The sequence below is a fragment of the Lycium ferocissimum genome, chromosome 2 (genome assembly GCF_029784015.1).
Source record: "Lycium ferocissimum isolate CSIRO_LF1 chromosome 2, AGI_CSIRO_Lferr_CH_V1, whole genome shotgun sequence".
In the NCBI taxonomy this organism is placed as follows: domain Eukaryota; kingdom Viridiplantae; phylum Streptophyta; class Magnoliopsida; order Solanales; family Solanaceae; genus Lycium; species Lycium ferocissimum.
The window spans coordinates 43,572,618-43,644,706 of record NC_081343.1 but is presented as its reverse complement, the minus strand read 5'-3'; the positions used below and the strand labels follow the sequence as shown (position 1 = coordinate 43,644,706).

The 72,089-nt window shown below is 33.7% G+C and overlaps 6 protein-coding genes across 7 annotated transcripts; 4 read left to right on the top strand and 2 right to left on the bottom strand.

The window, feature by feature from the left end:
* Positions 1-13,335: 13,335 nt before the first annotated feature.
* LOC132038817 (nucleolar complex-associated protein 2) lies at positions 13,336-30,151 on the bottom strand. Its single transcript, XM_059429386.1, has 12 exons — positions 30,144-30,151; positions 20,247-20,367; positions 18,437-18,511; positions 17,790-18,353; positions 16,820-17,125; positions 16,416-16,472; positions 15,272-15,601; positions 14,968-15,174; positions 14,667-14,753; positions 14,175-14,269; positions 13,963-14,091; positions 13,336-13,831 (listed from the first exon to the last, which is right to left on the bottom strand). Exons 2-12 carry the CDS (start codon positions 20,313-20,315, stop codon positions 13,567-13,569), a joined length of 2,184 nt encoding a protein of 727 aa, XP_059285369.1. The 5' UTR covers positions 20,316-20,367; positions 30,144-30,151; the 3' UTR covers positions 13,336-13,566.
* LOC132038801 (UDP-glycosyltransferase 43-like) lies at positions 22,263-23,922 on the top strand. The gene has a single exon (XM_059429385.1). The coding sequence runs from the start codon at positions 22,273-22,275 to the stop codon at positions 23,704-23,706; it is 1,434 nt and encodes a 477-aa protein (XP_059285368.1). The 5' UTR covers positions 22,263-22,272; the 3' UTR covers positions 23,707-23,922.
* A 2,662-nt stretch (positions 30,152-32,813) lies between the features above and the next one.
* LOC132038785 (UDP-glycosyltransferase 43-like) lies at positions 32,814-34,561 on the top strand. Its single transcript, XM_059429384.1, has one exon. The coding sequence runs from the start codon at positions 32,965-32,967 to the stop codon at positions 34,396-34,398; it is 1,434 nt and encodes a 477-aa protein (XP_059285367.1). The 5' UTR covers positions 32,814-32,964; the 3' UTR covers positions 34,399-34,561.
* A 2,287-nt stretch (positions 34,562-36,848) lies between these two features.
* LOC132038759 (proteasome subunit alpha type-4) lies at positions 36,849-41,870 on the top strand. Of its 2 annotated transcripts, none has more exons than XM_059429382.1 (2): positions 36,849-36,918; positions 40,963-41,870. In XM_059429382.1, the coding sequence occupies exon 2, from the start codon at positions 40,985-40,987 to the stop codon at positions 41,729-41,731; it is 747 nt and encodes a 248-aa protein (XP_059285365.1). In that variant the 5' UTR covers positions 36,849-36,918; positions 40,963-40,984; the 3' UTR covers positions 41,732-41,870. The 2 variants fall into 2 exon arrangements, with proteins under 2 accessions (XP_059285365.1, XP_059285366.1); XM_059429383.1 differs by lacking the exon at positions 36,849-36,918 and adding an exon at positions 39,511-39,534.
* A 2,643-nt stretch (positions 41,871-44,513) lies between these two features.
* On the top strand, positions 44,514-51,542 carry LOC132038743 (3beta-hydroxysteroid-dehydrogenase/decarboxylase-like). Its single transcript, XM_059429381.1, has 10 exons — positions 44,514-45,016; positions 45,965-46,054; positions 46,213-46,346; positions 46,445-46,615; positions 47,032-47,157; positions 48,440-48,519; positions 49,603-49,801; positions 50,332-50,445; positions 50,894-50,960; positions 51,153-51,542. Exons 1-10 carry the CDS (start codon positions 44,788-44,790, stop codon positions 51,206-51,208), a joined length of 1,266 nt encoding a protein of 421 aa, XP_059285364.1. The 5' UTR covers positions 44,514-44,787; the 3' UTR covers positions 51,209-51,542.
* A 593-nt stretch (positions 51,543-52,135) lies between these two features.
* On the bottom strand, positions 52,136-54,209 carry LOC132048087 (acyltransferase Pun1-like). The gene is given in 3 exon segments (XM_059439023.1): positions 52,136-52,543; positions 52,546-52,759; positions 53,283-54,209. Coding segments are annotated over 3 exon segments (1,332 nt in total). The 5' UTR covers positions 54,027-54,209; the 3' UTR covers positions 52,136-52,169.
* Positions 54,210-72,089: the final 17,880 nt, after the last annotated feature.

Sequence of the window (72,089 nt, the reverse complement as noted above, 5' to 3'; positions counted from 1 at the left end):
CGGTTGATATTATGTCCTTCCATGCTATACTCCAACCATTTAGAATGTGGACCTTTGTACCAATTTGAAACAAATTGATGACCTCTTTTTCCTATCTGAGTTGTAGGTAATTTTTTTCAGTAACGGTTGACAAGGCCCGGTTTGAATATAATGTCTCCTCACTTTATCCCGAATTCGAGGATTATATTCAGCAATGGGTATCCTTTATCCTGGATCGGCTTCAAGCGATCCTAAATTGAGCTCATCTATAAGTTGAGAACGATTGGCATCCGTACTAGAACTTGGTTGAGAACAATTAAATTTTGTGAGAAATTTATCCATCTTCAAAGAATCAGAGCACTTCCCTACAAAATGAAAGTTCAATTCAACTCACAATTGATTCAAATTCAATAGGGAAATTGCCCCTTCTTATCAACATATAATCTCAATTCTACTAATGAAAATGAGACCCGACTCAATTTCAGCACTTAATCCCAAATCTTAGAACTCCTAAGGACATGTAGTAACAAAAATCTAAGGACAAGAAACTACGACAATGATGCCAATCCCGCAGGGGAAGTGAGACAATGCTCAACAAATGTATAATAGCATCGCATTTGAAGTAAAGCGCCACAAATTTAGGCAGCCAACAAAAAACACACAAAGCAATATGCCAGCTTCTCTACAAAAATGTACACATCCACAAGTAAAATTGCAACTTTTATACATAACTCTACAAAAATCACAAGCAAGATTACAACTTTTCTATAAACCTGTACACACCCACAAGAATAATTACAACTTTTATACATAAAAGTACAAAACCCACAATCAAGATTACAACTTTTGTACATAAATGTACAAAACCCACAAGCAAAATGACAACTTTTATACATAAATGTACAAAATCCACAAGCAAGATTACAACTTTTATACAAAACTGTACACACCCACAAGCAAGATTACAACTTTTATACATAACTGAACAAAACCCACAAGCAAGATTACAACTTTAACACAAAAAAGCATTTTTGTAAGAAAAAACTCAAAAGAAATCAAGAAAGAAAGATCAAGAGTTCCATACAGTGGGTCAATGGAGGAAGCAGCAATCGTGCCTCGGAGAAGAAAATGTTTTGGGCAAATATCAATGGCAGTAGAATGGGGTTTTGGCTTTGGGGCAATGAAGAGGGTTTGTTTATTTGATGAGAAGAGAGAGTTTGTTTTCTTTTTATGAGAAGGGAGGGAAACTTATGTTTTCAACTTTAAGAAATAAAAAAAAGTCAAAGATTAATGAATTAAATTAATCAACAATAATTGTTAAATGTAACCAAGTCAACAACAATTATAGAAATAAGAAAAGAGAATATAAAGTTAATGGGAATTGTTTTGTACACACAATCACTGCGATTTGATCCCGCGACCCAACGGAGGAAAGGAGTGCCCTTCGCCACTGGCACCAAGGAGTCATTTTGTTCTCAGGGTGCCACTTTAATTATTTGTATATAGGTTCTGTATATACATATATATACACAGGGTTTCAGGCGAAGTTTGCGGGTGGCGTGGCACTCCCACGACCCTTAATAGATCCGCCCCTGATCTCATCATATGGTTCTAATTTAGCCAAAAATATTACTATTTCTTTTCAATTTATGTGGTTTTGTTTGATTTAGCACGAAATCTAAGAAATAAAGGAGACGTTTGAATCTATAGTCTAAACCTAACATGACATTCATGTGACTGTAAAAAATATCAGTAAGGAAAAATTGAGAAATTTAAAGTTAAATTAATTTCACATTTAAAAGGTACTATATTTTTTACATGTACAGGAGTATAATATGATTTATAAGTATCGTAGCTTGTTGAACGGAGGGCCTTAGTAAAGACAACCACCATTTCTTTTAGTAGATGTTTTCAAAAATTTATAATGTGCTTCTATTACTAGAGTTTAAGTTTTACGCATTGAAGAAAAAAATATTTATATAATTACGTCACTTGTTATATAATTACAGTTAATTTTGTAATAAGCAGTAAATTCGTAATATAATAAAAACAGTACGTAACTTACTCTCATAAATTAAAATTTATTTGGTAAATCCTTACACAGTTAGTGTACACTATAATTATAATACTCCCTACTAAAGAAATCTCACCATTATGACTGCTTTGATATTGTCTTCACTAAAGGGAAAATTCAAGAGTGTCACTGTCTTGAAGTCTTAATAGCAAATTCACCAAATCTTCTTTTCTTATTGATTCTTCTTCACTATCCTTTTTCTTGCTTATTTGCTGCAGCTTCTCCTTGTGCTCCTCTATTATTATGTCAAGTACCTTGTCAAGCTTTTTGTGAAGCTTCACTAATTTTGCTTTTGTCCCAGTGATTGCTTGCAGGAATTTGTGTTAGGTGTGCGAACAAAGTACCACATTGGTAGAAGGAGCTATTTATAAGGAGTTGGATACTCTTAATGATGTGAGGCCTTTTGGAGAAAACCGTGCGGGCTTGACCCAAAGCGGACAATATCACATCATATTAAGAGTATCTTTGGGCCATTAAGCCTAACAACTGGTATCAGAGCTAATGGTTTGGCGGGACGAGTATGAAGATGGCGGAGTGTGGCGTGGGGCCCGGCTTAGTGCCTTTGCCTATCAATGGGCCGGTTTACAGCCTTTACTCGTAGCTTTGAAAACGCATACACAGCCTTTGAGCTTCGGTGACCGTAAATACTATGACGATGTGGGTGGCACACAGACATGTTGAATCTTTAGCCAGTGAGTTATGGTAATGAGCCATGTGGAACTTAGTTCGAAGGGGAGATTGTTGGGTATGCGAATAAAGTACCAAATTGATAGCAAGAGCTACTTATAAGGAGTTGGATACTCTTAATGATGTGAGCCATTTTGGGGAAAACCGTGCTGGCTTGGCCCAAAGCGGACAATATCACATCATATTAAGAGTATCTTTGGGTCGTTAAGCCTAACAATTTGAGTGAAGGAAACACTTCACTTATGTCCAAACCTGTTAAATCAAAAAATGGATTGAAACAGCCTTTCAACCTCCTAAGGTAGGGGTAAGGTCTGCGTACATTCTACCCTCTCCACACCCTACTTGTGGGATTACAATGGGTATGTTGTTATTATTGTAGTACTACAATTTGTTGAAACATACTAATAATATTGGATATAAAATATGAAATTGCGTGTAACAAAAGGGTCCATTGGCGTGTTGGTGATGGTCAATGGAGGCATGGAGCGCCTCTAGCTTTTTTTCAGTAAGTAGCATTTTATCCTTTATAGCGAAATTTCTCGACAACTCAAATTAATCAGATATAAGTTGAAATATCGAATGCTTAAAGCAATACTAATAACTGACAAAATAACAATAATGACGAAAGTGTTATAAATATTATTTATTATTATTGATGTCTATCTTTAGGAGAAATATTAGGGTTAATGACTTTGGGATCAAGTCATTTTTTCCCTATAAATAAAGGAGTTCTCCTCCATTGTAAAACAATCCCTAACAAGAGAAATAAAGATATCTCCTCTATTCTCTCTTTTTTTCTACGATATCCTTCTTGTAACTTTATTATTTTATAACACGTTATCAGCACGAGGCTCTACCACTATTAGCTGGATTCCAATAAATTGATGAGTTAATTTTTTATTCGGGGTATGCTATTGATCCGTACTCTCTGTCTACGAAATCCCTTGTTGAGGAAGGTTTGAACTTTGAGTTCGTAGCCTTATTTGCTCAACTTCAAATGTAAGTAGGGTATCACGTAAATTTATAGATATATATATATATATATATATATATATATATATATATATATGTATATATATATATATATATATATCACGTACACACACACACACACATATATATATATATACACACACACACACACATATATATATATATATATATATATATATATATATATATATATATACCTTAAATAAGTTACTAGATTTTATTGATTATGTTATTATATATGTCAAGAATTACAATAAGTTGCACAAAGGTTTTTTGAATATAGCTACTATCCTGTATCTATTCTTGTTAATCGAGGAGATTTAACTACTGGACAACACGGAAGGTTAGTTTGCAACGACTCAGTTAGGCAATATTTAAATTATGTTAATCATGTCTTCATATGATAATTTTTAATTTATGTCTATGACCACCCGAAGTGGTAATATTTTAATAGTCTTATTGTGATTATATTGAGGATAAGTTAAAGGAAAAAATCATCTATATTGTATGCATATTTCGATTTGCTCCAGAAGTAGCAACATCTTTAAAGGGGTACTAAGCTATCATAAATATGATGTGGTTAAGGCACGTTCAAATGATTATATTACATTCTCGAAGAATGAGAACTTTTGACAAATGTTACAAATACAGATCCATTCCCAGAAGTGAATGTGATGATATTTAGTAAAGATTATAGATACAGACGTGCGATTAGTTGTAAAGTTATCATGACTCACCTCCAGAAGAGTTAAAATAATTGAGAAAAAAAAATAATCTAAATATTCTATGATTTACTCCCGAAGTAGTAAACTCAGAAATCTGCTCCCGAAGTAGCAAATTTTGATCTCTACTATTGTTTGTCTCATGACACCAACAGTATTTAACTAAAATTTCTTTTATGATACCAACAGTGTTTAAACAACATTGGTCGTACAAAATTAATCAAGGCTCCAGAAGAGCTAACTATATCTAGAAGATCATGGCACTAGTAGTGTCCAAACAATATGTGATTATGGAAAATAAATTAAAGGCTCCTGGAGAGCTTATATAGTATTGTTTCATTCGCTCTAGATTGTAATGTACGAAGTTGTTACGATTGAAACACAAGTTGTAGTAAACCCGAAGTTTACTAAAGTAAATGACTATCATATTGAATCTATAAATGATGGGAGGATTAAATATCTTCAAAATCATAGTGGGTATGAAATATGTATGTGAAAGATTAGCCTCTTTATTCTCCAAATTGTACCATACAAATATAAGCATGATGAAATCACATGTCACCGTAAACCAGAAGTTTACTAAAACAAATAGCACATGACATGGTAACTTGAAGTTTCTTTGTTATAAATAATTTTATCGATTGGCATGAGCAATTTGGCCATCCTGATTCAAATATGATGTGCAGATTGAGTATTCATATTGAAGAACTAGAAGATTCTTCAAGAATTTATTGTGTTGCTTGTTCTCATGATGGTTCCCTAAATTCTCTAAATATTGGGATTGAATTTCCTAAATTCTGAAAATATATAAAAGGTGAATAGGGGCCCGTTCACTTGTTATGTGATATCTTAAATAGATGCATCGATAAGACAATCACATGTGCGTTTATTGTCAACCCACACTTTGACATATGCAAATTTACTTGCTCAAAATGATTGAATAGAGAGCACAAGTTTCAGATTATGTGATCAAGACAATCCATCTTGGTAATCTTTGGTTTATATCTAAGCTGGTTTGGCGTTAAATGCCTCCACTAAATAGCTAAACCGTTGCTTATGAGAACAAAGCTTCATGTGTTGATCTGAAATATGATATATTGTATACAACATCACTTGTATGCTTCAGACTAATAAATTATGTTAAATTCTCCTCTCACAATTGGTTCAGGGTTAGCAACCAGATATTTCCATCTAACAGTTTTTTATGTGTGGTATATGATTAATTAATCTATCATGATGCACAAAGATGGATTCCTCAAAAGAATATGAGATATATTTTAGTTTTTCTAACATAAGGGGGAGAGAATAAGTAGCTTGGAAATATGTTTTGAATTATCATTAATATGATCCTCATTCAAAAAGTAATTCAAGTTAAATGCTAGAAGCATTTGCTGACCTAAAATTAGTTTCGTATTTCAGCTGCAAAATGCTCCTATTAATATTAATGTTTCTGAAGGACAAAGTATACAACATGCATGAAGCATGGTAGATTAATCGGTTCCAAAACAAATAATTCTTAAAAAAGGCGAGGAGCAAATGATCAAAATGGTCATAATAAGGAGGCAATGTGCTCTTGAAGAGCATACGACATAACACTTCTTGAAACCTTATGAGAGGTTTAGGTACCTAAAATAATGAAAGTGATGAGATCTCAATAAGTTATATCACATTGCGAACCGATACATATGATATATCGTCTACGATATCTTTGGTACAATATAGCGCAATATTGTAAAAGATTGTAAGGATCTGAATTTTATGTCTATGGGCATGCTAACATAGACATTATTACCAAGTGAAATGATGCATTTGGTAAGCTTCAACGTTATTGGACCTGCAGTCTAGACAACAGAAAATGTCACGCATTTAAATATTAATGGTATTGTCACTTGACAAAATTCATATGAAAATTCTTGAAGAATTTTAAATGCCTAAAGCATATACAGGTTCTAAAAATCTGTTCATAATTCTTATATGAATTAAATCAAGCAAGGTGAATGCGATTTAATCACCTTAATAAATATTTAATGACTAAGGGTCTATTTATCCCTACGTCTTTGTGGACATCAAAATCTGTCATATTGTTAGTGCAAGTTGATGACTTGAGAATTATTGAAAATCTTGAAGAGTTTTCAAAAGAAATAGATTATCTGCTGGAAGAAGTTGCAATGAGAAACTTGTAGAATTCTTTGGCCTTGAAGTGTCATATCTTTATGTTATAGTCATACGATGTTATTCTACATGACAATCAAATCATATAAAGACAATATCTATTTATAAAGCAAGTCAGGAATGCACTTGGAGTGATTTCAACAATACAACTCTATTCAAAGACTGAAGATGCAGCAACATACATAGCCCAACTAAAGAGTGGATTCATAAAAGGACAAAGCATATTTCACCAAAGTTGTTCTTCACACACGAGCTCCAGAAGAATGGTGATATCAACGTGCAAGAGATTTGTTCGAGTGATAATATGACTTATTTATTCACCAAAGTCTCTACAAACTACAACTTTCAAGAAGATGGTGCACAAGATTGGAATGCGAAGATTCAAGTTTTGGAGTGATGTACCCATCAGGGGGAGTTAATACGCGTTGTACTCTTTTTTCCTTAGCCAAGGTTTTGTCCCAATTGGGTTTTCCTGGTAAGGTTTTTAATGAGGCAACCAAAAGGCGTATTATTAGAGTTGTGTACTATTTTTCCTTCACAAGAATTTTTTTCCCAGTGGGTTTTTTCTAGTTAGGTTTTAACGAGGCACATTATCTATCAAATAGACATCCAAGGGGGAGTATTATAAATATTATTTATTATTATGGATGTCTATCTTTAGGAGAAATATTAGGGTTAGTGACTTTGAGATCAAGTCACTTTTTCCCTATAAATAAAGGAGTTCTCCTCCATTGTAAAACAATCCCTAATAAGAGAAATAAAGATATCTCCTCTATTCTCTCTTTTCTGTGCGATATTCTTCTTGTAACTTTATTATTTTATAACAGAAAGGTTATTAGTTTGAGTTTTGATTTGCGTTATTTTCGATATGAAATGCTGTATTTTGTTATAGCAAACTTTTTCGACTTCAAATCGGTCAGATAAAATAAACTTTGAATATTGAATAGGTAAAACAAATGGAAAAAAAAGTTGGATAAGAGCGTGTATGCACTGGTGTATCAATTGCTTGAATACCAAGCCATGAAGAACATTTTAAAAAAAAAAATAAAAAATTACGTAAACATACAATTCAACAAGTTAAATTTCATCCGCATAGTCAATTAAAAGAATTACAATTTTGTAGCCCAACAAAATATAACCCAGATGCACAAAACCTTATCTTTTCCAGTAAGTATGGAGATTTCATCCATTTTCATGCAAAAACTTTTTCTCTGCCCTATACATCTACCACTTAATTTGATTGTTTTTTTTCTTCTTCTTTTTGTTTTCCTTTTCATTTTTTTCGTTCCTAAATCAGATTACATTTTTTTGTTTCATTGTTTATTTTTCATGCTTATTTTTTGTCTGAAATTCGCAAAAAAGGGGGGAAAAGAGCACACTACTGTTATTGTTTGTACTTCAGCAACTCAGATACGTTCTTATACATAATTAGAAACTAAGATACACTGTGTATACATTCTTAGACACTGATACATTTACGATTATATAATATATACACACATGTATATAATGTTTAAATAATGTATCTACACTGTAGAAGTGTGTATAAACATTGATTATATACATTTGTACTAGAGAAAACCTTTCAACCACCACTACATCTCTATTTCAATACCAAAATTACCATACAACGCAATTAAAAAAAAAAAAGACGAAGAAGAAGAAGTTATAGACTATACACTAAGATACATTATGTATACATTCTCATACACTGATATATTTATTATTATAGAATATTATACACAATTATACAATATATACATACATGTATATAATGTTTAAATAATATATCTACACTATAAAAGTGTGTATAAACATTGATTCTATACATTTGTACTAGAGAACACTTTTCAGCCACTGCTACATCTTTATTTCAACACCATAAACACCAAAAAAAAAAAAAAAAAAAAAAGGAACCATAAACACCAAAAAAAAAAAAAAAAAAGAGAGAGAGAGAGAGAGAGAGAGAGAGAAGAAGAAATTTATAGCCTATACACAATCAAGCACATGAGACATTTTTTTTCTCATAATCAACATCTCAAATGAAAGAAAAATAATGAACTAGAAATAGAACTTCAGATCTTGCACAGACCCGAAGAAAGGCGAGAACACAACTAGCAGTCGCTGCTGGGAAGATAGATCCGACAGATGAAGTAGGAGTCGGTGCAAGTGCGTCGGTGGCTCTTTGTAGCTCTGATGATAGAACAAATTGTGACAATAAAGGTGAAAATTATTCTTCAAGACCACCATTTATGCTTAAGAGATGAGAAAGTGAAGAGAATTTTAGAGATTTTGACTTCTGATGAAATGATTTTTTTAGATCTGGGATGAATTTAGAGAGAGGAAGAGAGAAGTGGATGGAGAGAGAACTTAGTGTTGAGAGTGCGTGAAGAAAAATGAAAAGTGAAGGCCGTCGGGTGAAAGAAAAATTTCTCAGCACAATCGGGCCTTTTCGGGTAATAATAGAAATATGGGCTAAACCGGGTAAATATTTCTCCAAATAGACATAGAGTGTTATTTTCCCAAAAAAAAAAAAAATCTCTAATACTTACATAATTACAGCATATTGTACTTCTATAATAGTATACCCTAATATCCTGCTAAATATTTTATAGGGATATCAACATGGCTTGACAAACGTATACTAGGTAATTATATTTAGTAGCTATAGTTTACCTTAATTAATTCCCATAGCAAACATTGATATATTAATTTATTAACTATTAAGGTAAAATACATAACTCTCTGCTCCTCCTCCTCTCTCTAACATCTAAAACACCCTTCTCTATTCTTGCTCTCTCTCTCTCTCTCTCTCTCTCTCTCTCTCTCTAACGTCGCCGGAGTGCTTTTCCGGTCGTCGCCGTGGCTTTTCCGGTCAAATCTAGACGACGGTGGCTTCTCTGGTCAGATCTGGCCGCCACCATCGACAAAGACAACTCAACAACGGCTTTTCCGGTCAAATCTGGTCGTCGCCTTCTCTCTCTCGAATTTTCTAATCAGATCTGGCTGACGGTGAATTTTATCTATCTAATTTGGCCGACGGTGGCTCTTCCAGTCAGATTTCGGTACCGGATCTGGAAAATCGTGTTTCTTTATGAGTGTATTCATTCATTTTTTTAGCATATAATTCGGTGAATACGGTGGAAAAGTAGCTACAAATACGGTGGAGTTGAATACATTTGACTTGAATACAACTTAGTTAAATACATCTGACTTGAATACATCGAAATCTGACTTGAATACAGTAAAATCTGACTTATGTTTTTATGTATTTAATTTTTTAAAGTATTACTCCCTCTATTTACTAAAAATTTCTTATATACAATAAGTTTAATACAATATTTTTTGCATTTATGTTGTTTGAATACCATTGAATTTTAAATACAATAAAGTGAATACAATGTAGAAATAGCTACAAATGAATACAACAGAGTTGAATATATTTGACGTGAATACAGCTGAGTTGAATACATATGACTTGAATACAGCGAAAGAATTTTTGAATATATTGTTACTCGTTGTATTCATGAATAATGAATACGTTTTATGAATACGAGCCATTTTATGAATACAGTAGAAAAATAGTAGCTATGCCATGTAAATATTGAAATTCTAGCTATGGCAAATTTTAAACCCCAAAATATAGTCATTTATGTAAAATGCCCTATTTTATACTTCCTCTGCCTAACTAGTAGGATTCATGCTTAGAGACCTAGATAATCCCCTTCCTTAATCATTTCAGAGCATGAAAAGAGAAATCTACTATATTAATCAAAATAAAATCCAGTTCATATTTCCAGGAATAAATCTCCTGAAACAAAAAAGAATCATTTGCGTACAACTGTAAACGGGTCATTTGCACGATTGTCCTTCAAAAGAACAGGTCTTTAATTTTTGCCACTCAAATTGGTCTTTAATTTTTGTTCTTCGCTAAGAATCTCTTAGTTTCGGGTTCGAATCCCGCTCTGTCAAAAAATTTAAAAAGAAAAAAACGCAAGGTAGAGTTTGGATTCTCAAGGTAGAGTTTGCATTCGCAAGGCAGAGTTTCAAATTTTGCTTTTAGGAATTTTTTTTTTTAATTTTTTTTACTTCGTTGAAATTTTACAAACCTTTGCCTTAAAGTCTAACTTTTGCCCGAATAAGCCTCACTTTGCTACAAGCCTTTGCCTTGCGAATTTTTTTTTTTTTTTTTTGTTACTGAGCTAGGATTCGAAACCAAAACCTCGAGTTATTAGGCGAAGGACAAAAATTAAAAACCACCAATTTGAGGAGCAAAAATTAAAGACGAGTGCCTTTGAAGGACAATCCGCACAAAAAAAAAAATGACCTTAAACAAATAATGAAAACTCATCTTGTTTAATCCAATGATGCCTTGTTATCTTCTAGTCATGATTTTATATTTTTATGTATGACATCCCATCTTTTGTAATGCACCGAACGTGGTGAAAAAGTCTTCGTTAAATGTGTTATAAAATAAAAGACTATAAAGTAAATACACTAAGGACAAGTATATAAAGAGACTAATATATTATTTAACTTTGAATTGACGTACAAATGAATTGAATTAACTTCCTATTTCTGGGGGAAAAAAAAGCTACTGAGAGGCTTTAAAACATTTGCTTAAAGACTTTTCAAAAGTTCTTTGTAAGTTGGCTTAACGAGCCTACTTTAGGCTATTTGTTTGAGCTTCTTGTAAGCGCTTGTCGTAATTGCAAGCCAGGAAGGGCCGCAAAGGCTTTTTCGTAGGAAGGCGTTGGCAAACAGTTTGAGCTTTTGCACTGTTATCCTTGTCATTGATTGTAAGCTTATTCAAATGACTATGTATTTGAATGAACATCCACAATACATGGTATTTATAACAAAATGCAAATTTTACTGAATCATGTTAAAAAAAAAAGTCTTCTTTAAATGCAAATTTTACTGAATCACGTTAAAAAGGTCTTCTTTAAATGCAAATTTTACTTAATTTAAAAAATCAATCCATTCAACTACACTTTGACTGATGATTGCTCTATTAATTATATTTTAAACTGATGTTTACAGTACCCCTATCATATTAAGATCTCATTTATTTTCATTAAGATTAAGACGTCTGAATCTGAATGATTAAGATGTTTTCCCTAAATTTGAACACTGAATGATTAAGACTTTGTGTTTCAACATCTGAATGTGCATAATATATTTATTTAAACATAACAAATATACAATTAAAATCAAAAAGTAATTAAATATTAAAAAATAAATACACATTTAATAAAATAAAAATATTATTTGATTAAAAAATGAAACGTTTTTGTTTGACAGTAATGACGGAGATGTTTGTAGTGGTGGTGGGGGTTGGTGGGGTGGATGGTGGTGGTGCAGTGGGTCTGGTGGGTGTTGGTGAAGGGGTGGTTGGGGGTAAGGTAGGTGGGTAGTGCGGGTGAATGGGGTAGGGGTTGGGTGATGGTGTTAGGTGGGTGGCTTTGTGGGGTAGGGTAGTGGGTATGTGGGCGTAGGGGGTTGGTAGTGGTGGTGATGATTTGGGAGGTGGTTTAGGGTTGGGGGTGGATGGTGGTAGGGGTGTGTGGTGTGTTGGTGGAGGTGGGGGGTGGGGTGGTGGTGGTGTGTGGGGCTAGGTAAAAATTATCCATACAAAATGCATATTAAGACTTTGTTTAAAATCTTCATGATTGTTTGTTTGGATTGGCTTATTTATGTGCTATTAACCACTTTTGTAGTGTTTAGGTAAAATAAAAAAGTACTTAGAAGCACTTATTTTTAAGCTAAAATGACAAAATAAGTTAGATAAGTCAAAAGTTATAAGTTCATCAGTAAGATACTTATCCCATACGAGAAGTATGCAATTTAGATGGATGTATATGGGAGAATGGAGAAAACTAGAAGAGTACTTGTAAAAAAATTATCCATACTACATTTCGCAATTAAAAAAGAGATACATTTTTGTAAAAACAGGTTTTGAGGATTCATTTTCTGAATTTGCTGTTGATTGATTTTAGCTTGAACTGTAACTCAAGTTCTAAGCTAAACATAACTTGAGTTGTAACCGGAAGGATATATGTGCATTGTTAAGCACTTTGCAGTTAAAACCAAAACCAAACCGAAAATTTAACCAAACCGAATAAAAAAAGACATTTGGTTTGGTTTGGTTTTAAATTAAAATAATAATATTTGGTTTGGTTATGGTTATAGTAAAAAATAACCGAATAAATAACCGAACCAAATCGATAATTATATACATAAAATTTATAATTATTTATATGTATAATATTAATTTCATAAATAATTAAAGATATTTTATACCTTTTAATTATTAATTTAATTTTGGTCTACTTATTTCAAAGTCTTATAATATGTCAACAATCCAATCAACCTCAAAACAAAGGTAGTAAAAAGTCAAAACCCTACTATCTCTTTTCATTTTACATTGCCATCAAGATATGGGATTTAGAAGAATGTATATGGGAGAATGGAGAAAACTAAAAGAGTACTTGAAAAAAATTATCCATACTACATTTCGACAATTAAAAAAAGGATTATTTTTGTAAAAACAGGTTTGAGGTTCATGGTTTTCTGACATTTGCTGTTGATTGATTTTACATGATTTGAACTAAGCTAAACCATAACTTGAGTTGTAACACCCCTATATAAAAAGAACAGGTAAGGCAACCTCTATAAGCGCCAAAAAAAAAATAAAAAAAAAATGGATCGATCAATGAATTACATCTCAATTCCCAACTAGATGGGATTAGTTATATATGAATTGTTATACGTAGTCTGCCTATATGGAACGAAAATAAAAGGAAGGATAAAGAAAAACAAAATTGATAAGCTAACTTCTACAGCATAAGTATTTTTTGTTATAGCAAACATGCAGCAAAGTTACACTGGACAAATTGACTCATGGCTACACTGTTCTTGTTCCTTCTTCAAGAATCATCAAACAGCAGATGCTACTGGATTGGATTGCTTCCTTTTCTTGTTCTTCCTCCGATGAGTTTTTCCTTTCTTCTTTGAAGGCGCTTTAGATGGCTTTTCTTTTATGCTTACTTCTTCGTCAGAGGGGGCTTCACTCAAGGAACCCTCCTCATCATCAGAACTAAGGACAAAATCCTCTACTATGTCTTCGTCGAAAGCGGTCTCATCATCTTGCTCCTTCCTTCTCTTCTTTTTCTTCTGTTTCTCCTCTTTAGACTCCTCAGACCTGCAACGTATCATATTGGAAAAATACATTCATATACCAACAACAAAATGAAGAGAGCATTTTGATCCCGCGTTGATCTCAAGGGTTCTTTTGTGGGAATAGGTAAGTGGCGAAGAAGAATGTGAACATACTTGGGAGTGCCTGCAGGTAGCCAAGAAGAACTGAAGACAGCATCTCCTTTGTTATCTTCGCCATCATCATCTTCATCGCTTTCAGTTATCTTACTCCCGTAGGCGGATGAGTCTTGACCAACAAGTATACTGCAGATGACAAGTTGATTACTTTACGTTTTAAGAGAGAATTTTCAGATAAGAATCTAAACAAAAATAGAGTATTGTGATACCTGGATTCCTTTAATGAATCATTTCTCTGTTGTGCTCTCTGTCGGAGACTGGCAACATATTTTGATAGAGGACTCACCCCTGCATTCTTATCATCCTAAGGATGAATATGAAGGTAAGAATTGTTTCCCCCACGGAACCAAGTCATAAAAGATAATTCATCAAAACCTTCTGACATTGCAAGCTTAAGAGATATACTTCAGGCAATCTTGATCTAAACAAGATTTAAAGAGGCTATTCTTATAACTCCCCAGCTAGTCATGTTCATCAGAAGGATGCTTTGACAAGTCGTGGAAAACGCTTTTAATGTGTTCCTTACTAACAAAAGAAGATACCAAGTGTAGGTTGGTTGACAAATGGAAATTAATTTAATGGAATTTTACTTGTAAATTGGCAAAGTTGACATCAGGATAAAACTTCAACATTTTGCAAGAGAGTACGATGCTTCAAAGGCTACTTTCGCTAAAATGAAGAGAGAATTTTGATGTTCAAACCTCAAGAAAAGATGCTGCAGCTGGGTCATTAGGCAGAAATGAAACCGTCATGCGCTTCTTATTTGTGTACTCCGAATTGGCTTCAATCTGTAGCATTTACAAAGTCAACTTCAGTAACTTATAGAAAAAGGCTTCATTGCAGAAGAAACAATGTGGGCCGGATAACAAATAGCCTGTAGTAGAGACTAACGAAGATCTTTTGCACTCAGAGAACTATACACAGTTATTGATGCAGACATGTGACTTGAAAAATTATCCACAGTCATATCACCAAATAGAATCAAGTACCCAACAGACATACCTCGCGAATGATTTGCTTTATTTCACGACGGAATCTATCAACATTGGTGGACTTGCAAAAGTTGCGTAACCTAACTGCAGGGACAGAAGACAGCTCAAAGAAACCAACCGAGTAGCTCCACTGAGCAAGATGCTCAGCAAGCTCCTCAACCACAGAAAACACACATGCTTCCTGAAATGCTTTCGTTTTCAGCGAAAGTTTGCTAACCTGAGACATCAAATATAGATTCAGACCGCTAAGATAAGTTCTTAAAAATCAGTCCACTGTTCAACTAAAGCAAAATGGAGAGGCATTTTGAAGGTACCCTTAAAACAGTACGGAAATCTATGGCTTTTCCAACTCCCCCAGTTGGAGGCCTATGCAATTCTTTTATCTCCAGCATGTCTAAGAGGAGTGAGGACACAGGAACAAAAGAATTCGTGGAGGCAGCAATTCTGTTGAGCATTTTGATGCACCGCAATCTAAGGGGAAAATAGCGAGCAGTTGGAACCAAACGAGCTGCTCCAGAAATTATTTGTGTCAGCGGATAAGCCAGGGGCATAAACTCTGGTTCTGAACTGTATGCACAGATAGCTGCAGTCCACAGCTCAAGACAATGTATATACTTCCACTGGTAAACCTTCAGAAATGATTCCTGAGAAAAGGATGAAAAGCAAGAAACTGTGATTGGATCCACTAAAAGGCAAATATAACCATAAAAAAATACATGTCACTCAAAATACTGGAGCAACATGAGACAATTTGTCACTCTATGATCAACTTGACACTCTAAGCTACTTTGTCTCTTCAAAATTACAAATGGAGGCTAAAGTGCATTTTCTCAACTCTTAAAAGCAGAAATTCTACCAGAATTTAGTCAACTAAAAAAGAGAGAGGACAAAAGATGCTGCTTTCAAACAAAAAGATCAAATTCTTCCACTTCCAGACGAGCTTGGAAGCCATGGTTCAGCTAATGATTAACAAAATAAGAGAATTCCTGTACAGGATTACCTCGCAAATCAAACCAAAAAACAGAATGAGCATACAAAACCCATTTTGTAACACTAGTCCAAAGATGACCACTAATGAAAATACACACCAACACCAGTTTTTATGTGCTTTCCATATGTGATTTGTTAACTAAAATGATTCCTGAGAAAGAGTTCACAAGGGAAGAACCATAATTAGCAACCACTAAAAGGCAAAGATAGCCTTGAATAGAGCACAAACCAGTCATGGAAAAATACTGAAGCAATCTGATAATCTTTGAGCACATTATGTGATGTGAAAATGTAAACAAGGGTATGAAGCAACTTTGCAACTCTAGAACATTATATGATGCAATTTTATACCCAAAAGAGGCAGTACAAGGACTACCTCTGAAAGATCTAGAAATTACAGAATAAGCTCACATTTTTGGTAACCATAATCCAAAACAAAAAATGCGATAAATGTAAGAACCAAAGTACCTTGCCCTTAGTATTGTGTGCTTCCTTGGATGATTGATTAGCCTTTTGAGACGATTTCTGGGAAAGATTAGACAAAGGGAGAACAATGATTAGCAGCCACTAAAAGGCAAGGATAACTTTCAATAGGATAGGATACTACCAGTCATGTAAAATACTGAAGCAACTTGATACTCTTTGAGTACCTTTGCTAATGTGAAAATGTCAGCTAAGCTAACATGTATAATGAAACTCTTAAACCAGAGTATTCTTCAGCTAAAGTTATTCAAAAAAAAAAGGGGAAAAAAACTGCTACATAAGATACCCTTTTAACCCCAAAAGATTTATAAAGTAAGCATATATCAGTGGTTGGTAACAAAAATCTAGAAAGAAGACAAGTTATCAGTTACAAAATAACAAACCGATACCTTGGTCTTAGTACTACCATGAGCGTCCCTTAAAATCATTGCCAACTGCCGAATGAAAACAAAGGCATGCTGGTATGCATTGGGAAGATCCACCCTAAGTAGTTCAACGAAACAATTACCAAGAAATTGAATATGCTGCAGCTTTGACGCACTCATGAATTGGCAGTTCAACAAATAAGCTTTGTACATCCCTCTAATGCACTCGTCAATGCAATCAGAACCAAGCTGTATACACAGGTCTCTTAGAAACAAAAAAGAGACAACTGGTAGTGCACCTCCGCCTGTACCCCAGAAATGAAGAAGAACCTGAAAAGTCAAATTTTGCTTAAGCTCGTTTTTTCAGAGAGAAGAATACCTCAATGCAGAAAATAAAAAAACCCTTGTGCCTCATGTATTCTGAAAAACAGAGAAGTCTAAAACGAGAGTGCTTCGCAATTATTTTTTAACTTAATTCTTAAGCATCTTAAGTAACCACCAGCCAACAGACACATTCTCAAGGTTTCTTATTTACTTTTTTTTTTTTTTTTTTTTTTTTGTCGGGTAAGGATTATGAGCTATGTTACTAGAATACGATGCTTACAAAAGATACTTTCCTAAGACTTTCAGGATAGACTGATACGAATTAACTTTGTTCGTGATAATAGGATATAAGCAGTGTGCACAGTTTGAAGAGATCAAGGGCCAAATGCCATGTCATCGACTGTCAGATATCAGTTTCATAGCCCTGATATAGAAAACACTTGAAGGACCCCTATGAGAAAATGAAGATTAATTAGCTTTTGGTAATAGCTAAAGCCTTAAAACAGCAAATAGACGTACCCTCTCACCTCTGCTTAAAAAGAGAGGGAGAAATGATGAAACATGCAAATTTCTTGCAAATAAGAGTTATATTCTTGCAGATCTTAATCATTCCTTTGTAAAAGAAAAGAGTTTATGTGAATTGTAAGTGTTAGATCACTCAATCCCATACCTTTATATATTTCCTTAACAGAACTGGAAAAGCAGCCAAAAATACAGATGAAAATCTGAGTCTTCGTAATGTAAATGATATCATTTCTGTATCAGTCATCTGATTTAGAACATGTAGCGCATTCCCAAGATATGATTTCACCAAGTGGTTGTTGCTCTTCCACCGCTTAGTATTGGACATATCCTTTATCATCTCCTTCTTCCCACCAGAAGTTGGTAACTTCAACAGGCCACGAAGAATTCCATCCATTTCTTTTAGAACAAATAACATTATCTTGTTGAACACAGCGCTAGACATAGTACTCCACTTTGACTTAGCATCTTCACCAGTATCATCGCCATAATGACAAGCTGTGCGGAAAGCTCTCATGAGAGACCTGATAGCCCCCGAACTTCTATTTTCATGAATTGAACTGCACCAAGAGTCCACCATTGCACTAGTGATGACATTTGTGGCCGATTTGACCTCCTTTCCATCTGCATGAACGAGTTGTTCAGTGTCAAATTCATCAGCTTCATCATCTTCTTCCATTTCGTCACCATCCATTTCAGTCTCAGCATCATCCTTCACAAAATTTGGATAAGATTCTATAAACCACTTCACATACCATGAGAATAACGAGAAGGAAAGATATACTAAGGACTTACATCAATATCCTCATCATCATCAAACTCAAGGAGCTCCTTGTCATGCTCTTGCAAGAATTGATAGAACTCAGGATCCTACAGAAAACAGAAGTGCCATATGTTGGTTAAATAGATTATCAGCAGTCAATACACAAAAATTATGGAATGAATATATGCACCTACTCTTGCAACGACAATATCAAAATGTATAGCAGATTGACTACGTTACTCAGTGGTGCAAGCAGGCTAAATGTAGGATTGAGTTATAGATGAATGACCTTAAAATGGGAAAGAAGGTCACTGGACTCCAAAGTGCTCACTTGTGCCAAACGGAATTACTATTTGACGCACATATGCAGCTACTGGGATGAATTTCAGTTACATACCAAATTAAAGGTGGCATTTCCTAGATTTTGGCTAGATCATTGGATGTATATGGGGGTGCTTAAAAATGAATTTCCTGCTATATATAGTTTTGCCTTAAATAAAGACAGCAGTGCGTCTTAATGTTTCTCTAAAATTGGATGGAATTTACTTCTTAGAAGAAGATTAAATGACTGGGAAACAAGGAGTTCAGCTTTCTAATGGAGCTGTTACCATCTGTCTCTATAGACTCAGGCAGAAGGATTCACTTGTCTGGTTGGTAAGCAAGAAAGGAGAGTTCTTTGTTAGAAGTTGTTGTATTAAGTTACAAACACAATCAAGTTGTTGGGATTTGAGCTTGCCTTGGAAAATGATCTGGAAGACTTTCACCTCCTAAAGTTGCTAGCTTTGGTTGAATTGCAGCTAAGGATGCCTGTTTGACTCGTCATAGACTCAAAGAGAGGTTTGTCTATATGCTACATGCTCCTTCTGTGAGAACTCAATTATTAGTCATATGTTCATTGCAGCCACGTTCGGCAAAATATGGTCAATGTTTTTTTTTTTTTTTTTTTTTGAGAAGGTAACAGTAAAATATGGTCAATGTTTCTCAACCTATTTGGAGTTAGTGGGTCATGCCAATGGATGTTAACAGCATGCTGAACTGCTGGCAGAGACAAGAGTATTTGCAGGAGCTTGAAGACACTTTGGAAACTATCCCATAATGCATTTTATGGACCGGTTGGCTAGAAAGAAACAAAAGCTTTTTTGAGGTGAAGAAGGACCATATGTCCTATGTAAAACATATAGTTGTTTACAAAATGTGTACTTTTGGTGTAAACTGTAAGGATGAGAATATGACATTCTTCATGGATTTTCTAGATGGTATAAGGAAATGGTGTTGGGATTGTAATATTGTTTTGTACTCCTCAAAGTACCTTCTTGGTACTAATCCTAATAAAATTTTACTTTACCTGATCAAATAATAAATCAATAACAGTGGCAGAACGCTAGTTCTTACACAGAGAAACTGAAGAAAAACAAAAGCAATGACAGTATGCAATCTAGGTTTGCTACTTCTGAGACATATCAAAGAAAATTTGATCAAAAAAAAATATTGTTAATAACATGTCAAAATTTTTGGTAGAGTCAAAAAATTTGGTAGCTCGTTTTTGTATTCCTTGAGTTCTTTTCAGAACTATATGAAAACTAAAGTTACGCTAAGAAAAGAGTACTAAATACAGAAAACTGTTTGATGGGTGAAACTGAATATTCAAGCTTATAAAAGGCAGACCACTAAGCCTACCAGTAAATGAACTATATCAAAAAAATTGGTCACTCTTGCTTATGTATTCATTGAGCTGTTCAGAACTTATATGAAAAACTAAAATTACATCCAAAAAAAAAAAAAGTACTAAATACGGAATTGAAAGCAAAAATCAAGAAAGCTGAGAAATAATAAAAATCTCACCTTTTCTGAGAGTCTTTTCAATTGCTCCACATGTCCTCCAGCATTTTGCTTTGAAGATGATTTGGGCATTATTTCATCTGTATTTTCTTCAACCCCAGATGATTTTTTCTTCAATTTCTTCAATGCTGACAAACCCCACCAAAAAAAAAAAAAAAAATATGAACTAGAATGTAAAACAAAAAGGTTGTTATAAAGAAAGAGTAAAAATGGTACCTTTATTCTTAGTCCCCATTGATTGATATTTTTGTGAGCTTCTTTTCTTGCTAAAACCCTATGCTTTTGTTCAAGGGTTTAGTGTTCTGAAGGTTTAGTTCCAGGGATAAAGCTGGAAGAAGAAGAAGAAAAAAATTGGGATTGGGCTTATTGGACTATTACAATTTGGGTCAAAAATATAGAGCCCAATGGGTCAAATATTTCTTTTTAGGCTACTATTTACATTTTATCATGATTTTAGTAAACTTTGCAAATATAACCTTTCCTTTAGGGCAAACAAAATATTAAGTTGTCGTTTAACCTCTACAAAGTTATCGATTGTAGACTTGCATTTTCTTATATGATTTTCAGTTTGGTCAGAAGTTATTTTTAGATTATGGTCCAAAAGGTCCATAAGTTGTTAAAAAATAACAAAGAATATTTACTAAACAGTTATCCTAAAAAAGGATAAGTGATGGCAATTTATGCAAACTAATCCCATCACTTTTTTTTTCTTTTTCTTCGTCAATCAGTAAAAGATACTTATATTACTGTATTAAAATTTTGTACCCTGATGGTAGGTAATATTTCATACCATCAGATTAACATGACTACCTAACATAAGTAATTGTGTATTGATAGTTAGACTAATATTTATTGGCCGCCTGAACTCATATGTTATTATGTGTTTCCCTATTAATTTTTATCAAACGAATCAATTTAAAGATAGGAAGAACATAACTTTAAGATCACTTGTGAATAAGCAAATAACTAAAGGGAAGAATAATTTCCTCAAGTCAATAGCGCACTAGATTTTTGCTTAATTGTGCTTTCTAAAAGCCACTTAAGAGATCATTTTTTAGTCAGAACAACAGCATTTGGTTTAATTATTTTTTCGTAAACAACTGCATTAATTCATTGCACCTGAAAATTCAATCTTTTGCTAGAACTTGAAAATCAATTTGGACCAAAATTAAGCCTATGATTTAGAAAAGGAACAAATGTTTTTCAGAGTCATAGTACAAAATATCAAGAATAATAAATTACTATTATTTATAGACTATTCAGATAAAATTGACTCCATGTTACTATGTTACCATCCTTTCTCTTCTTTTTATTTATTTACTATTCCCTCCGTCTCATAATAAGTGTCATCTTAACTAAAAACACGCATATTAAGAAATCAATGATGAAGTGTAAAGTTTATTAAATTACCCTTATGTAAAATAAAATAAAAAATCCTCTTGATGATTAGAGCATGCACAAGTAGTTCATCTTTTGATATTGGGAATCCAACCATCATCATTTAGAGTACGACTACTTCTTTTGCCTCTTACTAATCCTATCTTCCATAGGTCAAAACTTCCATTTTCACGTGAAACTCAGAATTTAACATTGTGAATCTAACTTTTGGCCTTGAATAAAAAAACTTGTCATTTTTTGTCCAAAGGTAAATATGGAAAAAACTAATTAATATATGCATTGGTATCCTAAAGTGACACTTATTATGGGACGGAGGTGGTATTATTTTTCGACTGATGAGTCTTTGGCTCTTTGCTACATGCATGATAGCCTTTGGCCCTTTGCTTTTTTGACATATCTACTCCCACCTACTACCCAAAGAAAATAGAATACTATGAAAATGACCTACCTACTGAACTCACAAGTTTATTATTATAATCCTTTTATGGTGGACTAAGAATTTCAATTAAAAAAACCCTACTCCATTGACAAGAAAAGATACCCAAAAAACAAGGGGCTAGCTTGCTAGAAGACAGTACTTTATATAGCGACCACCTTATCTCCAATTACCAAGCCAAAACCAAAACCGATCATGAAAAGAGCAAAGGTAGTGTTCATTTCAACACCAGCACTAGGTAACCTTGTTCCAAATATTGAGTTTGCTAAACTCTTGACTCAAACAAACCAAAACCTATCAGCCACCATACTCTTAATTAATATCCCTCAAAGGCCACTTATCCAATCCTATATTGACTCTCTCACCACCACCATCGCCACCGGAAACATCCATTTCCTCCCCCTCCCCGAGGCGGATCAACCGTCCCCCGATCAATTTGAAAACCCTATAGGCTTCTTATCACTATTGATACAAAATCACACGTCACAAGTCAAAGATGCACTTATTGACCTTATTTCAGACTCAGACTCGGGGCAAGTTGTTGGATTCTTTATTGACATGTTTTGTACATCCTTTATTGATGTTGCTAAGGAACTAAACATCCCATGTTATCTTTATTTTGCTTCACCAGCTACTTTCTTGAGCTTCATGTTACACCTCCCAACTTTAGATGCTCAAGTTAGTACTAATATTGAGTTCAAAGATTCAGCCAATGATTTCAATATACTTGGTTTTTCCAATCCTGTCCCTGTAAAAAGCTTCCCTTCATTTATGCTAAATAGACATATAGATGGTTACTCTTGGTTCCTACATCATGCAAGAAGGTACAAAGAAACCAAGGGTATTGTTGTCAACACATTTCAAGAACTTGAACCTTATTGCTTAAATTCATTGGTACATGCTGCTAATGATGTTGTACCGCCAATTTATCCTATTGGCCCTGTAGTAGATCATATTGGACCAGCTCAATGGCATCAAGATTCTTGGGGTCATGAAAATGTAATGAAATGGCTTGACAATCAAGAACCATCATCAGTAGTATTTTTGAGTTTTGGGAGTATGGGAAGTCTCAAAGGTTCACAAGTGATAGAAATAGCAAAAGGTCTAGAAAAATCAGGGCACCCTTTTTTGTGGGCAATTAGGCAAGCACCAAAGGACAAAAGAGAACTTCCAAATGATTTTACTAACTTAGAGGAAATTTTACCTTGTGGATTTTTAGAATCAACCAAAGGGAAAGGGCTAGTGTGTGGGTTGGTCCCACAGGTTACAATCTTGGCTCACAAGGCTATTGGAGGATTTGTGTCACATTGTGGTTGGAATTCAATTCTTGAAAGTTTATACTATGGTGTGCCAATTGGGACATGGCCTATATATGCAGAGCAACACTTGAATGCATTTGAGTTGGTGAAAGAGTTGAATTTGGCTGTGGAAATCACAATGTATTATAGAGATGGCACCACATTGGTTTCATCAGAGGAAGTGGCAAATGGGGTTAAAAAATTAATGGATGGTGAGGTGAGACAAAGGTTTAAGAAAATGAGTGAAAAGTGCAAGGAAGTTTGGAAGGAAAATGGCTCATCTTCTAATTTTCTTGGAGGCTTGATTGATGAATTAATGGCTGGGATTTGAAAAAGGGGTTAGCAAGTCTAACTTGGTGGGCTTTGATTGACTACAATGAAGAATAATATTTCGAAAAAGTAGAATAAAAAGAGCTGTCTACTTCATTGTAATTTTTCTTTTTTGGTGTGTGACTATATCATTTTCCATGTTTTTGTTATATTTTACTTTTGTTTCTAGTCAATATATAGATGTCTATGTAATAAACTATTATAGAAGCTAGGTTACTAGGGGTATATTACTATTATATTGTACTTTTGCTATTTAACTTTATTTGTAGTTTAGTTATTGAAACTTTTCTGTTAATTTATTCCCCATTTAAATATGTCACTATAAGAAAGAATAGAAATCGCAACAAAATTTTTTTTATTTGGCAACAACTTAATTTTATTGTTGGCAAATGATTTTTTTGTTGCCAAAAAGTTTAATTTTGGTGCCATAATATTGATTATTGTTGCAAAAGTACTTTTGGCAACAAAAAAAAGTTGTTGTTGCACGTTGTTGCAATAACAGCCGTTGGGAAAAGTTCATGCAACAAAATATTAATTATTGTTGCAAAAACAAAAGTACTTTTTGCAACAATAATTAATCTATGGCAATAAAAAAAAATTTGTTGCCAAATATATTTTTTCTTGTAGTGTGTATAGGTATTTTGATGATTCCTACAAGCATGAAACCTCGAAACAGGAAAACATCGACTACTCCATCTCCTAACTGGCTGGTGGCAAGCCTGAGGAACTCAGTAAGCAATTGCAATTTTTTAATTATGCAAAAAAATTAAGATCTTTAGGTCTCCTTAATACTTATTTGATTGCTTTCATACAGTTTAGATCTTTTTATTTCATGTTTTTATCAAATTAGCAGATTAGTGATGTTAAGTCTTCCTTCAAGGGTTTTCTAAAAGAACCAAACCAAATTTGTTATTTTGGGGTTTCTCCAGTTATTACTAAGTGACTATTTCTGAAGTTAGGATTTGTGTTCCTATTGCAGATTGCAATTTATTCAATATTCTATAATATATGTAACTATTCTGTTCTATGCCCTTATACGTACGTTGCTCCTTGATTGGTTCAGTTTTCCTGATTTACTATCTTGGCGTTGGGTCTTTAAACTATGGTTAAAAGGATATTTGCTTTTGTTATGCCTTTCCAAATCTTAGACCGCTTTCTCCATGACTTTTGATTGAACTACAGAAGGATAACTATTAACAACATTTTCCCCTCTAACTTAAACATATAATAGTACAAAACTCTCACTACACAATGTTTGTGGTTAAGAATGATTCACTGAATAGTTCAATTTGGTAAGGCTGATCAGAAAACAAAGTTAGAGGACTGTAATTTACATGATCTAGACATAAATATCCTTCCGGTTATCCTAAACACTTTCGTATATGCCCTCGCCATCAGGTGATAAGACAACTTCAATGCCATTAACAAAGCTCATATAAGGGGAACAAATTACAGAGAATAAGACTTCTTAGACCGTCCTGTTATCCAGGAAATAAATTGGATAAATACAAAGAAGTGGATATGAACTTCTAATATTACCTAAAAGTTTTGGATGAATAATTTTGCAGGTTCTGCTGGAATAAAGAGAAAGAAAACTATCATACCTGCAATTTGACTAGCAATGGTCACAGTAACTGACTAATGATCCATCTTGTGTGGATCTAATTTCTGCTTATGCACAGTGGCGGAGCCAGAAATTTTGGTAAGGTTGTTCAAATATTGACGAGTATATAATTTTTTTCCGATGAATGAGTGCAACAAATTTTTTTTAACATCATCACTGCACACTCGCCTAAAAATTTATGGTCCATTTGATTTCGCAAGTTATTCTTGATAAATTTCATTGCTAGAAAACTCTTACGGGGATTACAGTTTCAAATGACAACAACAACATACCCAGTGTACATAATCCCACAAGTGGAGAACAACAAGGGGCAATCCGAGAATGTTACAAAACGAGAGATAACGACTAATTAATATTCTTTGGAAAAAAAGAAGAAGAACAAAGTTGGATAATTAAAATGTTCACAAAAGTAATTAAAAAAGAAAAGAGAACAAAATAAGTGGTTGCCAACTTGCTATTAGATCTCGTTGACTTCTTTTTAACAATACGTCTTCTTCTTTCTAAGAAATAGCTAGGAAAGAAGAAAGACTAAAGGAGCCTTCAATAAATGAGTCAACGTAACTCCAAACCAACATAGAAATAAACCAAATGCAAATCATAATTCAAATACAAATAAGTTTAGTCGGAACATGAAAGAAAATAAGTGCAAATACAAATCAACCAAGTAGCTTCAGACATTATTTATGTGTTTTCTTTTAAAGAAAGAAGATGATCAGCGTTTGACGCAAGCTTTAAGCCGTGATTTTAGGTAAAATTGAACACCCTTTACCTCTAAGCTATCTATCTCAATTATTTTAAGGGTGTTCAAAATTTAATTTATATCCAATTAACTATATTATCTAATCCATATACTAGTACCATTTTCCGGCCAAGGGTGTGCAGGTGACCACCCTTGGCCATGAGTGGCTCCGCCACTGCTTATGCATGTATGCAACTGCTATCACCACTACTGTGCATACATAGTTTGAACAAATCACAATGGGTTGAACCCATGGAATCGTTCCAAGATATGCCTCTATACAGAGTAGTATTTCTCATAATCGTCTTCTTCATGTAGTTTTATAGTTCGACTGCTTTTTCTCTTTTTTTGTATAACTTCTTTGGTTACATAATTAATATAGTGTTTGAATGCTCTCTTTCTCTCATGCTCTTTTGACAGCTTCAAGCCCATTATTTAGTAGCCTTTGACCTATTTGGTTTTGCATCCGGAATATAGCTCTATCATGTAGTTCCTTTTTACCAACTACTGTTTTTGAAGTCAATTTTTTTTATGCTTTGTATTGGCAATGTAAGATTTCATGCATCAAATTGTGAAGCCTTAATTGGAGAACCCAAAAGGTATTTATGCTTTCTTGTGTTATTTCCCTTCTCTATATTTTGACAATATAGCCAAAATTTTCTTTCCTTTAACGAGAGCTGAACAATATTCGGCTGAGTTATATTACACATTGTTGCAGCGAAATAATTCAGTTGTGATTATCTATATTTATCAAATTGAGTTATCAAAAGTAAACAAGAAAGAAGCCTATAGGGGGTCTTTTTTCTTTATCTTATTGCTGGGGAGTTCTTTTGGTTGCTTAAAAATTTGGCAAGAAAAGTTGGCCCCGATAAAGTTACCACTAAATTTGAGCGGAGGCCTCCATCGTATCCCCAGTTTGAATATGTTCTTTTGGTTAACTACATCCGTGTTTCGGGAAAGTTTTTTGTACAAGAGACGTATTGACTGTGAGCTTTAGTAATGAGATTCAGTCCCACAATGGTGATTATTGCTTGAGTTTCTACCAAAGTAATGCAACACATGTTTTGCCAAATGAAGGATAAAGCTTTATTTTATTTTGATAATGAGTTTTGAGATTTAAGATGCTCACAATTTAGTACCAAGACAGAAAACATATTTTAGGAAATTCCTAATCCAGATAAGCCAACATAGAGATGGGACATATTAGAGCCACATTGTAGGTGTTAGAGAGTGGAATTTTAACTATACTATCTATTTATGTTCCTTTTTTTTTCATGTTTTTATTCTATATTCACCCTTCTGTAGTATAATAACTATCAAGTGTAGTTTTTATGTTGAATCTGCTGATGAGATATCGAAAAAGATTTTGGGATAATGCATCACAGTTATTTGATGTCTGCCATCTATTTGTCTTCTTTTTCTTTGTGATCTACCTTTGTAACTTGATTTATTATTTTCTCTTTTTTCCTTTTTGAATTACTTTATTAGTAAATTAGCATGTTTTTACTGATTGTGATTTTGGTTCTGGATGCTCCCTTTCTCCTAGAATTTGAATTTAGAGAAAATGTATGAAAGCAAAATTCAAGAAATAGGAGTAAAATTGCTTGATTTACATAACTTCAATAGTTAAAAAGCACGATGAACCTGTTCATTATTTGGGGTTAGACTATGTAACTTCATTCATAGAATTTCAACTTCACCATCAAGTCAGCAAATGGATTCATGTTAGGGCACTTAATTCCTAACTCTCTCTTGGTCAATACTGGTGACCTTCTTGATGTAAATCCCTTTGTTTATTTAGTGTTCAAAATCTAAGTAAATGAATCAACATTTGTTTATGTATCTTTATATTCAGTGGAAGATTTTCGATGTGTTGATGCAAGACATTGTACCTTAGAGCTATGATGAACAAAATTAAGGATATCAATAGCTGCTACACTCATGGTATGTCACTTGAAACAATTTGTCTCCTATTGAATAAAGTGACAGCAACCATCCAATTTATAACTTTAGATTAATGAAGTATTAAGGACTACATGGATTTGCAATAACCAGCTTGACCAAACACTCCCGCTTGGAACGAGTTGGGATTCAGAGGAATTGAAGTTTGATTTTTCCCGTGGGGAGCAGTGCTTCACAGTGTTGCTGAGGACCGCTGGATAAAATTTCGTATTTGTCCTCATCTTTTTGTCCTTTCCCTTATTTTTTGATATATCTTATTGTGTGATTAAAAGTCTCAATTGTTATTACTCCAACATTTCCTTTTTGTGTATAGTGAAAAGTTCAAAAGTCTACGCCCAATCTTTTCATATTCCCCGTTTCGTTATTTGGTCTTTGCCAACTGCCGAATGAAAACAAAGGCATGTTGGTATGCGTTGGGAAGATCCACCCTAAGTAGTTCAACGAAACAATTACCAAGAAATTGAATATGCTGCAGCTTTGACGCACTCATGAATTGGCAGTTCAACAAATAAGCTTTGTACATCCCTCTAATGCACTCGTCAATGCAATCAGAACCAAGCTGTACACACAGGTCTCTTAGAAACAAAAAAGAGACAACAGGTAGTGCACCTCCGCCTGTACCCCAGAAATGAAGAAGAACCTGAAAAGTCAAATTTTGCTTAAGCTCGTTTTTTCAGAGAGAAGAATACCTCAATGCAGAAAATAAAAAACCCTTGTGCCTCATGTATTCTGAAAAACAAAGAAGTCTAAAACGAGAGTTCTTCGCAATTATTTTTTAACTTAATTCTTAAGCATCTTAAGTAACTACCAGCCAACAGACACATTCTCAAGGTTTCTTATTTACTTGCCAACAATCAAGTTGTTGGGATTTGAGCTTGCCTTGGAAAATGATCTGGAAGACTTTCACCTCCTAAAGTTGCTAGCTTTGGTTGAATTGCAGCTAAGGATGCCTGTTTGACTCGTCATAGACTCAAAGAGAGGTTTGTCTATATGCTACATGCTCCTTCTGTGAGAACTCAATTATTAGTCATATGTTCATTGCAGCCACGTTCGGCAAAATATGGTCAATGTTTTTTTTTTTTTTTTTTTGAGAAGGTAACAGTAAAATATGGTCAATGTTTCTCAACCTATTTGGAGTTAGTGGGTCATGCCAATGGATGTTAAGAGCATGCTGAATTGCTGGCAGAGACGAGTATTTGCAGGAGCTTGAATCCCATAATGCATTTTATGGACCGGTTGGCTAGAAAGAAACAAAAGATCTTTTGAGGTTAAGAAGGACCATATGTCCTATGTAAAACATATAGTTGTTTACAAAATGTGTACTTTTGGTGTAAACTGTGGAAAGGATGATTTCCTGCTATATAATATGACATTCTTCATGGATTTTCTAGATGGTATAAGGAAATGGTGTTGGGATTGTAATACTCTACTGCTTTGTACTCCTCAAAGTACCTTCTTGGTACTAATCCTAATAAAATTTTACTTTACCTGATCAAATAATAAATCAATAACAGTGGCAGAACGCTAGTTCTTACACAGAGAAACTGAAGAAAAACAAAAGCAATGACAGTATGCAATCTAGGTTTGCTACTTCTGGGAGACATATCAAAGAAAATTTGATCAAAAAAAATATTGTTAATAACATGTCAAAAATTTTGGTAGAGTCAAAAAAAAAATTTGTCAAAAATTTGTAGCTCGTTTTTGTATTCCTTGAGTTCTTTTCAGAACTATATGAAAACTAAAGTTACGCTAAGAAAAAAGTACTAAATACAGAAAACTGTTTGATGGGTGAAACTGAATATTCAAGCTTATAAAAGGCAGACCACTAAGCCTAGCAGTAAATGAACTATATCAAAAAAATTGGTCACTCTTGTTTATGTATTCATTGAGCTGTTCAGAACTTATATGAAAACTAAAATTATACCCAAAAAAAAGTACTAAATACAGATTGAAAGCAAAAATCAAGAAAGCTGAGAAATCATAAAAATCTCACCTTTTCTTGGAGTCTTTTCAATTCCTCCACATGTCCTCCAGCATTTTGCTTTGAAGATGATTTGGGCATTATTTCATCTGTATTTTCTTCAACCCCAGATGATTTTTCTTCAATTTCTTCGATGCTGACAACCCCCACCAAAAAAATTAAAAAAAAAATATGAACTAGAATGTAAAACAAAAAGGTTGTTATAAAGAAAGAGTAAAAATGGTACCTTTATTCTTAGTCCCCATTGATTGATATTTTTGTGAGCTTCTTTTCTTGCTAAAACCCTATGCTTTTGTTCAAGGGTTTAGTGTTATGAAGGTTTAGTTCCAGGGATAAAGCTGGAAGAAGAAGAAAAAAATTGGGATTGGGCTTATTGGACTATTACAATTGGGTCAAAAATATAGAGCCCAATGGGTCAAATATTCCCTTTTAGGCTACTATTTACATTTTTATCATGATTTTAGTGAACTTTACAAATATCCTTTAGGCCAAACAAAATATTAAGTTGTCGTTTAACCTCTGCAAAGTTATAGATCGTGGTAACATTTTCTCAAGATTTTTCGGTTGGTCAGAAGTTATTTTCATATTATGATCTAAAAGGTCCATAAAAAAAATTAAAAAAAAAATTATTAAACAGTTATCCTAAAAATGGATAAGTGATGAAAATTTATGTAAACTAATCCCATCACTTTATTTTGTTTTTCCTTTTTCTTGGTCAATCAGTAAAAGATACTTATATTACTGAATTAAAATTTTGTACCCTGATGATAGGTAATATTTTATACCATCAGATTAACATGACTGCCAAACATAAGTAATTGTGTGTTGATAGTTAGTAGGCGTTTGGACATGTGGTTTGAAACCATGAGATGAAACCAGTGTCTGGACATGCATTTTATCTCATGGTTTCAAACCTCAAATCATCCAAAAAGGCATGATTTGTGATTTCAAACTATGGTTTCAAAAAATTTAAATATAAAATTTGACCCATAAATTTATATTTTGCTAAAAGAGACCCATAAATTGGTAAATATTTTTAACAATTACTCCCACCAATTTAGCAACCTAATTCACTTCCACCGACCTTTATTGGCCGCTTGAAATCATATGTTATTGTGTGTTTCCCTTTTAATTTTATCAAACGAATCAATTTAAAGATAGGAATTACAAAACTTTAAGATACTTGTGAATAAGCAAATAACTAAAGGGAAGAATAATTTCCTCAAGTCAATAGCGCACTAGATTTTTGTTTAATTGTGCTTTCTAAAAACCACTTAAGAGATCATTTTTTAGTCAGAACAACAGCATTTGGTTTAATTATTTTTTCGTAAAACAACTGCATTAATTCATTGCACCTGAAAATTCAATCTTTTGCTAGAACTTGTAAATCAATTAGGACCAAAATTAAGCCTATGATTTAGAAAAGGAACAAATGTTTTTCATAGTCATAGTACAAAATACCAAGAATAATAAATTACTATTATTTATAGACTATTCAGATAAAATTAACTCCATGTTACCATCCTTTCTCTTCTTTTTATTTATTTACTATTATTTTTTGACTAGATCAGTCTTTGGCCTACATACATCATAGCCTTTGGTCCTTTGCTTTTATGATACGGAAACGGGCCAAATATACCCTTGTACCATCGGAAAAGGACTAAATATACCCCTCATAATATTTTGGGTCCAAATTTACCCCTGTTATTATCCTTTGAGTCTAAATATATCCCTATCACTATACTTTGGCACAAATATACCCTTCATATTAACGGAGGGACACGTGTCACCGTCCTATTAGCCTATTTTAAATTATCTCTTAATTAATTAAAATCCAACCTATAACCCATATTCAATTAAAAGACCCATAAAATTCAGGTTCAAAGCTTCTTCAATTGCTGCTTCTGCAATCCTTTATCCGACAGTAGTAGTATTCTCCAATGGCTGTGTTTACAAATGAGGAACAACGAATCAATTATGGGTGTTATAGATTTGTGTTGGTTTTGTAAACAAATAATTTTTTTTTTTTTTTTTTTTTTAAGAAATGGATGTTGTACGTTTTTATGTAGTCTTTGTGCGTAATGCAAATGTTTTAGGACAATTACAAGCGAGTGTTTTTGGAAAGTGTATGTGCTTACCCTTGGAAAATAAAAAGAAGAATAGAATTAGGCACGAAAGAATATTCATTTGCTCATTGGTTTGGTTTTCTCTTCTTTATACCAAGGGAAATTTTCATCCATAGTTATCGAATTGGAGGTCCATTGTGCAAACCAATGCTATTATTTTAATTTGCGTGCACGAAAATGCTTTGTATTGAAGAAGAAGAAGAAGAAGCCACCATTGAGAGAGAAGAAGCTGATAAATTTTTCAGTGAAAGAGAGAAAGCAGCCATTGAAGAAGCTTGACTCAAATTTTTCGGGTATGGGTATGGGTTTTTTAATTAAGAGATAATTTATGGGTTGGATTTAATTAATTAAGAGATAATTTAAAATAGGTCAATAGGATGATGACATGTGTCCTTCCATTAAAATGAGGGGCATATTTGTGTCAAAGTATAATGACGGGGGTATATTTGGACCTAAAGTTTAACGGCAGGGATATATTTAAACCCAAAGTATAACTAGGATATATTTAGCCGTTTTTCGATAGTACCGGAGTATATTTGGCCTTTTTCCGTTTATGATATATCTACTCCCACCTACTACCCAATGAAAATAGAGTATTATGTAAGGACCTACCTACTGAACTCACAAGTTTATTTATTATTATAATCTTTTTATGGTGGACTAAGAATTTCAATTTAAAAACCACTACTCCATTGACAAGAAAAGATACCCAAAAAAACAAGGGGCTAGCTTGCTAGAAGACAGTACTTTATATAGTGACCACCTTATCTCCAATTACCTCAAGCCAAATCCCAAACAAACCAAAAATCAAAAAACCAAAACCAATCATGAAAAGAGCTAAGGTAGTGTTCATTTCAACACCAGCACTAGGCAACCTTGTTCCAAGTATTGAGTTTGCTAAACTCTTGACTCAAACAAACAAAAACCTATCAGCCACCATACTCTTAATTAACATCCCTCAAAGGCCACTTATCCAATCCTATATTGACTCTCTCACCACCACCACCGCCACCGGAAACATCCATTTCCTCCCCCTCCCCGAGGCGGATCAACCGTCCCCCGATCAATTTGAAACCTCTATAGGCTTCTTATCACTATTGATACAAAATCACACGTCACAAGTCAAAGATGCTCTTATTAACCTTATTTCAGACTCAGGCTCAGGGCAAGTTGTTGGATTCTTTATTGACATGTTTTGTACATCCTTTATTGATGTTGCTAATGAACTAAACATCCCATGTTATCTTTACTTTGCTTCACCAGCTACTTTCTTGAGCTTCATGTTACACCTCCCAACTTTAGATGCTCAAGTTAGTACTAATACTGCGTTCAAAGATTCAGCCAATGATTTCAATATACTTGGTTTCTCCAATCCTTTCCCTGTAAAAAGCTTCCCTTCATTTATGCTAAATAGACATATAGATGGTTACTTTTGGTTCCGACATCATGCAAGAAGGTACAAAGAAACCAAGGGTATTGTTGTCAACACATTTCAAGAACTTGAACCTTATTGCTTAAATTCATTGGTACATGCTGCTAATGATGTTGTACCGCCAATTTATCCTATTGGCCCTGTAGTAGATCATATTGGACCAGCTCAATGGCATCAAGATTCTTGGGGTCATGAAAATGTAATGAAATGGCTTGACAATCAAGAACCATCATCAGTAGTATTTTTGAGTTTTGGGAGTATGGGAAGTCTCAAAGGTTCACAAGTGATAGAAATAGCAAAAGGTCTAGAAAAATCAGGGCACCCTTTTTTGTGGGCAATTAGGCAAGCACCAAAGGACAAAAGAGAACTTCCAAATGATTTTACTAACTTGGAGGAAATTTTACCTTGTGGGTTTTTAGAATCAACCAAAGGGAAAGGGCTAGTGTGTGGGTTGGTCCCTCAGGTTACAATCTTGGCTCACAAGGCTATTGGAGGATTTGTGTCACATTGTGGCTGGAATTCAATTCTTGAAAGTTTATATTATGGGGTACCAATTGGGACATGGCCTATATATGCAGAGCAACACTTGAATGCATTTGAGTTGGTGAAAGAGTTGAATTTGGCTGTGGAAATCACAATGTATTATAGAGATGGCACCACATTGGTTTCATCAGAGGAAGTGGCAAATGGGGTTAAAAAATTAATGGATGGTGAGGTGAGACAAAGGTTTAAGAAAATGAGTGAAAAGTGCAAGGAAGTTTGGAAGGAAAATGGCTCATCTTCTAATTTTCTTGGAGGCTTGATTGATGAATTAATGGCTGGGATTTGAAAAAGGGGTTAGCAAGTCTAACTTGGTGGGCTTTGATTGACTACAATGAAGTAGAGGTTTCTGGAATAATATTTCGAAAAAGTAGAATAAAAAGAGATGTCTACTTCATTGTAATTTTTCTTTGTTGGTGCGTGACTATATCATTTTCCATGTTTTTGTTATATTTTACTTTTGTTTCTAGTCAATATATAGATGTCTATATAATAAACTATTATAGAAGCTAGGTTACTAGGGGTATATTTTAAAAGAAATCATAACTTGAATGCCAAGAATATTCGTCATATACATGTACAAGTGTGAACTTGAAAGGCATTTTCCCTTTAATGGTCATATGCCACCCGAATCTAGATTAGTTGATTAGCTAATTTCAAATATGAGATGACTGAAAAAAATAAAAAATGAAGTGATTTCATATTTATAGAAATATATTCAAATGTCTAATTTCAACCTTTATTTTTCCTCGTTATCTAAACTAGTTGACTTTTATGAAATAAAAAGAAGAGTCCAGCAATCATATTGAACTTGTGTATCTTTCTTCTAATAGATTGAGTTGTGACTAGAATATGAAGGTATATAAATTTTCCTTCCCAAAGGTAAGAACTCAAAAGGGTACTAAGCATAATTTAATATCAATTCAAGGAGTGAAAAGTTTGCATAATAAACCACAAGCAATGCCTGCTTTTTCAAATCTAGCCAATAGAAGTAACAAATATGAGAATTAATGACTTGTGAAGGGCTATATTTTTATTTATTTGCAGCTCTATGACTTCTCAGGCACTGAGTTGGAGGACATGGATGATACATATCAATTTTCCTATGAAACAAATAAAAGTAAAATTCGAAGAAGTTTACGTGATCTTTACAGCTTATTCTTTCTTGTTCCCTTGGCTGCTCAGATAATGTAAATGGCAATGAAGTCTTTAAAGTTCAGATACTAGTGGATTGAACATTATTGATTCCCTCCTAGATGATCTAATGAGTTGTTGACATCAAAAGATGGTTAAAATATTTTTTCTAAAGTTTGATTTGACAGTCCCAAATTTCAGATATCTTCATACGAAAATAAACAATTTCAAAATTTTAAATATTTTTATCTAAAATTTGGTTTGACAATTCACGTGTTTGGAGTTTTGGATCATTAAATCTAACTAATTTTATCAATGCCTTGGGAAATCAAAAGCAACAAAACTCAAGGATCACCTTTGAAATGGAGTACCACCTTGAAAGACAATAATCTTAATCCTATTTTTTCTTGTAAAAAAAAAAAATCAAAGATATTATATGGACCCAAATTATTAAAAGAGTTGGCCTACATCTAACTTCTAATCATATTTATGTCTTCCTCCAATTAAAAAAATCTTCGCTCGAAGTTTAACAACAATAAATAGAACACAAATTTCAAAAAAAAATAAAAAATCATGGGAAGATAAATAATCTTCAAGAACTCAATATTGAATTGAAATTCTTAAATATGTTAGAAATAATAGAAATTAAATGAAGAAATTGGAAGGAGCTATTATGTACACTTAACAAAAAGTTTCTTCAACAAATTTTGTCATGTCAAAAGAAAAAAATCAATAAATATCAATCTTATTTTTGTTGAACTAATGTTATACATATGATCACAATTACGTAGATAAAGAAATTTTGTCTTCCAAAAACTGAAGAGAAAAGACTATTAGGCCTCATTTGTTTTCATTAGGATTAAGACGTCTCAATCTGAATGCAAATCTGAATAGTTAAGATGTTGTCTCTAGATCTGAACACTAAATGATTAAGACTATTTGTTTTTCAACGTCTGAATGTGCATAGAAATGTATTTATTTAAACATAACAAATTTACAATTCAAATAAAGAGTAATTAAATATTAGAAAATAAATACAAATTTAATAAAATAAAATTTTTATTTGATAAAAAAATAAAACATTTATGTTTGCTAGTGATGAAGGATATGTTTTGTAGTGACGGTGGGTTGTGGGGATAGGGGTGGGGGTGGTATGAGTGGGGGGTTAGGGGTGGGCATGGGGGTGGGTGGTTGGTATATAGGGTGGAGTAGTGGAGGGTTGAGGTAGGTGGTGGGAGTGGGGGGTGAAGTGGAGTTGATGTTCATCCATACAAAAATACCTCTTAATAATATTAAGACCTGATTAAAATTTAAGACATATTTAGACCACTTAGATCTTAGTTAATGGCCTAAGATCTAAACCATTCATATTCAAACCTCTGTTAAATGCAAACAAATAAAAAACTGGGGAAATACTTTTTATCTTTTTCATGTGTATTTTGTTTGAAAAAAATCCTACATTTTTTTTCTCCCTTTATATTCTACATTTGTTTTGGGAATAAAACTTAAATAGTAGGTGAAAGTGGCTATCAAGTGCAATTCCTACTTTCAGGCCTCATCAGACACCCGACCCGAACCGTTTAAAAGACTTGCGCAAAAAGACTAGTCTGTATAAACAGGAAAAAGCTCGACTCTCCTCTTTCATTGCGCACTTCTCTTAGATCTCACATCTCAGGTATCTCTCTTTCTCTTTCTTTTTCTCTCCTAATCCACTTAACCAAATTGCCAATTTTTGTTTTATCTTACCATGAATTGTATGTATGCTTTTATCTGGATTTTTTTTTTTTGGGAACATTCGTTAAGGTAGAAGTAGGGTTTACATGAGAAAAGAGTGTAGTGTTTGATAGTAAGTTTTAGTTTATCCATTGCATTCTCTTCTGTATTAGTAATAAATCCCTCTGTCCCAGTGTTACAGTTCGGATTTCGAGAGTCAGACTTTTTAATTTTGACCATGCATTCGGTCCTACAATCTTTCAAGTTTTTTGAAAAATAATTTATATATCTAGAAACTACATAAAAAGTACTCTGAGCCGAGGGTCTACTGGAAACAGCCAGACCCTACTGGGTATGTTTATGTTGTTGTTTAAACTACATAAAAAGTACTATAAGTCATAGTAATTAACAATTTAAAATATTTAAAGGGCATAGAAATAAATTGCAGTCAAAGAATTTCTTGTTTGATTCTCGAAATATGAACTGTATCACATAAATTGGGACAAAGGGAGTATTGATAATTAAGGACAAATATTTTACTAATAGTGTCACTTGTTGTAAAGAATTGTTTTAATTAGGAAAAAAAGAGTCAAAACTCATTAAGATGTACAATGGAAACAATTTGGACGTTGGGAATCACTAGTTAGGGTAGTTGCGTGGGTATCTGGTGTTTATGAAGTAGAAGTTGTAAAATATGACTAGCTATGTTGAAGAAACCTCAAAGGGCTGTAGTACTTGATTTAGGTTGTTATGCCATGGTCTTTTTAGCGTGTAGCCGAAAAGATAAATCATTTACCATCACACGAGCTATAGGAGGGCTTTGAATGACAGCACTAATTTAGAAAGATTTCGTCAATTGAAATGTCCATGAAGTCTTCTTTTGGATGGCTCTGAGTGTGGAGTTCATGTATAATGTATTGAATATTGTTTGTCGATCTCATATTGGAGCTTCAAGTGTTAAAAAGGAGAGAGATTTAGTTATTTTCTCTACAGTGTTTCTTCCCCTTGTAGTAAACAATATTACAATAGTTCCTGATCAGTTAAAGGCGTGTTTAATCAAAGTTGTAAGATTGCTGCAGCTTTTGCTGAGTTTGAATGGTATATCCACTTGGTTTAGCTAATTCTTAATTTTCTAGTTCCTTTCTGTATCTCTTCTTTTTAAATAATGCTCAAGTTGCTTTGGCGAGTAAGGGGGCTTTGTTGAAGAGTCCACTGCCGAAATATTAGATTTTTATTGGAATTGAAATCTAGGATATATTAAATCTTGGATCACATTAAGCTTCTATGATTTTTGAAAATTTCCCTGTGGGTTTGTTCTAAGTGTGAAATGTATTCTACATCCAATTACAGACAATTGATCAATTCTTAAACTCTTTTGGTTGCAAGTTGCAAGAATTGAACCTGACACTGGTCGTACTAGCCTCCAGTCTGGCATTGTAGTCATCTTACTCTAGTAGGCACCCTAGCCACATCTTAGCTGTCAGTAAGACCCACGGCTAAGTGATTTTTCTACTTTGCTTTGGCTACCATAAAAATGCTACCAGAACCTACAACATCATGAACCTGCCATCACTTGAAGTAGAGCTCTTCCTCACAGACAATTTTCTGTCCAAGTTTTTCACACTTCCTCTGGAACTTCATAGGCAATAACGCTCGTGCGCTTTTCTTCTCCTTTTTGAGTCCATATCCTAAGAAGTTGACCAGAAATTTTATCATGTCCTTAGTCTGTTATCTTTTGGCTCTTGTCCCTGACTTAGATAGTCTGTGTCATCTGCAGCTTGCATCGTGAGCTCGTTGCCCTCAATCCCTCCCTTGCTAATGATTCCTTTTCGACAAACTGGACAGTATATTCAGAATGTTCCTCGCCTTGTTGGACCTCAAAAGGTGCTGAACTTGATGAAGATAATTCTCCTAATCAACATTGTTTAATCTGACATTAGCTCCTTTAGCTCCCATTGTTATGGGATTAGAATTGGTAAACCAGCTGCTTTGGTTGGTACTGCTTAAAAAATGAGCAGATATTTGTTACCTATCAAAATAAAAAGGAAAGAGTGGACTCGTTATTTGCTAAATCTATAGGAGATGATATAGATTGGCCAACCTCAAGCTAGGAGAAAAATAGAAGAAAAGAAAACTCAGCTTGACTAATAATTTTTATACCTGTACCTCTCTTTTGGCCATCCTTGTTACTGCTCCTTATTTAGTTAACTGCATGCTCAAGCTTTTTTCAGTTAAAGTACCTTCTCTCTAAATGTAAGTATGTAATCCACATGCCAAATGAACCTTAAATTTGGAATGCTAACCTGTTCCTTTTAATTTGTGTTTGAGAAGCACAGGGAAGGGTTAGAATGACATTCTTTTTGTGTGTATTGGGATGTCACGGGATCAGAATGACATTTTTTTCTAGGTATAGATTTGCTTTAAGAAAGAAAATTGGGTTGCAATTGATTTTGTTGTCCAGGGCAATCTAGGATTCTCGGCGCTGTTTATACTTGAGGATTGCCCTGCTGTCAAGTCACTCACCAAGCTTTTCTTATGCCCTCTGTTTGATATTGAAATGAGGACATCCCTCAGCCAGGTAGAGTGGACAACACATTCCATAGATTGAGATGACTTGCAAAACGATATATAGTACTCGGGAGGGGGAGATAGTTGAGTAACTTGCTGAACTTTCCATAGTCAGATATTATTAGAGTTTGTACAAGAATACAAAGGGGGTATTAGCATGTACCTGTTTTAAGCATTCAAGCAAAATGGTTCTCTATTTTATAGCTATGACTTAGCTAACAACTAATTGGACCTTGGCTTTCTAGTGCAAAAAAATGGTGTAGAGAAAACTTTTCTTGTTTGGATATGATAATATTCAATACTGAAAGCGGCATAGCTATGACTTAGATTACTGCTAATAGGAATTTGCTCTAGAGAAAACAAAAGCGGGATAAAGAAAACATTATCGTAGTTGCATATGATAGTATTCATTAATCCCATAGTTAGATCTATCACCAGAAGAATTTGAGCATCCATGATGAGGATTAGCGAGTAATTCACGAGGTACAGTTTGGGGCAGAACAAATTTTGGGTTGATTTCTGATTTTCTGCTTGGAACTGTCATAAATAAGACTAATGGAGGCCAAAGGCTGATGGATGAAGTGAAAGAGAGATTTGGGTTAAAAATTAGTAGGATCTATGGCTGTTTTGGCTGCACAGGTGCTACAACTCTAACTAATGTCAGCAATTGTAGCAGCAAAAATAGTTAGGACAAGAAGATGAAGAACTGTGTGGTAATCTAGTGACACCTCCTGAAACAACCCCTTAAGGTGCATAAGCTACCAGTAGGAGGGATTGCTAAGGTTGCTTGACAACTAACTGAATCTTCCTTAAAGTATTGTAAATTGCTTAAGTAACTACACTTGTTTGAAAAAAAAGCATAGTCACGTGTTTAAGCTCTTAAAAAAAAAAGCATAGTTACGTGTTTAAGCTCTTTATCCTACTGGATCATGACATGATAGATTGACATAACATCTCTGCTCCTCCAATAATTCTAAGAAAGTCGGATGTCGAGTTAACTTTAACAAAATATCAAGTGTCGTTGATTCTAGAATATATATTTTTTTAATTGATTCTAGAATTCGTAAGGTCTAAGGGGACTTTCTGGTTCTTACAGGGGACTCAAGTCTTTTTTGCTATAAATATTAACTTATGGTGCAAAAAAAATAAAAAATAAAATCTGAACTCGATAGTATCAGAATACACACACTTCAAATGTCCAAAAGTTTTATCCATACAGGTGGAAAGTTCCTGAGGTTGTCAGTCATGGTAATTTTCAACCTCAATTCCTATGGCAACTTATATATTGTTTTCACTCAATTTTGCATCCTTCTTTCTTCTGTGTTTGATTACGTACTTATTCTTCAGACTTATCCACGGAAGGGTAAAATAAATGAACTAAGTTTCACTTGCTTTGAAATTTTTATCTAACAAGCTCGAGCTATTAAATTTTTATCAGGTATACTGCAGATAAGGAAAAAATGTCACGAAGGTATGATAGCCGTACAACAATTTTCTCCCCAGAAGGTCGTCTCTATCAGGTTGAGTACGCAATGGAGGCTATTGGAAATGCAGGTAGTGCTATAGGCATCTTGTCCAAGGATGGTGTGGTGCTGGTAGGTGAAAAGAAAGTAACATCCAAGCTGCTTCAGACCTCAACATCGAGTGAGAAGATGTACAAGATTGATGATCACGTGGCGTGCGCTGTAGCTGGAATTATGTCTGATGCCAACATACTGATCAACACGGCCAGGGTCCAGGCTCAGCGGTACACATTCGCTTATCAAGAACCCATGCCAGTTGAACAACTTGTTCAGTCACTATGTGACACCAAGCAAGGTTACACGCAGTTTGGTGGACTTCGCCCTTTTGGAGTTTCATTTCTCTTTGCAGGTTGGGATAAGAATTATGGCTTCCAACTTTACATGAGTGACCCAAGTGGAAATTATGGTGGTTGGAAAGCCGCAGCAATTGGAGCAAACAACCAGGCAGCTCAATCAATTCTTAAGCAGGATTACAAGGATGATATCACAAGGGAAGAGGCTATCAAACTTGCTCTTAAAGTGCTTAGTAAGACAATGGATAGCACTAGTCTCACTTCAGAGAAACTTGAACTATCTGAGGTATTTCTCTATAATGGGAAAGTCAAGTATCGAGCATGCTCTCCCGACACTCTGAACAAAATGTTGGTGGATGCTGGACTGACTCAACCTGCAGCGGAAGAGTAGTAAAAGAATGTCTTTTGATCGGGATTTGACATCATTGACTCTCTCTACACCATGTGTGGCATGTTGTACTAAAACTAAGTGTGGTGGATTTGTGTCTTATTACAACTGCATACTTATGTCAAATGCTTTCCGGTTTGAATTTCTGTTTCAGATTAGTTCATCATTTGTTTTTAGCATGGTACTTGCTGCATTAGACATATGTTTATGCCTTTCTTTGACTGAAAAAGAAAAGAAGAATTGACAAATACCCTCTATCTTCCTCCTTTTAGCTGATGCAAACTATCCGTTTCAGATTAGTTCATCATTTGTTTTTAGCATGGTACTTGCTGCATTAGACATATGGGAGGGTAGGAGAAGAAGATGAAATCTTTTCATCTAGTAGCTATACATTTTTAACATTATTTCCTACCTCCCACTAAGTTCTGCTGGTCAACTATTTAGTTCTTTAAGCCCTGTCTATTTGGTTATGTAGTGGTGATTCTACCACATTAGAAGGTATGGTGGTTGCTGAGAACGGAAGGAATAAGTGCAAGTAGAAGGTATGATGGTTAATTCAGCACAGAAGGAATACTATGTGAGTTTATGTCGTTCCTAAGTTGGCAAGTAGATGAAGTACTAAATGAGTTTGAATTATTTTTATTCTTTTGGGGAATGATTGACTTATGACTCTTGAGGTGGTTAATTGCTTGGTTGATGTGAGATACTTTTGGCAAATGAATGTTTGGAAGATACTTGCTTTTTTCAAATGAAGTCCTGCTTATTGCTTAAGATTTGTAAGCTGCACTGACATTCTTTCCCAATTAGTCCTATTAGTCCTATGGGGAAAGCAGTAGTTTTATTGGACTTCAGCATGAAGGTGCTAAAGTATGTCAAACAATGGACAATTCTGATTTGAGCATCAATAGGCGTTGCTGGTAGCAATGTAGTTCAAATCTCACCAAAGTTGCTCATACCTACTGGTTAAAGATACTACTAGCAGGTAACTGATAGAATTCTGTCGTTTTAATAGGTATGACTTAGTGGTCGATGAAGTGATCAAAACAATAGGAGACAATGAAGTAAATGAAAATAATAGGAGGGTAAATTCAAATCTCAGCAGAGTTGTTCATGCCCACGCTTGTGAAAAATAACAGGTACCAGATAGAATAGTTTTTCTAGGTGCAAGTGCAACTTGACTTAAACTAAACCAAAATACAATTGAAAAAAAAAAGAGGGACAATTGTTTATTTGAACACCTAAGTGCAATTTCTCTCTCTTTATCACAATCTCTCTCAGTTTTAGATGTTCACTTCCTAATTAATATTCTCAAACAATTCATTCGAGACATTTATCAAACATATTGCACACATCTTCTTTAACATGGGCAATTTGCCACTGCATGAATTACAAGAGCATACGTGTTTGGTCAATAAGCAGCAAAAATGGTGTAAGAACGAAGGAGATACTCTTATGGCGCTGTCACTCTGTTACTTATTCCCCAGAAAAAATAAAAAGTTGCTTATCAACTGATTTCCCTTTTCTCCCTGCAATCTTTTGTTGTTATTGTACTTTGTAAATAATTTAATGTGGTAATGGTCAAAAACACCCTTCAACTATCATCCTTTCGGGATTTTCATGCCCCAACTATTAGTTGTTCTCTTTTCCTACCTGAATTATCACCTGTATTAAAACGCACCTAGTTGAGTAGATGGTGATAGTTCAGGTAGAAAATATCGAGGTGTGTTTTAATACATACCTAAGCTCGAAGCGTGTTTTATTAATACCAATATGGTTTGATAATTGGTACGAAAAAAAAAATAACTGATAGTTGGAGTGTGAAACTTGTAAAAATGTAATAGTTCAAACTTAATATTCTGATTTTTATTGATTCTTCCATTGTTTTCCTGTCAAACAATTGAATAATCGTTGTAAGAGAATCTTTCTGCGCTCATAGGAAATTTCCAGCCATATTTGCACGTGATGGTTATTCAATATAAATTACTTCTGCACGTGAGGGTTACAGTGGGTAAAATTGAATAACCATAAAATTATAAAAGGGAAAAAAATTAGTCCCTTAACTTTGGGCTGAGACTTAAAGTCATCCTCGATCATTCACACGTAGATTATTAGTCCTTCATGTTTGCAATATTGGTACACTTTCGGTCCTCTTCCAAACTTCAGCCTATTTTTAACATTTGTTTTGTCCACAATTTAGTGCACGGAATGTTCAGGCGTCTTCCACTTTGTTTAGTAGAAATAATAATTCTATGTGAGAGAAGGTGAGAAAGAGAGTACTCGTTGTTCTGCTCAGTCTAAACATGTAAACCTAGATTAACCTTTGCTTTCAAACTATAATTTGCATGTCTCAATACATAAAGAATGAATAAATTAAAGGTGATGTTACAAGACAAGATCAAGCCTAACACTTCGGACCGGAACACCGATATACACGTAAATTAAGCATATTGAACGAGTTCCTAGTAGCCCCTAATCTTAACCAATTCTATAGTTGGTATTGGTGCTCGTCTGATCACGAGTCACTTCGCATTCAACTTATTCATATGAACAAATAATACTTCTTTTTGTGTTTGAATGAGTAAGAATTTTATTTAGTAGAAGTCATCCCCTTGGAGGAAAATTAAAAATTAAAATAAAATTACAATATTGTCAAACTTATTCAAATTAATTACATATATACCGAGGCATTTTTTGTCCATGTGACAAAAAGAAGTAATATGATATGTTTCCTACTTCTTGAAATAAGGTCATGAACCTCTAGACGTTAAAAAAGAGAAGGAAGTTTAAAGGAGTATCAGAAGTGAACCAATTTTATAAACATGAAGGACTATTAGTGCTTCCTGTGAAAGAATAAGGATGATTTTGGGTCTAAATCCAAAGATAAGGGACTATTTTTAAGTTTTTTCCTCAATCCACGATGCTCATCTTTCTTCTTGGAAAGAAAACACAGAAAAACAAAATAACGCCCCTCTATACAATCACAATTCACCATACAGAACTATAAACTATTTCTGTTTGGATTGCCCAGTTTCAAGAATCTCCTGGTACAATTGTAGGAAATGGGACAAGAGAAATGGTGTGTGGTGACAGGTGGAAGAGGCTTTGCTGCTCGGCATTTAGTGGAAATGCTGATCCACTATGAAATATATCATGTTCGTATTGCTGATTTGGGTCCTACCATTAAACTTGAGCCTTCTGAAGAAAAGGGTACTCTTGGAAAAGCCTTGCAATCTGGTCGTGCTGTATATGTATCCATGGATCTTCTTAACAAGTCTCAAGTCCTCAAAGGTCTTCTCTTTTGCTTTTTGTATTCTTGATTTGATTCTTGAATATGGGTGTTTTGTTTTGTATTGGTTACTTATTAATAGCATCTTGTATTCTCCTGTCCAAAATGTAGTGTTTTTAGCCATAATGTGGAATCAAATAGGTGGCTTTCTTTTTTCTTTTTGATAATTGTGGTGTCTGGGCCAGCTTGCACGAACTTCGACTAATTCCACTGATACGTGCTATCTCCCAACAGCATAAATACCGTTAAATCTGTCCAACAAGGGTGGTTGGACAGATGTGAAGAATGAAGAAATCACTGAGTGTGTTTTTTTTTTTTGGTCTCAGCTGGGATTTGAACCTGAGACCTGATGGTTCTCAATGTAATTAAATTAGGTGGCTTTCTGTGTTCCAATTGATTCATATAAAGTAAGCCTTGTATCAGATAATTTTGATGATGATTCCTAGCTAATTTTTCAAGACTCATCTTGTTGACTGTAGTATTTGAGATGTTACATGGATATTCATTTGCTTCAATGTAATTGTGTTAAATGAGTGTGACATGGGTATCAGTATTTCAATGTACATTTTACAAGATGCAGTAAAAATTTGCTAAAAAATAGACTTACCGGTACGGGTTACTTACCATCATCTATGCCTGAGTCCATATTACAAAGGAATCATCCCAGCTAATTTTTCTGGACTAATCTTTTTAAGTTTAGTATTTGAGATTACTTATGTGACATGGAGTATTCATTCGGCCCCAAGTATCCGTGCTAAATAAATGTGACATGGGTATAAGTATGTCATGTATATCTTTCAAGATACGCTAGAAACTTGCTAAAAACTTGACATACCCCTACATACACCTACCAGATACTTATCGACCAGTATCTATGCCTGAGTCTATGTGACATACGAGGTATATCTTTAACTTGTGGTGTCTTAACTTTATTCATTTGATATTTGCAGCTTGTGACGGAGCTGAAGTTGTCTTCCACATGGCAGCTCCAGATTCATCAATCAATAGCTACAAACTCCACTATTCAGTTAATGTGGAAGGTATGGGAAAGCTTTAAAAATAGATTATTAAGAACAGAAATGATCTTTATGAAGTCAAGGCAGCAGTTCTATTGCCACAACTTCTTAATGGTCTTTATCGTCTGTCTTTACGTGAAAGTTTTAGTTCTCTCTTTTCATGTGCATAAATATACGCGAAGGAACCCAGAATGTAATTGATGCTTGCGTTGAGCTAAGAGTGAAAAGACTTATTTACACCAGCTCTCCCAGTGTGGTGTTTGATGGAATTAACGGAATTCTAAATGGGGATGAATCACTGCCATATCCTGCTAAGGTAGTGCCTCTGTGTACTTTGCACTTCATTTGAATGAGAAATAATCCTCATATTAGGTTAGATGATAACCATACTCTTGTTACTGATAAAATTTTCAGCATAATGATTCCTACTCTGCAACTAAAGCTGAAGGAGAGGCACTTGTTCTCAAGTCAAATGGTACTAAAGGGCTGCTGACATGCTGCATTAGACCTAGCAGTATTTTTGGCCCTGGTGATAGGTTGCTCGTCCCTTCACTAGTCGCAGCTGCAAGGGCTGGCAAATCTAAGGTGAATTTAGAGCCTCATTTTGTTTACACATGCATCTTTTAAATCCGTGTCACACTCGTGTTATATGCAAGCCTTTAGATATGAAACTAGATGTACACAATAGGTGAATTTACTGTTGTAGTACTCGAAGCTTGTAAGCCATGGTTAGAAGATCTATCTTGAGGAACTTACTAAGTAATTTCTACATTCTCTTCCATGGCACTTACTATTGGATCACTATTGGCATTTTCCATGGCCAAATTGAATTTAACCAATTTAAAAAGAGTTGAATACTGGCAACCATCTTTTTGAACAGATTTTTTTTTTTTTTTTGAACAGAAAGAAACTGAATACTTGCAACTTGCAGATGCATTCTACCAGTCTTTTCACTGTTTGGTTGGCTTTTAGCTTTATTTCTCTATTTCTTAATTTTGCAGTTCATTATTGGTGATGGCAATAACATGTATGATTTCACTTACGTGGAGAATGTGGCACATGCTCATGTGTGTGCAGAACGAGCTCTAGCATCAGGAGGAGCAAGTGCAGAGAAAGCTGCTGGGAACGTAATGTTTCTTTGTTTTTCAATATTCTGTGATTTTTGGAAAATCATAAATACCAGAGACAATACATGATCTGACCTGGCCATATGCTTTAATATCACTTGTTATTTCTGTTCTTCAAATTGTTTAAATAGTGGCCTCAATACATGGAAGGATCCATGATTATGCAATCCAATGGAGATTTTTGAGTTCTCATTCAAGTCTTATCTGTTTTGATCCAGCCTACGTGGCTGTGATATGTTTGTGAAGAAAGTGATCAACCTGATCTCGTGCAGCAATAAATCTTGAGCTATCTAGATTAAGTTTTACTTGAATGATGCCGACTTTAGCTTCACCAGCATATCGAACCTTTAAAGGTTCGGTGAAACTCATCAATTTCATTTAGGTTCTCCTTAGTTTCAAAGTTTCACTTGTATGCTTGCATAAACAAGATATCTCTTAGCTATTGACGATTCCATGAAAAGCTGAATTCTCTAGGGGTCTTAACTCTTAACCATATAAGGTTACCAGCTGTTGTGTGGCCATAAATCAGCTTTTCCTTCTGTGTAAGTAAGGTTTCCTTGTTTTCTCCCTCTCTCTTGAAATCATACCCTGAACACTAGTTAGTACAATGTTCATATTTAGTAGAATAGTAGGTTATATAGACTTATCCAAAAAACTTTGTCAGTTAATTCAACCAACCTACAAATTTTTGTATCTTAGCTCATAGATTTCAAAGAAGATATGCAAGGCTGACACTTTGTATCTTTGCTGTAGAGTTTGTCAGCACAATCATATTGCTGACTATTTGATGATAAAATTTACTTTATCAAAAAATAATAATATATTGTTGCATAAAACATATTATGCCAATAACTAGGAGGTGTAAAACTTGCGCATCCATTGCATTCGGGCCTATAATTGTGCAGCAGACAAGAAATAAGAGCCACCTCATTGGTCTTCCTTTTCTTTTGCTGGTCAAGGAACTCGACCGTTGTGCGAAGTCATAGTTTTGTTCCATCTTCTCTCTCCATTTGGATGTTACAGCAAGCATTCAAGAAAGGGGCACCTCCCTTGTATTGCTAATCAGAAAGCATACTCATCTCTCATTGTTTCTTCTAGTTTAAAACTGGGGTGGGGGTTTGGAATAAAGTTAGATGTCAAAATGATTATATTTTGACATGCACTAAGCTTATGAGTATCCTGGAGTCTCTATGAATTAAGAGAGAAGCATGTTATGAGGTTTATTAATTATTGAACATGACCTGTGTTTGATAAATCTTAGATCAACAAATGGTCTTTTCAGGCATATTTCATCACGAACATGGAGTCCATTAAGTTTTGGGAGTTTGTCTCGCTTGTTCTTGAAGGTCTTGGCTATGACAGGTATTCTCATTTGAAGTTTTGGATGCTGAAAAATGCTCGCTCACAGTTATTCCTTTTACAATCTTTTCTTCTGATTTCTTGATATGTTTACCTTGATTTTTTTATAGTGAAAAATATTCGAAATTTTGTTATTGGGTCATTCCTCCTTAGCTGATGCCTGGAACTATACTTGCGAAATCAGTTTATTTGTAATTCTCAAAAAGAAATTCGATTACCGGAAAGGTTCAGGTTCAGAGATGAAGAAAACAATACCCTTGGTTGCATGGAAGAACTAGTGAGGAAATTCATAAAACAAAATATCATTAAAGTTTTGAATTTGTCCATTATCCTCATGAAATTACAATTGGAGAAGGTGGACCTAGTTTTGGTTCGTTAGGAGCAGCATTCTTCCATATAATGCTTAATGTTTTCTGCTTTTCTCCTTCGTTCATGGGTGAGATGTTCCTACAGAACACAATTAATCAAATTAGGTTTGATGCTGACAATTAACTTGATAAATCTTCAGTTTGCTCGTCAGAAGAGCTACGTTTAATGGGTCTGAATGTTTGTGTGATACAGAGAAAGAGAGAGTTTGTAACTGTAGACCAACCCTTGTATAATTCCTAAACAATTGAGTCTGTATATTCTTTACCATCGGTATCTGGAAATACATCTGATATGTACAGCAGTACTTTCCCATTAGTACATATGTTTTACAAACCTCATCTCTTCTTCTAAGAAGAAAAAGGGGGTCCTCCACCTCCAACCATAAAGCTGGTAGTTCTGAGTCATCAACGAAGCAAAGAAGGGGCCAAGGTTGACTCGTAGGCAGGGGTGTTTGGGTGGGGGTAGAACAGATCAAACAAACAATAAATATATCATTGTTTATGTTAGCATGATCTATTGTAATGGAGCTAACATTTGTACTTCTTTAACCTTGCATCTCCTTGATGCCTTCTAATGAATTACTAACTTACGTCGTCAAAATGAAATAAAATCATTGTACGCCTTATAGTGTTCTAGATAGCATCTGTCTTCCATAACCAGTTTGCCCCATTTCTTTTGCTATGTATTGTATGCATTCCTGATTTCAGTAGTATGCAGGCCAAGCATTAAGATTCCTGCATCTGTTATGATGCCAATTGCACATTTGGTGGAGCTGACTTATAAGCTGTTAGCTCCTTATGGAATGAAGGTCCCACAGTTGACTCCTTCAAGAATCAGACTCCTCTCTCGCAGCAGAACATTTAGTTGTTCAAAAGCAAGTGATCGACTAGGATACTCACCTATCGTCCCACTTCAGGTTCCTGTTTTACCCTTACGGTCGATCAATTGGTTCTGATAATTCCTCATAAAAATTGTCTAGCCATACCATGTCTATCTCAGATACTCCCAACCTTTTTAGTTATTGTTATGGTCTTTGTGCATTGCTGTATCACCTTGCAACATCTTTTTGGATCTTTTCATGTGATAAAATATGGTAAACCATTTTCTCCGAAATTGTATTCTTTGATATTGAATGCGAGAAAAAAGTCATCCGTCTGAATCCAGTTTCAAAAAAGAAGTGATCTGTCTGAATGTCCACATCATTACTGCAGGAATAGGCATATTTTCCTGTCAAATATGGCGTACATGTGACTTTCAACTTACATTTCATATAAGACACTGATATTCGTGTGTTATATTTGTATCTTAGATCTTTCAAAATTAAACTACCTTTTTGCTATGGGACCTCATCTATTTACAATCGTATCATTTTCTGCTGTTTCTTTTTGTTTTTATTCTCATTACATAATTCATGTTAGTTGTAAAGCATGACTCTATTTTCTTCAGGAGGGCCTAAGGAGGACAATTGAATCCTATCCACATCTGAGATCTGAACATGGGTCGGGAAAGGAAGGTCCTTCTAGATCGTCTGGATCTCTTTGTAAACTGTTCTTCCTCATGGTAATTACTAGTAATACATACAACCCATTTTGTGTGAGAGCAAAAGTGTGATAAAGACGCCTTACTATTTAATTTTCAGAAGCTAATGCAAAGCCAAGTTCGTTTTCTCATATGGTTATGAATTGAGTAGACATGCCTTTTCTGATAAAATACATACTCCAAGTAAACACCCCTTGACCCCAAATTACTTGAGATCGACTATGATGGTTTGGCCATGTCCACGGAGATGGAATCCACTACTTTCTGTATATCATCAAGAGTGTTTCTTTTTGCTTCTCAAAAATTAACTCAATCCTGACAAAAGTTGAATCCAGACAACAGAGGTCTTTCTAATCATTCCTGCTCCTCTTGGCCAAAAGTAGTAGGAGTAGCTATATTTTATATCATGCTGTGAACTGACATTTTAATCTATTAAATTGTGAAATCTTTCATCTGGCTGATGCAATAGGTGGTTTTCTCTCTATTGATTCTAAGCTTCCTCGGCATCATTTCGCCATGGAGTTCGTTTGTCATAGGTATGCACTCTCTTCTCTATCTGCTCCCCCTGTCCATATCATTTACGCTTGCTTTTAAACTTGGCCAAACATTCTATTATGCCCAGAATAATTTCTCTGTTTCTGTTCTGAGTTGATGGAAATAGCACTCTAAACAATGGAACCTGGGATCCCGTGATCAGTGCGCTGACCATCTCTTGTTTATTTCTGCAGGAATCCTAGCTGCCTTTGTTGTGTTCATTATATATGACAAAAGGAAGACAAATTAGATCATTTAGTTCAACAATTTACACGCAACTTTAAGCTCTACAGTTGCTGGGAGAGCTCTCATTTCTGAGGAAAACCAATAATCAGCCATACTGCAAGGGCGCACAACGTCATTCACTCGTTGGATCTTCTTCCTTGGGAGAAGCTTTCTTTTGCAAGTTCTTTTCTTGAAGGACTTTGTATACATTCTTGAGTACAATATCACAATGCGCTTGTTCCAAGCCAGTTTTTCTGTCTCTGATCTGATGATGCCTGCAGTATACAATTCACCTACCTATCCTTTTGTTCCCTCTAACTATTTTTGTTCTCTTGCCAATATTGTACAATTCGCCTGCCCACCCTTTGTTTCCTTTAATTATCTCTGTTTTGTTCTCTTGTCAGTATTGTTTGTTGAGTACGTTTCGCCTTTGTTTTGTTGCCAATATTGTCTGTTGAGTATATTTAGCCTTGTTGTATTCCTGATATTTTTGTTAGGTACATTAAAAGCGGTTACTAACTAAAAATTCTTAAAACCTTTGATAAGTTACATGAGCTAGGAGATCCCCAGGGCTGTGTTCAAGTGGAAAGTTTGAGAGACTAGTGACTTAGGTGTCAGGTTCCACGCCTGTGCCATACAAACTAAGCCTGGTATTTAGGTATTGAATGATAGAAGGACGAGCCTATTATCCCCGATTTTCGAAGGCTGCCATAATTTTTTTTTTTTTAAATTTATTTATTACATTACCTATCCAATCAAACAACATCACATAAAATGGGATGGATGAGAGAGTATTATATATTGTTCTGTAAGAGTGACATTCAGCAAAACAAGTAAACAAAGATAAAAGGTAGGACTAGTAATATTAAGGGAAATAACCACAATTAAGCTGGAAAATAACAACACAAATGAACTCCGCGGAGAAAGGCCATGCATGAAGAATTCGACCATTCACAATTATTCACTCGTAAAAACTTGGATTTTAATTAGGAAATAAACTCAAGGAGTTCCTCATCGCACTCAAATTTAGACATTTGTTGTTTCTGCAACATCACCCGCGCCTCCACTCCTTTCCCAATTTGGTAATCTTTCAAGAAAAACATATTCTTGCCGGGACCATTTGGTAAACTCACTCTTTCAGGTCTCCCCCATCCAAAGTCTACACTGTATAGCGGGAATCTGCAAAGGTTGCTGCAAATATATATAGTACAATTTCCATCTTTATTTTCAAAGGGTATTTTTCCTTTTCTCATGGATTCTACTACTTCTAAGATGAGCTCATTTTGACTGATTTGGTCTTTCTTATATGCAAACTCAACTTCCTTCCTTAAATTACGAACCAACATTGGCAACTCAAGACTTTTTTGTTAGTTGCTGTTGTGGAGAAAACTGACAAGAGATTTCCAATGGCACTTCGCGGAAGACAAGGTTTGATCATAGTACGTATGTTTAAGAAGTGAACCAACTTTGATGGGCCCATTGAAGTACTTGATTCTGCCTTTATTGCACATTTGAAAAGAAGGGCACTCACAATTTCTGCCCGTGTTGGTTTTTCTACTCCTGAATCTGCTGCTACCTTCAAACGATCCCAAATGTTAGTCACTCTTGTGAAGTGAATTGATTTCAATATACTTCAACAGTATTAGTTTACGTGACATAGTTAAACTCGATACGGTGGTTAAATAAATAAACATGACTTTTGAAACGTGTGATCTTAAATATATCATAACATTTTTGTGCGTAACAAACTTCACATTGAGGGTAAAGTGTGAAGTTTTAATTAGTTGTTTTCAAATATAGAAATGTGTTATTTTTTTCCGGGAGTAGTAAGGAAATAGCGTAACCTAAACTGGAATGGATGGAGTATTTAAATATGTTGTTTTAAAAAAATTAGAAATATTTATTAACTACATACCTTCTATTTAAAAATTAGTTTTACTGCTCCCAATTAGTGGAGTATTAAGTAAGTGAGACCTTTGAGATCATTGCTTTGACAAATACTCTAATAATCGAGGGTAGCTATTAAATATCTTTTACAAATGTTTTATTAAAAAAATCTTGAAAGACAGATAATAATAATAGACTGTTGATGGTATTACCTTGGCTCGAAGGGCGTCTAACTTGGTGGTAGGAAAAATGAATCTTTTCTGTACGCACTCAGTGACATCAAACACAATTTGTGGATCAATTAGAGGCCCATAGTTATGTGGAGAGAAGATAGAATCTCCTACAAATCTAGGAGAAGGAAATAGAGTTGTCGTCGTATGATCACGAGTGACCCTTGCCCAATCATTAAGGAAATTAAACACAGAGCATCCATCACCAATCTTGTGCGATAAGCATACACTGACGGCTATTCCCCCACAATCAAACTTACTTACTTGCACCACAAGTAAATTGCCACCTTCATAATTATTCGCCCAAGGCAAGTCCTTGGGAAAAACTATACTCTCTGCATGAGCTGCATGAGGATGATTAAGGATTTCAGACATGAGACATTTTATTCGAACACTCAAAAACTCAGCTCCCATATCGTTACAATCAACAATAGCATTATCTCTTAATTTTCCTGCGTAAGGATAGTAAGAGACTAGAGTTTGAGATAGAGATCTTTGCAACAAGTGATCAGCTATATGGGAAAGTTCATGAGATTCTTTTGACTCTTCTCTTTGCTGTACTTTAGGGTAAAAAATGGCCAAAGGAATATACATATTACTGAGGGACTGAACGATGAAAGATAGCTTGTGGTATCTAAGAGTAGGAGGGGTGGGAGAGGAAGGTTTAATAAAAGATTTGTCACAAACGGAAACAAGTGATGGTGATGACAATAATGCAAAAGCCATGATTAATTGAACAGATAACACTACTTCAATTCCTAATTAATTAGCTTTATATGCAATGATCAGCTTGTTGATTTGCCTCCCATATTTTATATGCATAATGGTCATATATTTATAGACACACAATATATACACACAAAAGGAAAAAAAGGCCCATTTGAACATGAGTTTTTTTTCTGCTTATTTTTCAAAATACTGTTTAGTTATACACTGAATCGATTTTTTAGATAATTTTTTAATATAATAAGGTTTCCAAGTTTTGACATATTTTTAAGTGAAAATCTTTTTTCATTCATAATCTTTTAGCTTTATTAGTCAATTGAAATGCATGTCCAAGCACAATTTCAACTTCCAAATATCATTTTTCAACTTCTATTTTAAAAAAAATTATTTTTCAAATTTCAACCAATTTTATGTTCAAATGCCTGCTAAATCTGCACACTTACCTCGAAAAACTAAAGTAGGTATTTCCTGTTAATTTGTCCAAAAGAAAGGACACTTTAAATTCAAAATTAATTTAACGCTAGACTTTATGTTTTATAGTCACGCAAATATTTATAGAATAATTAATTGGACAAGTAGCCCGTATTAGATATAAACTCAACATAACTTCATTTTATTTGTAAACCCATTTTAAACAATGTCTGAACCTTTTTCGCCGTTTTAGCCAGATAACTTATAATATTTTCTTCCCAGATTTTCCGGCGTTGGTTTAGGTAACATTTTAATTTAATTTGGATTACGATTTGTCAGTTACTTCTTAATAGTAGAAAATTGGTTGAGCTATAATATATCCTTCCATATATGTAGGCCTTATTTTAGGTAATATTTCAATTTAATTTGTATTTCTATTGATCCATATTTCTTCCACGTAGAATGCCATTGCGACACGTTTCATCTTGACTGTAAATAGCTATTTTTTCTAGACTAGACTAGACTAGATGATCTGCCACTTGTTTAACTACCCTTAAAAAATGATTTCTCGACTGTCAATAGCTATTTTTGCTAGATGATCCGCCACTCGATTAACTAGCCTAAACAATGATTAATGGTGACAATAGCATGTGAAATTTTTCAATATCTGTGAAATTTCATAGATGATCATGTTGAGTTTATAGTTCCTAGTCTCCTTATCTTTAAGCATTCTTACAAATTCAGAGACGAGTCAGGATTTGAAGCTTATGCGTTTGAAATTCTGATATTTTTAAATTAATAATTTGTATATATTCAATAAATTTTATAAAACAAAATATAAAATTTGAACCAAAGTTGTTGGGCACAACCGAACCTATAAAATTTGAAGCAAAGTTGTTGGAATCAAGTTTCAAAGTGAAATCCTCAATTCCATTTTGTATACACCAGCAAACTTTAAAATTTTCAGTTTGTGCTTCTACCACCAAAATATTACAATTGGCTATTGCATTGACTAAGGTGGGAAAAAGCCATAGTAATGTCACCTTTGTCATCTCTTAAAACTCCACCCCAAACTGCTTTTCCATACATTTAGGGGCCGTTTGGTCTAGAAGTAAGTTGGGGAAGTAACGGAGATGTACATGTTGGCTAACTACTTAATGGGTATTACAAAATCCCCATTAAGACTGTAGTTTGGTACACTAATCCAAATATCTCAGTTAATTCTTGAACTTCCCTTTTCAACTCTTCCTCCGGTGATCTAAGATTAGGCCAAAGTACAACTCCTCAACTCCAAATTTATGGCCTACGAGTGTTCGAAACACCTCAGTTATTCTTTTCCTACAGGAAGATGAAAAACTTAATTTATGGGAACTAGAATAGCTTCTTGAATCCAACTGATACTTTATCTTCCAACCCAGAACAACACTGGAATAAATAACTTCCAGTAAAGAAAAAAATTCCAATTTGGTGGATCCAATATGATTTTAAGGGGAGATTCTTTTACTAGAAGTCACTCAATTTATAAATAATGTATAAATACCATATGTGTGTGTATATATATATATATATATATATATATATATATATATATATATATATATATATATATATATATATATATATATATATATATATATATAATGTATAATAGTGCATAAAGGGGTATATACACCTCTTATACAGTGTTATACCGTGTCTTTGCGCTACCTTATGTGTTCATATATAATATATAAGTGTGTGTGTGTATATATATATATATATATATATATATATATCCAGAATCTCTACATATAACAGTGATAAGTAAAAAAACAAAATACAAACCAAAAAATCAAAATATTCGAAACAGAAGTTGAATTTTTTCTGAAATATTTCAAATGTGGAAGAAGTACAAAACTACTTAATTCATGAACTTATTACATGTGTAGTGATAGTGAGAGGAAAAAACACTATGCTTTTAAAGCTTATTCTAGAGGTTTTATTTCAGCCAAACAAAATATTTTCTGAAATATTTCAAATGTGGAAGAAGTAAAAAACAAATTAATTCATGAACTTATTACATGTGCAAGTGATAGAGAGGAAAAAACACTACTTATTCTAGAGGTTTTATTTCAGCCAAACAAACTTCTTTGTGTGTGTTGTGGCATGCAATAGAGCCTAAGAAATTCATCTCCTCCTTGCAATTTACTTAAGAGCAGTTACGTGAAGTACTGATTTGAAAAAGTTTAAAAAGGGATTGGAAAATGGAAGAAACACGTGGGAAAGAGTAAAAATGAAAGTGGGGATTAAAGCTTTGGCAAAAAAGTAGACAATGTAGTAATAAAAGAAAAATTCGGCTAAAATCAATGAACTAGATGACTGACAGGTTAATTGGCAAAAGAGATGCCCAATTGACACTCAGTTTAGTTTTCTCAAGTAAGTTATATGTTTTAATATAGTAAAATTTACTTGGCATAGCTTCCATTATTACCTATTTATGGAACATAACTAAACTTTTCAATAATTATATTTAGTAGCTAAAGTATAACATATTTACTCCACATAGCTACCAGTTTTTTACCACTCATCTAATAACTTTCCACACCCCTAAATTTAAGCCAATAAAAACGTCTCTCTCTCCTATCCCACTAACTTCACGCCATTATTCACAATATCCCTAAATTTTCTCAATTTCAAATCGTTTTTACAATTCTACAACTTCCCTTTGTTATCTCTAATTAACTACTCATTAATTTCACTCATGATTCAAATCTAATTCCCAAAAAAGGTAAGATTCTATCTTGATTTTTTAATTTTCACCGTGTATTTAACCTATATTTTCGGAGTATTTTTTTTTTCGTTTGAATCGGTAATGCAACTCTAAATAATTAATTATCGGTGTTTGTTCTTGTTTTTTTGCTTAGATTCAAATGAAATGGCTAGAAAGCTTCTACTCCTATCGAAATAGAGGTATAGAACCCGAATTTGATATTCCTAATTTTTCTTTGGAATTTCTCAACACGAAAGCTATTACGAGGCTCTTATCTTGAGAATCGTTAAAAAGAATTAACGATCTAGGCGTTACCGATTATGTTGATTCGAAGAGTAAACAACAACAAAAAGTGAAAAAGGTTTCTCAAATGGAGAAACAAAAGAAAAGAAAAGTTGACAATGTTGCTAATGTTAAGGAAAAAAAAATTGCTAAAGCCAAACATAATGTGGATGAGGATGATGATGCGAGAGGTATATTTATCTTATATTTTCGGTATATTTAGTTCATTTTTTTTTTTTCGTACAGTTACTACGGATACGTTAATTAACGGATCTATTTTTTATGTGCATTTTAAGTATATTTTCTCTTATTTTTTTTCACATGTTTCTTGATTAAGTCGTGTTTATTGTTGTTCTTCACCATATGGTAATTTTTAAGATTTTTAAGTATATTCGTGTGTATTTTGTTGTGATTATTACGGATACGTAAGTAAAAATTTTGATCATTTTTTTTCGGGGATTGTGGTGTGTATGTGGCGGACCTTTTGAATACTTGAGCTCAAGTGAAGTCATTCCAACCGAATTCGATGCAAATTGGCACCGTATGAGATACGGTGCCCTTTTATGCGACTATGCATGGGATAAGTCAAACAACAATGCATCAAGTGATAACGAGCAACCTCCAAGACCAATTAGACCAGCAGTTCATATATTATACAGAATCTCTACATATAACAGTGATAAGTAAAAAAACAAAATATTCAAACCAAAAAATCAAAATATTCGAAACAGAAGTTGAATTTTTTCTGAAATATTTCAAATGTGGAAGAAGTACAAAACAACTTAATTCATGAACTTATTACATGTGTAGTGATTGTGAGAGGAAAAAACACTATGCTTTTAAAGCTTATTCTAGAGGTTTTATTTCAGCCAAACAAAATATTTTCTGAAATATTTCAAATGTGGAAGAAGTAAAAAACAAATTCATTCATGAACTTATTACATGTGCAAGTGATAATGAGAGGAAAAAACACTATGCTTTTAAAGCTTATTCTAGAGGTTTTATTTCAGCCAAACAAACTTCTTTGTGTGTGTTGTGGCATGCAATAGAGCCTAAGAAATTCATTTCCTCCTTGCAATTTACTTAAGAGCAGTTACGTGAAGTACTGATTTGAAAAAGTTTAAAAAGGGATTAGAAAATGGAAGGGACACGTGGGAAAGAGTAAAAATGAAAGTGGGGATTAAAACTTTGTCAAAAAAGTAGACAATGTAGTAATAAAAGAAAAATTCGGCTAAAATCAATGAACTAGATGACTGACAGGTTAATTGGCAAAAGAGATGCCCAATTGACACTCAGTTTAATTTTCTCAATTAAGTTATATGTCGGGATATGTTTTAATATACTCCCTCCAGTCCAAAATAATTAAGATTTTAGCTTTTAAAAATTGGTCCAAAATCACTGATGTTTCACAAAGTCAAGAAAGTATTTAGTTCTCTTTTCCAAAATTTCCCTTGACACATTCTCATATCTCCATAATAATTATATCAACCTAAAAAGAAAAGAAAATAATAATTAAGGGTATCTTGGTCAAAAACCCTCTTAACTTTTAGGAGTTAGTGAATTTCTTAATCCATGTGCATAAGCTTAAAATCTCAATTATTTTGAGAATTTTTATGCTTGGCTTAATTGTTGTTGTGCTCCAACCAAACGACCCCTTAATTCCTGGCTCCAACAAAGGTGATTTGCAAAATAAGATCTTTCGGTGCCACCAATTAAATTTTCACCTCGTTATTATTTTATACAAAAAAAAATCTTTTCAATAGAATCGTGAGCAAAATTCTAGCCAGTACGTCGGTAGACTTGTCTTAACATCAAGTTATGATGATTGTCAATATTTCTAGCAAAATCTTTGTGATTACCCTAACAGAATATCACAAACACAACATGTTACTTATATATGGTGATCACCGGGATTATTGCCATTAATCGTGATGGATCGCCAGGATTTGTTCAACATTATACGTGTGGCTGAAAATTTTGGTGATCCCTCAGGATGTATGGCCGAATATTCGGGCGATCACCATAACATTTGTGTAATAAATTCACCAACAGAAAGTGTCATGGTGACCATCCACAAAGACGGATTATTACATTAGTCGTCCTAAAGCCAAATCTTAAATAGAGGCCTTAATTAGGGTTGTTTCCAAAGAAATCCTTTGTCCCACCTTTCATTTTGTTTACTTGTTTTATGTAATGTTACTCTTACCCAACAATATATATATATATATATATATATATATATATATATGAGAAACTTTTAAAATTTGTGATCTAAAATAAGTAAGAGATATTGAGATAAAGGGAGTAATTTGTAATTGTGCTGTGTGTTTCATCAACATGATTACAACGGAATTTTACGGTTAACACTATTATTTTTAAACTTTAAGATGCTCTCCTAGCTCATGTAGCTTATCAAAGGGTTTAGGAACTTTTCATTACTACTCTTTTCCAATGTACCTAGCAAAAACTATTGGCCATACAACAAAGGCTAAACTTACTCAACAAACAATATTGGCAAGAGAAGAAAACAGAAATGATTAGAGGAAACAAACCGGTGGGTAGATGAATCCTACAATGCAAACATCATCAGATCAAAGATAGAATAAGTTGCTTGGATCAAAGATAGAATAAGTTGCTTGGAACAAACATATCGTTATATATACGGCTGACAGTTTCAGCCCACATTTGTAAAATTAGCTCATTCCGGCCAAGCGATTTATTCTATCTTTGATCTGATGATGTTTGCATTGTACGATTAGAGGAAACAAACGGTTAGGCGGGGGCGGCTAAGCATAAGGCCACAAAGGCCTTTGCCTTTGGCTCCCTAATCATGAAGGCCTCATCTTTTATTGGGATTGATTTTTTTATTAAATAAGCATTTTAAAGGAAAATTATAATATTTTTAACAGATTATTAGATTGGTTTAATTATGATTCCAATGGTTGAGTATTATTTTTGATTACATAAATAGTATTTGGGTACAAGAAAATAATTTTTAGAGATGTCTTGTGAAAATGCATTTCTATTTGTACAACCAACTTACATTTTTACTTTTTAGCTATTTGTCAGCTTGTTTACCATAGTAAAAGTTGTATAACATATTTTCAATTGTTCTGTGCAAACACAAGAAGAAAAGAGAGCCTCGTGAATTTCTTACTCTCCATGTCAACAATAAGAATAGAACCAACAAAGAACAACGTACATTGAAATTATTTTTCTTCATATTTTCAAGTATTTTAGTTACCATTCGAAGTAACGAGAAATTATTTTCCATCAAATTATCAACCTTTAAATCTTATAAAACTAGAAAAATATGTGTCTAATAAAAATATATACAACCGTAAAAAGGCCTCCGATCCCGTCAAAGTTTCGCTTTAGGCCACAAATATTGTTGAGCCGCCCCTGCGAGTAGGTAGGTGAATTCTACAATGCAGACATCATCAGATCAAAGATAGAATAAGTCGCTTGGAACAAGCATATCACTATATATAGGGTTGATAATTTCAGCCCATATTTGTAAAATCAATCCAATCCAAGCGACTTGTTCTATCTTTGGACATTTTTTTTGTGCGGATTGCCCTTCAAACGCGCTGGTCTTTAATTTTGTCCCTCAAATTGCTAGTCTTTAATTATTTCCCTTTGCCTAAAAAAGTGGCCGAAAATATCCCAAGGTTCTGGGTTCGAACCCCGACTCAGAAAAAAAAAATCGCAAGGCAAGGTTTCGCAAAAGTTAGGCCTTATAAGGCTAGTTATCTTTGCAGTACCAAGTTAGGCTCTATAAGGCATAACTTCAGTGGTTCTATAAGTTATGCCTAAGGCAATAGTTATGTCGGACAAGGGGTAAAGTTATGCCTTTGCATAACTTCTATATAGAAACTACGCCTTACAATTTTTTTTTTACTCTGCTGGGATTCTATAGAAGTTAAGCCTTAAGGACTAACTTTTGCCCGAATAGACCTAATTTGCTACGAAAATCTGCATTGTGAATTTCTTTTTTATACTCTGTTGGGGTTTGAACTGTTACACCCCGCACTTTCAGTGTTACACCCCGTACCTCGGAGAATCACTGGTTAAATTTGAATGTAAGTATGTCGAGCTATGGCTAGGTAAAACAACTTTGGAGTGTGAGGAACGAAGTATTATTAAGTATATTGTTTAAGTAAAGGATAAATTATGCTCTTGTAAGTCGTAACCGGGAAGGACAACCTTGGAACCAAAGGACATGACCATTATCAAGTATGATTAGTGACAAATATCATATATGGAGAGTTTCGGAAGATTTTGGGATCAACCAAGTCGAAGAAAATAAGTTTGACGAAAATTTGGGAAAAGTTGGCAGGATTTTGGGCAGATTTTTAGTCAACTTTGGAGGGGTATATCTCCTAGTATATTAGGAGTTTTAAGGTGTTTCAAAAGACTAAAATGAAGTTCGTTAAGTCTAGTTTCCAACGCAATAAACCGCTCATCGATACGACATCGGAGTAGAGAATTATAGACGTTACAAGATAAGCTGACAAAGCAGAAACACATGCTACGATCTTGCTACAAGAACCGACGTGCCACGATCGCTACGGTGACCGACCCGACTTTACCCACTATAAAAGGGTCAAAACCCCTTTATTTCATCAAAAATCAGATGAAAAAGCACAGCGAACATATAGGGGTATTTATGTCATAAAAAGTTGAGAGAATTGAGTGATTTTAGCTAATCGAGGCTCGAGTAGCGCATAATCGCGATTATAGTATTATTTTGCGGTGGATTTTAGCGTGGATTCAAGTGGATATCAGAGATATTGCTGTTTTAATAAGAATAAGGTATGAATCTCTTTCTATTTATGTCAATACCGGTTTATTCTTGGAGACAAAGTCGTTAAGTAATTGTATAGTAAGTTGGTTAGTTATGGAAGTTGGAAAACAACGTGTGGGCTGTTTTATGGAACATGTTGGTGTTGATAATGTTGTTGTGATGTTGGTATTGTTGTTGTTGTTGCTGGTTGTTGGATTGTGATTTCGGGCTAGGTATACAAATAGGGGAGACGCTGCCCGAATTTCGGCAGATTCTAAATGGATTTAAATTGAAGGCTTAAGATAAGCATGTGACAATGAGCCTAACAATAGTATGAATGGTTTACATGTAGATTTACGAGCTTGGAAGGATAAACGTTGAATAGTTAAGGAAACCAAAAGGTATGTTAAGGCTATTCCTCTTTCTTATAAAGGCATGATTCTTTTCCAATGAATGCATACACGCCTTCCATAATACCTTATTTCCGAAAATACTTGCAGTTCATGATTCTCAAAATCCTTATGATGCTAGAGACGAATGTTTTCTATAAGGACCATGATGAGGATTATGATGATCCCATTTCTGGAGATTCCAAAGTTATGGTTTTAATCTCTTTGTAGATTACTTGAATTTGGTTTCAAGATTTTTGATTATATTTGTTGATATTGATCTCATCTTATGATTTTGTTCAAAAGGCAAGATTCCTATGTTATGATTCCATATATGTTTTCATAACCTTCTTACTTCCAAAAGTTAGAAGCTCATGATTCTTAAAAGCTTCTTATGATACCAAAGATGAGATGTTTTCTATGATGAACATGATGATGATGAACTTAATTCTAGAAATTCCAAAGCTTATGATTTAATGCTATTATGAGATTATTGAGCTTATTTCATGATTTTCTCGATTTTATTCATTGTTGTTGATCTCACCTTATAATAATTGTTCCTCCAAGGTGGGATAAACGATGATGATTGATCCATAATATAATCGGAGGCTACCGACCTTACATCACTACGATATAGTTATGGCTTTGATTGGGCTCTCATGCATGCTTTATATATATATGTATTTTTTTTTGTATTTTCTCACACCGCGCGCGTTATAGTCGGCGGGGCATGATACATAGATGTGCACACCACCTTGCGGTGGGCATGTTATGATATTGCCCCGCACGCGGGCTAATGATGATAACACCGAGCCTTAATGGCCGGGCATGATACGATATATATGAGACCAACCCTTAATGGCTGGGCATGATACTATATATATGACACCGAGCCTTAATGGCCGGGCATGGTACTATATATATATGTATAATTTTTTTTTTTTTTAAAAGGCTAAGCATGCATGACACTGCCTTATGAGGCATCCAGATGTACAACTTATCTCTCATATTCCATGTTACCTTTCATATCTATATTTTATTGTTATTCATGCCTTACATACTCAGTACATTATTCGTGCGACGTCCCTTCTTGTGGACGCGCCGCGCTCGTGCCCGCGGGTAGGCGGGGAGACGGATCGGACCGTAGGTGTTCTATTAGTGAATTCTCAGGAGCACTCCACTTACTTCGGAGCTGCAGTCTATTTGGTATTGTCCTTATGATCATTTGTATTCTATATAGAGGCTATGATCATTTGTATTCTATGTAGAGGCTCGTAGACGTGTGTGTACAGTTAGATGTTTTATAGCTCCACCGGTTCATATTGTTGTATAATATATTGGTGGCCTTGTCGGCCTTATTTTGAGCTCTTGATACTTTACTGTTAGCCTCGCGAGCTTTATGATATACGTTATGTTGTGGCGACCTTGTCATTCCGCATATGAATATATGTGCTGAATGATCGGATATTCCTATGTTGGGCCTTTTTTGCGTGCAGGTGTTCTTTGAGTTATTATTTATAATGTTCAAAGTAACAGATAAGTCAGGTGGTTCCCGGCCTACGGGTCGGAGCCCGTCATACTCCTTGTGGGGGTGTGACATAGGTACAGGCATAAATACCGAAAAGCCGAAAACCGAACCGAAACTTCAAAAAATCGAACCGAATCGAACTAGTTTGGTTCGGTGTTCAGTGACCACCTTCAAAAAGCCGAAACCGAAATAGGCGAACCGAAGTTTGATAAAACCGAACTGAAGAACTGAACGTCCATCGAAATTTAATACATTACCCAAAAAAATTAAAATAGTCCAGGCCCATTAAGTTTAAAGCCAAAAAAACTCAATTGTAACAAGCCCTCTTTTGCATTTGTATCCCTAATTTTCTGCTTCAGTTGAGAAAATCAAATATGTTAAGGAAGGCAACTAGGATGTGTCTTTAGGATTAATGTATGTCCTTTATGTGTTTTCTTAATTATTCTTACGGTATGTATATAACACCTAGTAATCCTATATCATGGTTATAGTTTTCTATTCTTGTATATCCTGTTTGTTTGATTTTGATTTCAATTTATCAGTTTTATCTTTTATTGCTTTTGAGAATATGAATTAGTGTCAAGGGAATCGCTTCTAATACAATATCAAAAAAACCGAATTGAAAAAATCGAAACCGAACCGAACTTTAAAAAACTGAAACCGAAAGAACCGAACCGAACTCGTTTGGTTCGGTGTTCGGTGTCCACCTTCAAAAAATCGAACCCAAAATAGCCAAACCGAAGTTTGATAAAACCGAACCGAAAAACCGAACGCCCACCCCTAGTGTGACATGAACCCAGAATCTTCAGGGATATTTTCAGCCACTTAAAGAGCCAAAAGGAAAAAAATTAAAAACCAACAATTTGAGGGCCAAAAATTAAAGATCACCCCCGAATAAGGGCATTTGAGCGAATGACCCATCTTTGAATAACTAAGCCCAACATAAAAACTCGCCATAAAATTTCAGTACATTGTATAAATTAAGCGTAGGAATAATTCATTTCTGCATAAAAACCCTCAAAAGTAGGATGGAGTTGGTCGGTCGTATAAATAATACTCACATTAAGTTATCTAAGAATTTATATACTATTTTATGCAAGATGGAAAGGTGGAAATCATTTACTCCCCTCAACTTTGCTTTAAAAGTCAAACTCCCCCCTCAATTATGAACAATAGACATTATTTCCCCCTTATCCAATGTAATGACTATTTTACTCTTGATATTTTAAATCCTCCATCTAAAAAATACCTTTTCATATAATATTTTTTCCTAGGTATTTATAAATTTTAAATTTATTTAAGTTCATTTACAATATGAGTAGAACAATACTTTTATAAATTTGTCACAAATATAGAGGATACACATGCGTGTGTGTGTGTTTAATATTCACTTCTTTCTTTTTTCTATTGTCTATATAAACATTCGAATTGTGGTTGTCATTAGTGGAATAGTTTTAAAATTATAATTAAATTTCATTTAAAATATAAATATGTAATTTATGAATTGTTATAATTTTTTTTTATATTACCTATATTGAAATATATTCATAAAATTATTGTTACCTTTTATTTTCACTTGTATAAATAGATATTAGAGATTTGATTATTATCAATAAAATTAGTTTATAATTATGCTCATTTATTTTATTATGGAACATCATTAACTTATATACTCAATTATTATTTATCACTTTTCTTTTTTCGTCTCAAGAATAATATTTATATTTTTCATAGAAAAATTATTACATAGACTAAAAAGATAAATAAAGTATCTATTGTATATTAAAGAAGTAGAAAAATGATTAATAATATAAGAGTAAAATAGGCATTTAAAAAAGTCAATTAAGATAAAGAGGGGAGAATGACTATTGTCAAAGTTTGGGGGGTTGATTTTTAAGGTAAAGTTGAGGGGTGTAAATGATTTTTACCCAAGATAGAATACCGAATAAGAATATGTGTATTAGCAATGTAGGGATTAAAAAACTATTTAAAAGATAAAAAAACATTTTAAAGTAATTAATTGTGTATAACAGTTCCTTTATAATTAATCACAACATAACGATACTCTCATTATTAATTACCGCATAATAATCCCTTGGTGATTATTAATCACGACATGAACAATCCCCGCATAACTTACTTCTAGACCGATCTCTGAATGTATGGAAAAGCAGGTTTGGGTGGAGTTTTAAGAGATGATAAAGGTGATATTATTAAACCTTTCTCTCACCTTATTAGTCAATGCAATAGTAATGTCATGGTGGTAAAAGCACAAACTGCAAAATTTAAAGTTTATTACTAGTGTATACAAAATGGACTTAAGGATTTTACTTTGAAACTTGATTCCTTATCAATCATAAGCAGGGGAGGAGCTAGAATAGGATTTATGGGTTCGATTGAACCCAATAACTATGATTCAGATTTTGTATTTATCTTAAGAAATTTATTAAATTTATACAAGCTATTAATTTAAAATACAATAACTTAAAAAGACTAGAATTCCGAATGGATAAGCTTCAGACTCGGTCTCTGAATTTGTAAGATGCTTTTAGCTAAGGAGACTAGCAACCACAAACTCAACAAGAGCATCTATGAAATTTCACTATATCAAACCAGGCTAATGTCAACATTAATCATTGTTTAGGCTAGTTAATCAAGTGGAGGATCATCTAGCAAAAATAGCTATTGACAGTCAATAAATCATTGTTTAGTGTAGTTAATCAAGTAGCGGATCATCTAGCAAAAATAGCTATTGAAAGTGAAGGAATCATTATTTAGGATAGTTAAACAACTGGCGGATCATCTAGTCCAGCAAAAATAGCTATTTTAGTCAAGATGAAACGTGTCGCAATGGCATTCTACGTGGAAGAAATAAGGAACAATAGAAATACAAATTAAATTGAAATATTACCTAAAATAAGGCCTACAAATATGGGAAGGATATATTGTACTTCAACCAATTTTCTACTATTATGAAGTAACTGCCAAATGGTAATCCAAATTAAATTAAAATGTTATGTACCCCAAAGCCAGAAAATTTGGGAAGAATATATTATAAGTCAACTGGCTAAAAACGGCAAAAAAGGTTTACACGTTAACTTACAGAAACAGCTATAGTTGAAGGTTTCTAACAAGCCATAATATAATTTAGCTAATTACGGATCGTAGCTACTAATTTCTTGACATAGGGTGTATTCCGATGTATTCAATAGCTACTTTTACACCGTATTTAATTCACTGTATTCAATTCGACTGTATTTAAAAAAAAAAAAAACATTGATGTTTGGTTGTATTCAATTCATTGTATCCATTCCTAGCTACTTTTACACTGTGTTCAATTCGATTGTATTCAAACAACAAAAACTAAAAAAATAAAGAGATATTCGGTTGTATTCAATTCACTGTATTCATCATTCGTTGCTACTTTTACACTGTATTCAATTCCCAGTATTCAATTTGGTTGTATTCAAATAAAAGAAATTCAAAAAAATACAAGGCCCGGAAAAAATCTCCTTCTAAATACATAATATACAGGCAAAAATACAAAAAAAAAAAAAAAAATACTGTATACATTCAAAAAGAAAAACACACTCAAATCCGATCAGGTCTGAGAAATACAATTTGAAAATCCGACAAAACAAAAATACATTGTGTTTACACTTAAAATAGAGAAGACATACAATAATACATGCTATTTACACTAAATGTATTTTCCGGCGCTTCGGCGGAAAACTTCCCGTCGATTCTTCGGAACAAAAATAATATCACAAGATGGATCCACCCAAGATCTATCCTTTCATGCTATGTTTCATGGGGTGAAAGTGGTCGGAACTCAATGAATTTGAGAAATAAAGTTCCGGCTCTCCTTGATTTTTCTAAGATCTACGGAGTTCTATGAAGAACTGAAAGAAATGGGTTGTGGATTCGTGTAGAGTGGGAAGAGAGAGAGATGGTGAAAATGTGGGACCATTTGGAGAACATCGACTGGCGGCGGTGATTGGTGGCAGTGGCAGAGAGGCTTTGGGAGAGAAGATGATTCTTAGGGTTGTGAGGGAGGAGGAACAAATCTGAAAATTGTGTGTGAATGGTAAATTTGCTTAAAATACAAATATAATAGCTATGAATTATAATACATACTAGATGTTAGTTATACCATGTAACTATTCCTTATTTAAAATGGGTTTACAAATAAAATGAATTTATGTTGAGTTTATATCTAATACGGGGTTGAGTTTATATCTAATATGGGCTTTCGTAGATCTTTGTGTGACTATATATAAAATACAAAGTCTAACGTTAAATTAATTTTGAATTTAAAAAGTGTCCTTTTTTGGACAAATTAAAAAGAAATACTTACTTTAGTTTTCGAGGTAAGTGTACATACTTAGCAGGCATTCGAACATAATTTTGGTTGAAATTTGAAAACTTTAATTTTTGAGGTAAGTGTACATAATTAGCAGGCATTCGAACATAATTTTGGTTGAAATTTGAAAACTAAAATTTGGAAGTTGAAATTATGTTTGGACATGCATTTCAGTTGGAAAAAAAAAAGGTTAAAAGATTATGAATGAAAAAAGATTTCACTTAAAAATATGTCAAAACTTGAAAAACTTATCTTCAAATGCAATGTTTGTCTTGATTGGTACTTAATTTTTTGTGGTATCGTATCGTTAAATTCATCATTATGTAACGATGAAAAGTCTCATTTTAAGTAATCAGTGATTTGGTGTGATCGCATAGTAACCCCCCCCCCCCCCCCCCCCTTCTTTTTTTTCTCTCCTCATTTTGCCCTTGCTTGTTATTTAGTAATCTTATTTTATCCTTTACCCTATCATTTTATAATAACTCTACCATGTACCCTACTTTTCTTTATAATTATTTTTTAAATTGTTGATGTATGGCATTATGTAACAACGAGAAACGTTGCAATCTATTCAAATATTGTATTCATCAAAATAACACAATACAATACGATATTATGAAACAATATTTTCCCCTTTGTATTTACTAGTTCTACCTTTTATTTTGTTTACTGGCTTTAATTTTTTAATGTTTCACCTAATATATCTTTTGTTCCACTCTTTATAATATTGTTACTATTTGGAGAGCTAAATGACTTTTTCTTTTATAACGCTTAATTGTTAATTACTGTGACTTATAGTATACTTTTTCGTAATTTCTAAATATGAAAATTTTATTTGAAAAGATTTGAAGATTCTATGTTTAAACTCACATAGAAAATTAGTTAATTTGACCCTTGCATTTCAAATTATAACACATAAAATAGAACGGATGGTATAAGGTAATTTATAATTGTGTGTTTCATCAATATGATTACAGCGTAATTTTACGATTAACACTGCTTATTTTCAACTTTAAGCTACTAACCTCCGATTTGGATGGTTGTTTTTCATGGTTTATTATTGTATTGTTTCCGAAACCATGTTTCTTTTGCATTTTTCTTAAAATTTTATTGTAGTACGTTGTAATTTCATGGTTAAATAACCATGAAAAAACTGAACTTTTTTAACCACAGATTTGGTGGTTTTTGCGTGATTGCTTATTTCATTTTCCTATTATACCTCCACCCCACCCACCCCCTTCATCACACCCAAATCCATCCACCCCCACTCCACCAACCCCCACCCTACCACCTACCACCCACTACCCCCACCACCCCACACTACTCCTCACCCCCACCCACCCCCTACCCTCCACCTACTTTAAAGTTTCTATTTTATCCTTTACCTTAATTTTCTTAATATATAAAAGGGTTAAGGGTATTTTAGTAAATTTACATGTTATTACATTGTATAATATAGTCAAAACAAACCATAAAAATATTATTAAACCACTACAAATGATACAGTCTATCAAAAGGTTATTTTTATTAATACAGTACAATATAATATAATATAATACGATACTATACAATACCACATTGTACATTATATATGAAACCATGGGTAACGACCATCCCATCCAAGGAGAGTGTAAGTTATTTAGCTAACGGTAAATAAGAATTTAATCCTATCACCAATTATCTAGTGAGTTATATATCTTATTTGTGATCCCTCCGGTTCAATTTATGTGATGTAATGTAATTTAGTACTGAGTTAGAATCTTGAAAGTTATTGTATAAAAACATGTCACATAATATTATATTGTCATTGTAAAACTTTTGAAATTTGTGATTTTAGATGTGAGGTAACATTTGTGTACTGGCTATAGAATCTTCTCATTAAAGGGATAAAATAAGATCATTTAAATTAAATTATTTTTTGAATATAAGAATGTGTTATTAGTAGCAAGCTTGGAAACTATATATTTAATAAAGAAATTATCATCACATAAATAAAGTACTACGGTCAGATCTCTCTATAACATTCATCTTCTATAATGACATTTCACTATAATGACTAAGTTTTATGGGGAATTAATTTTTCATGTAATTTTATACTATACGTTATTTAGAATAATACTTTGTTATAGCAACCAAAAAAATATTCGTACAAACGAATGTCGTTATAAAGAAATCTGATGGTAAATAAGCACGTATCCTCTGCCCAATACTAATCATACATAACTGGCCTTAATTATCTCCTCCTAACTACACATATCCTCTGTCCAATACTAACCATACATGACTGGCCTTAATTATCCCTTCCTAACCACGTATCGTACAAGCATGCTCCTTTAAGGAATTCTTCATATATGCTATACTTATCTTAAACTAGTATACTTACCCGCGCTTCACGACATTGAAAAAAAATATTTTACACATAAAAATTATAGATTTAATGAAAGAAAAATAAAAGTTACAAAAAGTTTGACATAAAAAATAAAAATATAGATAATCTCCACATTTAATTTAAAATATTTATTTCTTCCAAGGGAATAAAATTTTACAGATAGATGCACAAAAAGTAAAACATGCTAATAAGCATAACAATTGTATATTTATTGAAGAAAGAAGGCGAAAAAGAGCAATAAAAGCATAACATATTTGTCAGCCTTAAACTTCTCTGAGAACATTAACTTGACACATACAACAAATTAAAATTTCAAAAAGATTACAAACCAAACAATACGAAGTAAAGTAATTTAAGAGAACTAATGATATGTACATGGCGATCAATAAAACAGTAAGGAATAATTTTAAAGCTAGACATTTTTTTCTTCTTTAAATACACAAAGATATTGAATACAATATCCATAAAAAAAATTATGAATGCACGTGCTTATTAGGCGTGAGCCTCTCTCTAAGCACATTGACCTGAAATTTTTTTTTTTAAAAAAAAAAAAAAAAAAAAAAAAGTAAAATCACAAAAAATTTATAAAAATGGATACCTCAATATCTGCAAATATTTTACAGTTATAAACTGTCAATTTTTTTTATGACGATTTCAAATTTAAAAAACAAACTCACATGTACTGGTGCAAGGGGAAGAGATCGGTAGGAATAAAAATGGCATGGGAGTTTTTAAGAGTCGTGATAGCTTTTGTTTTGTCATTCTTTTTTTTTTTTTAAATCACTTTACGAATCTTGTATAACATTTATAATTTGTTGATTTGGTAGGGGTAACAACATATACACAGACACCAACTTATAATCTGTCAAAAAAAAATTAATCTGACCCTAATCACAAGGCACCAAATAAAACAAAAGCTCATCCCAGTTAGAGTTAAAACCAACTTCTAAAAATAAGAAAAGCTGGACAATTTAACACCTTGAGTTAAGAGGAAAAAAATATACTCCTTCCGTCCCAAATTATGTGACTAATTTGGCTTCTATGTTGGATTAAATCAATTAAGTATTATAAAATTGAATTAAAGATATCTTCTCATGCCAATATGATAACAATAGTTTCAAATTAGTTTGGTCCAAATTTACATAATTTACCTCTTAAAAAGCGAA

Bases quoted from the DNA above. Each gene is read 5' to 3' on its own strand.
- LOC132038817 (XM_059429386.1), bottom strand. From the start codon at position 20,315: ATGCCCAAATCATCTTCAAAGCAAAATGCTGGAGGACATGTGGAGCAA. The intron at 15,175-15,271 runs GTACCTTCAAAA...TTGATGTCTCAG, and splicing joins ATTTCCGTACTGTTTTAAGG to GTTAGCAAACTTTCGCTGAA. The intron at 14,754-14,967 runs GTATGTCTGTTG...TAAATGCTACAG, and splicing joins TAAAGCAAATCATTCGCGAG to ATTGAAGCCAATTCGGAGTA.
- LOC132038801 (XM_059429385.1), top strand. From the start codon at position 22,273: ATGAAAAGAGCAAAGGTAGTGTTCATTTCAACACCAGCACTAGGTAAC.
- LOC132038785 (XM_059429384.1), top strand. From the start codon at position 32,965: ATGAAAAGAGCTAAGGTAGTGTTCATTTCAACACCAGCACTAGGCAAC.
- LOC132038759 (XM_059429382.1), top strand. From the start codon at position 40,985: ATGTCACGAAGGTATGATAGCCGTACAACAATTTTCTCCCCAGAAGGT.
- LOC132038743 (XM_059429381.1), top strand. From the start codon at position 44,788: ATGGGACAAGAGAAATGGTGTGTGGTGACAGGTGGAAGAGGCTTTGCT. The intron at 50,446-50,893 runs GTAATTACTAGT...CTGATGCAATAG, and splicing joins GTAAACTGTTCTTCCTCATG to GTGGTTTTCTCTCTATTGAT. The intron at 50,961-51,152 runs GTATGCACTCTC...TTATTTCTGCAG, and splicing joins ATGGAGTTCGTTTGTCATAG to GAATCCTAGCTGCCTTTGTT.